Genomic DNA, 72,089 nt, shown 5'->3' on the forward strand with positions numbered 1-72,089 from the left:
ATCAATGCTCCAGTAAGTTAAAAAAAAAAAATGCAAGGGGAGGAAGGTAGCAAAAGCATACAATTTTGAAAGTGAGAAAAAATTTTAACACAAATAAAGTGATCTTAAAATTCATATGGAGGGGAAAAATATACCTGAGAAGAGCTGAGAAAAATATGAAAAAGAAGAACAGGAAGCGAACTTGCTTTAAAGTCAATCAGTATAACAAAACAAAACAAAATATTCCAGTATTTATGGGAACTGAGTATATTCAAATTTGGTTTTTAAATTTAGATGAAATAAGGTTTATTTAATATACAGTGCTGATTAGCTAAATGAAAAGATAACTGAACCCCTATATCACACTACATACAAAAATAGACCTTAGGTGCTTCAGAGACACAAAGTTAAAATGAAATAATTATTTAAAATATTTCAACCAATTTTAAACAACTGAAAATATTTAAATTTAAAATATTTAAAACAACTCAAGGAAGAAAGGAGGTTTGCAGGAAGAGGGTAGGGCGGGGGTGGGTAGAAGTCTACTGGCTTTGCTAGGCCTGTTGGGGACTTTAATCTTGCAACGTCTATTTGACCCAGCAATTCGTTCCTGTCACTTTCCCCTAGAAAATAAAGCAGCTGTAGGAAGGATATATGGTCAAAAATTCTTACTGAAACAGTGTCTGCAGTGGCAAAAAATACTAGTGATATAATACCTGGAAACAACCCAAATGCCCATTTAATAACAGTTAAATGGATTGTTACATGCCTTAAGTACCATGCAGCTATTTTCCCTAAATGAATTCAATTTCATGATGTGAAGAGATCTCTCTAATGTATTTTGAAGAATGAAAGAATTTCATTAAGAAGGAAACCAGATCGATGAGAGTGACGGAAAGAATGAAAATCAGGTTGAGGAGAAATGTATAGAGTATGTTCCCATTTCATGAAAATGAACTCCAAAATACATACACAGCTGGCACTTCTATGATGCTTACTCTGTAACAGCATTGTTCTAAGCATCTCACCTATTAACTCATTCAAAACCTTGTTATAGACTTTTGAAGTAGGTATTATTGTTATCTGAGTTTTACTGATGAGGAAACTGAGTCAGAGAAGATAAATAGCTTTCCTATGGTCACACATGCTTCTAACGCATGTTTGTAAATGGCTAGGTAAATTCAGTATACAGACCAGGGAGTGCACGGAGATTACCTTGCTTGGCAGGTGTGGGTGGGAAGGAAAGGGGGAGGTTGGATTAAAAAAACCTGGAGCCCAGTGGAAAATATACTTGGTGTAATTTTAAGTAAAATGTATTGAATTTTATATCTCATCATATAATAAAACCTTAAATATGGTTAACTAGAAGGGAAAAAGGCAAGGAGTAGGAACAAATGAAAATAATGATATATTTTTGGGTTTTTTTCCTCAGAGTTCTGTTACCTTAATTGTCTCTGCACTAAAGTTATTTATTTATGTATTTAAAGATCTACCGACCTATTTATTTATTTTTAAATTCTGAATATACTAGGAGTTGTTTAAAAAAGGAGAGGAATGGAACGAACTAAAAAAAAAAAACAGACTCATAGGTACAGAGAACAAACTGGTGGTTGCCAGAGGGGAGGGGGTTGGGGGATGGGGGAAATAAGTGAAGGGGATCAAGAGGTACAAACTTCCAGTTGTAAAATAAATAAGTCATGGGGATGTAATATACAGCACAGGGAAAATAGCCAATAATATTGTAATAACTTTGCATGGTGACAGACGGTTACTAACCTATTGTGGTGGTCATTTCGTAATGTATATAAATGTCAAATCAGTACGTTTGACACCTGTAACAAACATAATATTGTATATCAATCCTCCTTCAATTAAAAACTGAATAAATAGGGGCTGGTCCCGTGGCCGAGTGGTTAAGTTCGCGCGCTCCGCTGCAGGAGGCCCAGTGTTTCGTTAGTTCGAATCCTGGGCGCGGACATGGCACTGCTCATCAAACCACGCTGAGGCAGCGTCCCACATACCACAACTAGAAGAACCCACAATGAAGAATATACAACTATGTACCGGGGGCTTTGGGGAGAAAAAGGAAAAAATAAAATCTTAAAAAAAAAAAACAATAAATAAATGCAAAAAAATAAAAATAAAAAAGAGGAGGAATGCACGCATTAGCTTGATCTTTTTTACTTAAATAATAAGTAATAATAAACAAGTCAACTTTATTTAACAAAATGAAATATTTTAAATATTCCCATCTCATTACCTGGGTAAGTTATCTGATTCTTAGAAAAGGAACACACTTTCTCAACTTGGAGAAACTGATAGTCTTGACCTTTAAACCAGTCCCCCGGTCTGGTTTTGTTCTCGTCATGCCAAGACTACAGTTTTGCTACATTAGCCAAGTTACCTAGTTTGACTTCCTGTTTCCCTCTCAGCAATAATCTATAGAAAGTAGGGAAGTCAAATCAAACCACAAAACTTTGAAAAATAAAATGCTGAGACATGGCTTAGCCTTCCTATTGCCCAACATGCCTTTATACTGGACTTCAGAATAGGAAGTCAAATATTTAGGAAGTAGTCGGGGTCAACTTCCAAACGAATCCACACAGGTACATGAACTTAAAATCCAGATGTCACTGGGGCTGGTAAGTTGGTCCCTTATGCTAACTGAATATCTCTGAAAGTGAAATGTAAAAATTTATTTAGTCATCTAGTGACACAAATGTTTGCCCAGTGAAAATTTGCTCCTAATAAACCTGATTCTTATAACTCCAGAGTAAGGAGTTTCAATTAACATTTAACAATTATTTCTTGAGCACCTACTATGTTGTGAGATACAGTGGCGAACAAGACAGACAAGGCCCAAGCCTCATAGAGCTTATGTTCCCGTGGTGCAGATACATAATAAACAAGAAAATGCAATAATTATAGTCTGTTTTAATTGTCTGTAGAAATAAACAGGCTGTAAAATTGAATAGCTGGAGAAGGCCACTGGAGAAGGCCACTTCAGAGAACATGGCTAGAGGAGGCCTCTCTGAGGAGGTGAAATATTTATCAGGGAGAATTTCATAAACAGGGAGAATGAGCAGTCACGTGAAAAACTGGACGAATTATTTCAGGCAGACAAGATAGCAAAGGGCAAACATAAGGAAGAGAAGGAATGTGGAGGGTTTGAGGATCAAACAGAAGGCAAGCGTTTCTGGGACAGAGAACAACGGAAGAATGAAGGGCTGGGTGGGGCAGATCAGGCAGGGTCTTACAGGATGTTATTCAAAGATGATGAAAAGGTAACCTGTTGGGAAGTATTTAGCTTCGCAATATAGGGAGTAACTTGATCTGATTTACATGTAAATAAAACCTCGCAGTGGTGAGGGTAGACTCACTATGATGCACTGGCTGATCAGATCAGGGGCCTGGGCGAAGAAACAGTCAAGGACGACACTTAGGTTCCTGGCTTGGACACTCAATTTAAGAAAAAGTGGATGAAATTGGAAGGTAATTGCAGTTGTCCAGCAAGAAATGATGGCATATTGGACCACAGTGGTGTTGATAGCAAGAAACACAAATAGACAAAATCATTAAATTTGTTGACTCCTTAGGGTTGTTCTTACTCTGTGGGGCCTATGGAATAATCCTAGTCTATTAGTATAAAATAATGCATCTCAAAATTTTCATACGAAAAACTTGGCGTAGAAGGAAATAGTGAAGTGAGAATGGGATCAAATAGTAGAGACTATCTCAGTCATTCACAGGTCCACAGCTGCCTCAACACACATCGTCTGTCCAGTTCACGTGTCAAACCCTTCTTTCTCTTAATTTTATATCTGACGGCATCAATAAGTAGACAAAACTTCACTTTCTTAACTCCATTCTAACAATCTAACTTAAAACAGGAAGTCTTTTTGTTGGTGATCAGATCTATATTCACTAGCAGTGGAAAAGTTACTTAGCCTTTCTGAGTCTCTGTTTCCTTATCTGTAAAATGGGAGTAATAACACCTGAGAGATTACTATCAGACTGAAATAATGTGTGACTGTGCGCAACCATTGATAATAAGCTATTCAAATAGAAAGCATAATTATTATTTTTCTAAATTCATAAGCTCGTATTCCATCAAATTCAAGGATGTCCACCTCTTATTTTGATTTCTTAACTGAATAAACCTGGAATATTCCTACCTCTGATATACAATAATGACACTAGTGACCCACAATTAGTAGGGAATGCGCTCTGAGTGATTTTTCCATTCTTAGAACTGTATCTGGGCTCATATAACCATACTCTCTGCTGGTCCCTATTCACCTTGTCTACCAAGTAGACATTTTTGAAATAGGTGATAGTGAAAGAATCTCAGGTGGAAAATTATTCTATTGAAGTTCTCAGAATGTGGTCTAAGGAAACATGGGTCCATGAGACTCCTTCAGGAGTTCACAAGGTTCTTCCTTTGTCAAGTACATATCTGCATAATGCTGGGTTTTCTTCATGTTCTTCAACTAAAACAACACATCGCAACAGATGAAATGCGGAAGCAGATAAGATAATATAGCGCTCTTCCGTTAAGCCAGGCGTTAAAGAGTTTGCAAAACTGTAAAACAATGTTACTTTTCTCACTAATTTTTTTTAAAATATAGCTATATTTTTTAAAAATGTGTTACTTTTATTGTTATTATTAAATAGGTCAATACTTATTTTTTTTTACTTTTAATTTCTAATAGGGGTAAATATTGCCAGATATAATCCACATAAACAAAAGATCTTTGGAGTCTTGATGAGAATGCCAATGGGTTCTAAGAACAAAAAGTTTGAGAAACACTGGTATAGTGCAATCAACCAACCTGGACAGCATTACTAAGTGACTGATTTCATCCAGGGTAAGCTCTAAGCAGCTGAGTTTTCACTCACAGAAAGCTAATTATTTTCTTCTTTCCTTCCTGCTTATCTTCTTGCCTTCTTGCCTTTCTTTTTCTTTTTTTTTTCCATGAGAAAGACTGGCCCTGAGCTAACATCTTTTGCTAATTTTCCTCTTTTTGCTTGAGGATGATTATCGCTGAGCTAACAGCTGTGCCAATCTTCCTCTATTTTACGTGGGATGGTGCCACAACACAGCTTGACAAGCGGTGCTAGATCTGCACCTGGGATCTGAACCTGTGGACCCTGGGCTGCTGAAGTGCAGTGCGTGAACTTAACCACGAAGCCACCGGGCCGGACCTACTTTCCTTTCTTTGATAAATTTTATTGACAGGATGAATGAGTAAATATCGGCCAGACTCTGTCAAAAACCTTAAGGTACAGAAATAACACAGTCTTGCTATCAAGGAGCATGGATCCTAGTGAAAAAGGCAGTCAATCAGATCATTGCAGTAAATTTGAAAGCAGGAACATGAGGTCACAGAAGACAGAGTTTTGACATCTGCCTAGGAGATTCAGAAGTACTGAACCAGACTTCAGGACTTACCACATCACAAGACCTAAACAAATGTTCCAGTGTCCTTTTTGCACTTGTGGATCAACCCCTAATTTCAAACAGAAGTTGCCATGGTGGTGCACCGCTCCAATTTCTCTTCAAGAGAGAACTGATGGTAGGAGTGCATTTTGCTGCCAGCCCCCAGCTGTCATGACTTCAGGGTCCACCTCAGCTTTCCAGTTAACGGCAATGACTAAGCGCAGCATAGACCTGGGGCCTGGCCATTTCTGCTCAAGCCAGACTCCTCTATGGGTGTCATTGCACCAGAGTTCCCTACTGACCAGCCGAATCTAAATCAGGGTTGTAGTCCTCAGTCTCTTTCTCTCCAGTCCTCCTTCCTTCCTTTCACAGATGTCAGAACTACATCGCAGTCATAGGCTTTCCCTTCTTATTCCTCTTTCCTGTCCACTTCCGCTTTCATAGGCATCATTCCCTAATAAATTCCCTGAACCTCAGTTTTGTCTCCAATAAACTGGAAATTAGGTAACATCTTCATACAATTGTGTGATAATTAAATGAGCTAATATAAGTGAATTATCTTGTTAAAATGTAAAGTCCTAAATAAATAAGATTATTATGGGTATTATTATGACTACCAATGACAGAAGTGTCTACAAAACCAAATAGCATTTTACAGTGATATGTCAAATTTTCCCTCTAAGAGCTTTCTAAGATCTGTTTTGATATGCATTCCAGAACGTTTCCAGTGGCTTTCAAACTTATTCACAAGGTAGGGAACATGGAAATCATGCTTTTTATCAAATACAATGAAATATAGATATATTTATGCCCATAATATTATTCATTAATTCAAAAAATATTTGAGAACTTACTGTGTGTTGGAAATTATGGAGGGCAGCGGGATTACAATGGAGAACAGGATTTGGAACTGTCTAATTAATAAGGATAGTTTTCTAATAGAAATATACACAATAACAAATGTAGTCAGATCTCTGCAGATATATGCATTAACTCACTTAGTAGTCTCAAAACCAGATGAAGGGGGCCAGCCCAGTGGCGTAGTGGTTAAGTTTGCACGCACTGCTTTGGTAGCCAGGGGTTCACCAGTTCGGATCCTTAGCGTGGACCTAGCACCGCTCATCAAGCCATGCTGAGGTGGCGCCCCACACAGAAGAACTAGAAGCACCTACAACTAGGATATACAACTATGTACTGGGGCTTTGGGGAGAAAAAAAAAGAGATGAAGATTGGCAACAGATGTTAGCAAAGGGCCAATCTTCCTCACCAAAAAGCACACCTTAAAAAAAAAAAAACGAAGTAGTCATAGGGTACATTTTATAGATGAGAAAACTTCCTCAAGGTCAAACAGCTGGTGAGGGGCCGGGCCGGGCTTCACACTCAGGCAGTGTGACTCAAGCCCTTGCTGTTAATCTCTCAGCCAGTGATTTTCAAACTGCAGCTTTCAGGATCTCCTGAAAGGGGACTGTTAAAACACAGATTGCTAGGACCTACCCAGACATTTTCTGATGAAATAGGTATGAGGTGGGGGTTAGGAATTTGCATTTCTAACAAATTCCAAGGAGATCTGGATGCTGCCGGTCCTCTTGGTCCTGGAGCCACACATCAAGAACTACCGCTAAGCCACACTGCCTCTTTATAAAGCTACTTATGACATGAGCCTAGCACCAATATCTGGTTTGCATATAAACTTGCTCGTGTTTCACTTCATTCTAAGATACAGGTTTCCCCACTATCTGAAAGTAGAGGGTTCCTACGAAACCTTTCCTAAGTCAAAATGGCGTAAAGTGAAGAAGCAATTACCATTAATTTATAAGGGAAAAACTTTTGAGTGTTTCCATACCCCAAAAATTACCTACCAAGATAAATTGAGATGAAGCACAGATGCTCACAGACACAGATCCAAGCCATGGCCACTTGATGGCAAGATGCTGAGTGTAGTTCCTGGGGAAGGAGAGTGGTGACCCCACTCTCACTGCTGGGGTGTGCGCTGCCTGTCTAACTGCTGAGTGCAAAACAAATGCTGAATGCTATTTTCACTTTTCACCTTTTTCCATAAAAGCAAAAATTCTCTCCACATTTCTTTCAGTTAGTGAAAACATGTGCTACTGTAGGTCTTTTGTAAAAGCAAGTGGCATAAAGCAAACTTTTGGATAGTCGGGGAAACCTGTATACCAAATTTTCAGGAATGCGACTTTCAGATAATCAACAGAGCATTGTACTTTGTTCTGCTGGGAAGATGACCAAGAGTTGTCTGGCATCAACAACTGAGGTACGGTGGTTGAATGACCACCTGATAAGGTATTTGAGTTATAACTCATTGAAATAATTTCTGTTCTCAGAAGAAGGGTATCTGTCACTTTCATTGTGTTGAAGCAAACCATCCATAATTAATCTGTAAATCAAAACTGGGGTGAGTTTATTATGAGCCAGGCCTGAGGACTATAGCCTGGGGACTTCCTTCCCCAAGGAAGAAAGGACACCAAAGAAGTGGGGTGTACAGAGTGGTTATATACCATCTTGGAACAAAGAGCATACATCGTATATGATAGGAATGTCCCTTTTATAATTGTCATGAGATTGCTTTGCTGGCACAGCAAATCAGTGGTCTCAAGGTGAGCACAGCAGGTTGGCAATTAATCCTTAGTTTCTAGTAAGAGATGCTTATCCTTAAGGAAACGCCAATATGAGGGAAGATACATCCCTATCTTTAAGGGCATCATTCTTGTCGTTGGGACATTGTAAATATTTAAAGCAGATGTACAATGCATGCTCAACAGGCCAGGTCAGGCACTTTAGAAAAACAAGGTCAGGTCAAATTAGTTTGTAACCAAATGGCTTCCTCATATACTCCAATATATCCTATTGCTTTTCATTTACTTATCAATTGTGATTCTATAGTTTTACATAGAATTGCAGAGAACAGGTATCTGAACGTCTCATTCTGTTTTTCAGTACATTCATACATGAGCATTTTAGACAATGGAATTTAGGTCTTTTTATTTGGAATTTATTTAAAATATTTTTTTTGTTCTTTTTTACATTTGGTATTTTTCTTTTTTATTAAGTGTGTAAGTAGCTTATACATGAATTTCAGTTCAGAATAGCAAAAGGTTTCTATAAAATATTTGTTATAAAAATAAAACTGGGTCTGGTCAGTTTGACAATCACTAATTAATTTTTCCTTCTGCTAATGGAGAGAGGTCTAGTGTTTTATTTTGAGAAAGAATACTTTGGGAATTATTGGATTAGTAGCAATAAACTAAATTGAAAATGAAGTTACCTGAGGTTTATTCCTGAATCTTACTAATTGGCAATGTGACATGCACTAAATTACTATTATCTTAGGATCTCCATTTCCCAATATTGAAATGAATCTATTAGACTAAGAGGTCTCCAAGATCCCTTTCTACTTATTCATTGAGTAAAGACTGTTTCAAACTTCCTTCACAGTTAAGTGTGCTACTTTGATCACAACCAACCATTAAGGAAATTTCCAACTTGACTGTTCAACTCTTCAATATTGATGACCTAGTAAAAGTTTTAATGTTTTAACAACCAATGACATGCTTTCCCAGAAACTTAGGAAGGCAATGTTACTCCATCAGTGTCTCTCAACAGTAATTAGACGATGTCAGCAGTTAATTTTAAGCAAAGGGCTGTAAAACCTAGAAGTAGGGTGTTGGCCCCACCCTTGCCTTTGTCTTTTCTGCCTACATTAGAGAGCATTTTCACTTCTGAGCTTTCAAGGGCAGCTACTCTTGCCAAATCAAAACTGGCTTTCAGGCCTGGAAACCAAAAGGTTATTAAGTGCATTTAACACCCCGGACACTTTCTGAGTGTTTTTAAGCCAGAATCTAGGGAGACAAAGGTGAATCATGTGAATTTGCTCCCTTTGAATGCTTGTAACCTGGTGGAAAATGTGGACATACAAATATTTATCATAACCAGTGAGATGAGTGCAAAACGCACGTGCCTTAGAGGGCAGGGGCACACAAAGGTCCGTCTTGTGCATCACTCGTCCCTAACGCTGGCACAAGGCCTGATACCTAACAGGCTTTGCAGGAAAGGAGCCCCAACTTCCAGCAACAGCCAGGAAGGTGAGAGGAGCTCTCACAGAAAAGGGTGATATTTAAACCGAGCGAGGAGGCACCTGGAAATAGTGCTACTAATAATTATTGGTGATCAGGCTAGTACCCAGGAACCTGCTCATTAGACCAGCTTTCTCACACCAGTTCTCTTCCTTATCCCGGGCAAGTTCATTCCTCTCTCTGGGCTTCTTGTTTTTCAGCCGTAAGAGGAGAAGGGTTTGGCAACCTAATCTCCAAGAGCTTTCGTGCGAGTCTGTGTGTGTGGTAACTAAATCCTATAAAGTTTGCAGGGGAAAAAAAAAACAACTAATACACAAAAACAGTACGTTTGTACTACAATTGAATTCTCCAGTGGATAATAGGCAAACAACATTAACAGGAAACCGGACAAAACGAAGCAAAAAAAAAAAAAAAAAAGGTAGTGAAAGTTTTGGAAAACGGAAGGAAGAGCAGTTCTCAAACAGCTGGGGTGGCTGGGGGTAGCAAGTACAATTTTTGAGGAGAAAAAACTGAGTTGGTGAGGACTAAGTGGGGAAGAAACGCAAGTAAAAGGAAACCCACTTGTTAGATCTCTCCCTCTCTGGGCTTTTTCTCACCTTCTGTTTCTCACCACCACCATGTCTGTCTCTCTCTCTCTCTCTGACCTTTGGCGGTACCACCCCCCCCCCCCGCCCCCCAAATTTCTCTCTTTCTCTCCGTTACTTCTCCAGGAGCGAAGTCTGGGTCGCGTGCGGGCCCACTGTGGCTCTTTAATCCTATTTTGAGACGTCCCTTGGCAATGGAACCGGTCCCTGGGATCTCCCCAGGTTCAAGGTCGGGCCAAAGCCAGGTGAGGGGCAACGAGCACTCCCAGTCTCCACCTCCCCCCGCCCCCCAGCCCCGCAGCTCTCCAGCTCACCGGTTCCCCAGCCTGGAGGCGCCCGGACGCCCCGCCCCCCGAGACCCCGCCCCCGCCGCGCGGCGGGTTTCCGGCCCAGCTGGCTATTTCAGGGCGCGCGAGGTGCAGGTCGCCTTGCTCCCAGCCTGCCGCCCTCCGGTTCTGCTGCCTCTCCCACCTCCCCTCCGGGCCCCGGCCACCATGGGTCCCTGGTCCGGCTCGTTCCTCGCCGCCTTCCTGGTGCTCCTCTCCACCGTGGGCCCCGCGCGCTGCGACACACCTGCCAACTGCACCTACCCTGACCTGCTGGGCACCTGGGTCTTCCAGGTGGGCCGCAGCGGTTCCCAACGCGACGTCAACTGCTCCGTTGTGGGTAAGCCTCCGACGCCCCCCAGACCCGCTCCCTTCCCTCGCTAGCCCGGGACACCTTCCTTTCTGTCCCCGAGCCGTCCTCACCCCTAGCGGCCACCCCGAGCGCTCATGCAGGAGGTCAAGGCTAGTGGGAGGTCCGGACGTCTTGGCTGGACTTGGGTCCCCTTGGGGTGCCCTCGCGCACGCCAGGGCCGGGAAGTCCAAGTTCAGCTGCTGAGAACTTCTCATTTCACATTTTCTTGATTATTCCCGGGGCCTCAACATTTTTTTTCAATAACTTTTTCTTTCCTCCCCTTCATTTTTGTTTTTGTTTTTTGGTTTGTTTGGTTTGGAAGAGAGTTGAGACTGTGCAGTCTCTCCCATCTGCAGTTTTAATTGTGCCAGTGAAAAATGAGCTGAAAGATGCTCGAGAATACAGAAGGAAAAGTTTTCTCGTTTTGTTAGGTTATGGGAAAGAGCCGTTATGCCCAGCGATTTTGATTTGGACATGTGTTGATGCTACTAGTCCGAGAAAATTTCTGGTACCACTTTGCACTGTTTCATGTAGGCAAGGAGGCATATAAATTTTTTTTTTTTTTTTAGTAACTCTTCAGCCAGTAATTACATTTGGAAATGCCCAGAGCCAACCACGATGCCTGGCTCATGGAAGGCTCTCAATAAGTATCTAATGTTTGAATACACTGGGATATTCCATGAATCCTCAGATAACATGTCTATACCAGGAACAAAGAATTTAGTGAAGGGAGAAGAAAAAACAGAGACTCTTGGGTCAGAAGAGGCACTCTTGTTCTGCCCAAACTCTTACCACTGTGTGGCTTGTGCAGAAGGAGTGAAGCCCTCAGCTGCAATTTCCTTGTCAGCAGAACAAAGATTGCCAGGTCATCTGTTACTAAACAGACCTTTTTAACTGTCTGACTCCAGATGATTGTGTGGTGTCTGGGAATCCTGGGCATTATTACCATTTTTCTTTTAAAAGTTGAACTGGGAGGTCCAAAGCAGAAGGGAGGTTGGGATTTGCACTGTTCTGTCACATGCAATCTCCTATTTGAGAGTATTAATCTGAAAGGTGGAAAAACTATCCAAAGTGTGGAAACCTCCACATGAACGAACACAGCAGAACCCTTTTCAGGCAGCCTCTGCTTGTAGACCATACCTTTGACCTTAACCTAATAATTAAAGACACTCACAGATCTGATGCCCCCATCTTCTGAAGTTTAAAAGGTTAGTTCCTATCTGCACAAATTAGCTTTATAGGATAGAAACTTCGAGTTTGCCAAATACTTAGGAAGGATTCCGATTCTGAGTTTCTGAACTGTAGAGCAATTGAGGAGAAAGATACGCCGTTTCTACTCTGAAGAGATCATTTCCTTTGTCCTTATCATCTGATAGCAGGTCTTTTTATATTTTTAGATTTCCACTTTTTGACTACCATTTTGTCTTCCCATTTCCGCCTGTCATTTTTAGCATCCCCTCTCTCTCCTTCAGTGTTTGGATGCTCAGGGAAGGTAGGAGCTGTACTTTTTGGGGTCTCTCTGCCTGCTGTGTTTTGAGTCCTCACTTCACAGGCTTGCCTGAGACCCCTCTGGGACTCTACGGCCGGAGGCAACACACTGGAGACTAGTATCTTCATAAGGCAGATTGGCCCAAATTGAGTAGCATGAACGGCAACAGCTTACAAAGAATGGAAATTATGAAGGAGATTTTTGCTCCCATTGAAGTCCAAATAATTTTCCTTTCTTGTGCGTTTTCTTTTCTCTAGGACCACCAGAAAAAAAAGTAGTGGTGCACCTTGAGAAGTTGGATACAGCGTATGATGACTTAGGCAATTCTGGCCATTTCACCATCGTTTACAATCAAGGCTTTGAGATTGTGTTGAATGACTACAAGTGGTTTGCCTTTTTTAAGGTTAGTTTTGTTGGAAAATGCATTCGTATTTTCCATGATTTGATATCTGAAACCTCTTCTAATCAGGAGACCCTTGTAATTTAATTTTTGATTAAGAAGATAACCAGAATTGACACCATTTTTTTCCAAGAGAAATTAGAGGGTGTAATTTTGTCACTTTATTTGAAATGATTTCAAGGGGTTTTAAAAAAAAATAAAACCTGATCTATATTTGAATATGTACAATCCATCCATATTTAAATTTACATTTTGGTAAGTATGACTAAATGCTTAATTTATTTTCCTTATCACCACACCTCTATTTCTCAATATTGCCTTAGTCCCTTGGCTTTGTACTGAATCTGCAGGAAAGATAGGGATATTATAAATGTTTTTTTCTTGGAGTCATTATGTTATCCTTCTTATCATTGCTTGTTGGCTCTGAGAAATTAACCTAAATGACTCAGTGAAGTAATGTACTAAATATATTAAAGTGAATAAGCTATTTAAACTAAGATAAAGAGAGCGAGCTTCGGAGTTACTCCTTGGGCTAATTAAAGTAAAAGGGAGCCCAGCCAGCCCAGCGTGTTTTCTTCTCTCACTAGTAAAGAACTGCTTTCCATTCTTACACACTAGTCCCCACTTATCCACAGGGGATATGTTCCAAGACTGAAACCGTGCCTGAAACCGAGGTAGTACTGAATGCTATACTGTTTTTTTTTCCTATGATAACATTTAATTTATAAATTACGCACAGTAAGAGATTAACAACAATAGTAATAAACTAGAACAATTATAACAATATACTGTAATAAAAGTAACCGTTGATCCTAGCAACCTCAGCATACAATTTTTTTTCTTTCCTTGTTAAGTCACAGACTTTCAGCTGTTCACTTAAAGGAAGCTTCTCTTTTCAGCTTCTCTTTGGCGTATCAGAATTTGCCAACATCGCTACTCTTGCTCTTGGGGGTCATTATTAAGTAAAATAAGGGTTACATGAACCCAAGCACTGCGATACCACGACAGTAGATCTGATAACCGAGATGGCTTCTAAGTGACTAAGGAGTGAGTAGCGTATATACAGTGTGGATGTGCTGGACAAAGGGTGGTTCACAACCCAGGCAGAATGGAGCAAGATGGCACCAATTTCATCACACTACGCAGAACTGCAGGCAATTTAAAACTTATGAATTATTTCTGCAATTTTCCATTTAATATTTTTGCGCCGAGGTTGACCATGGGTAACTGAAACCGCGGAAAGTGAAACCGCAGATAAGGGGCGACTGCTGTGTTCTAACATATTGCTTCCAATTGCAGACACGCTGCAGGGTAAAATAGTTGAGCACGGATTGCAGTCCATGCCAGATAGCCTTCTGAAGTTGGAATTTTTCCTGTTAGCAGAGTATTAAATGGTTTAAGTAAATTGAATCCACAAGCCTGAGACGAGCTGTTTCTTATTATAAATAGAGTATAAATAGAGACAGGCTTCTTCGTGGGATAGGGTTTACAACCTGGGAACATCTGGTAAGAATTGACCAATTATAGGGATTCGTGGGAAAGTGGGGAGTGAGCCTAAGATGATGAAAGACAAAGCGCTAACAAAAGCCTAACTTCTAAATTATTGTGATTTCTCTCATGGGTTGTGGTTTAATCACCAGGATATGGTGTTACATCTGAGCCAACCATATTTCTTACAATAATAACTCCCAATGACTTTTTTTCACTATCAGGACCCCTCTTTAATATGAAAAAAGAAGAGACAGAGGAAAAAGTTGTCTCCACTCACCTGGATGGGCTGGTCTCATGTTCACCTGGTGGGAACTGGTCTGTTCATGCTGGTTTTTGAGGGCCAGCAGTCCATTTGATTAATTGAAGCCCATGCTTGACCAGTTATTAAGCATTTTTAATATCATCCCTAGATACTCTGTACTTTTTAAAAACATCATAACAATGTCTATATGAATTTTTAAAATTGTAGTGCATGTGTGGTAAATGTAATTCAATCTGAATATAGTTTTTGGTCTGCATATTTATGAGCCTAAGGCTTTGCACACCTCTTACAGGTACTCTGCAAAACCTTTCAAATTTATTTGCCTTCAAGTTGAGAAACAATTATTTATGGAATTGATGCACAAGAAAAGAGAGATTCAACGCAATTGTTACTAGGTACCCTCCTCCTCCCCCTCCCGTGTCCTCACTCCTCCCTCTTTCTCCTCCTTCCCATCATCTTCCCCTCCTGCCCCTTCCCCTTTCTTGCTTGACGTATAATAGGCACTTAGTCCATATTTGTTAAAAAGAAAAAAAAAAAAAGAAAATGAATCCATGAAGTGGAATTCGGTTGAGAAATAGGAGTTGAACAAATTATTTAATTGCAAGATGAGGAGTAGTATATAAATAGATGAGTGAATAGTTTTACCCATTTGGCTTAGAAAACTCTTTAGTCTTCTGTAAAATTGGAGAAACTGGTGGGGAAACTTATAAAGTCACCATTTAATTACCAGAGCCATAATCTGAAATAGACAAAGGCAATTTCTCTCCACTAATATTTTTTCATCAGTTTGCTCTCAGCGTAATAGGAGTCCAGATCTAGTGGGGACAGAGCTGGTGGCTGCAGGAGGAATTGGAACACTTCCTTGTACTTCTTCTTGACTCACAGTGTAACCAGATTTGGTATTTTTCCATAGCCTCAGAACATTAATTGCAGCTCAATAGAAACCCCCTCTTTAGTACCAATAGGGTTTCAAGTGTTCTCGACCATAAGTGAGAAGAGTCAATATATGTGCTGGTGGGGGGCAGAACCCTACCTAATTGTATGCTTCGGGGTGGCATTCTCTCATTAGGGATAAAAACAGGAAGAGTGCTCTGCTGCTGCTCCTGATTTCAGTGTATTTTTTTTTAAAGTGCCCATTTGACCTGAACCATTATCAAGGCCATTTTTCCTTTTCTCCTGAAAAATCAACCACTCTGATTGGTCAGTAGTTAGCTCTTGTGATAAGGATCATAATTTCAATAAAAGCAGAGTAGAATTACGTAAGATACTTGGTTTTAAACTGTCTCTTAATATAATCAAGTATTTCCAGATGAACATATTTTACAGAGTGATAAAACACCATGTTCTTTCAGCAAATCCAAATGAAAGAGTAATGGGGAGCAGAGTTTTAGAAAATGTAAGAAAAATGATAGAGTGCAGTTGACTTTAGATAATAGGAAAGTCAGGCACTTTGGGTGACACATGTTAACACAAAGAGCTAGATTTTCCTGCAAGCATCAGGGTGTTCCCTGCAGTGCTGCTGGGGGAGCCATGCTGGGTGTGTAACTCAAAAAACAAAGCTATTTAGTGAATAAAGTGCATGAGACTTTTTCCTACTGGCTTAGAAAGTGTCTTTCAGATGAAAATTAATTAATTAACTAATTAATTTTTTTGTGAGAAAGATTGGCCCTGAGCTAACATCTGTTGCCAATCTTCCTTTTTGCTTGAGGAAGATTGTTGCTGAGCTAACATCTATGTCAGTCTTCCTCTGTTTTATGCGGGACGCTGCCACAGCATGCCTTGATGAGCCGTGCTAGGTCTGTGACTCGGATCCAAACCTGTGAACCCTGGGCTGTGGAAGTGGAGTGTGTGAACTTAACCACTACGCCACTGGGCCAGCTGTTTGATTTGTTTTTAAAAATGAAGAATTCTTAAAATTTAAGCATTTACTATTCAAGTTTAGTATCTTGCATAAACTACAACATAGTCCACTGAACCTACCACCATTACGGAAGTGTTTTGCCCTGTATACATCTGCTGTTGTTATTCTATAAATCAGTCAGCTTTCCAGATCTCTCCCTTGACTTATACCAGACCCTACCGCTTATTTCCTTTTGCACTCTTCAGATACTCTTTCTTTGGATTGTTTCTTATTGTTCCAGCTAGTTTGTTGAGTAGGTGGTACTTGCCTGGTGTTCTGTTAGGCTCCTATCCCACCTTCAGCTCCCCCAGAGCCTCCTGCAGCACCACTGAGCAGACAGCTTCCACATCATTCTCCCCGCACTCCAACTTTGAAGCAATTGTGATACCACTCCTGTTGTTAGGAACTTGCTTTATTCAATTCTCCATATTCAGGCCTCACTCGGAAGATGACCATTTTACATGATTTGAGGTTCCTAAGCTTTTTTTTCCCTTAGTTTTTTTTTTTTTTTAAAGATTTTATTTTTTCCTTTTTCTCCCCAAAGCCCCCCGGTACATAGTTGTGTATTCTTCGTTGTGGATTCTTCTAGTTGTGGCATGTGGGACGCTGCCTCAGCGTGGTCTGACGAGCAGTGCCATGTCCGCGCCCAGGATTCGAACCGACGAAACACTGGGCCGCCTGCAGCGGAGCGCGCGAACTTAACCACTCGGCCACGGGGCCAGCCCCCCCTTAGTTTTTTTTTTACTGCTTGAGAAATTGGGAGTGGAGTGGGCATAATCTATCTTTTTTGCATGTGATTTCAACATAGATGAAAGCTTGGAAGGAAATAACTCTTGACACAAAGTTTTTGTGTAGTTTGAGTTGGGTGGGAATCACTAGGTATATGTTCTTAAAAGGTACATTTTTTCTACTCAACTTCCTGCAGACATTCAGTTATCTGAACACTTTATGGGGGTTACAAACTCAAATGCATTTAGGGCCTACCCAAGCAGATACCCTTAAGCATTTGAAACAAACCTTATATAAAACATTAAGGAGTAATTAGAACTATGGCACAATGGAAACTTTCCTAGAGGCATTCACCTGCAATTTTCTTTTAAAACAATGGTGGTCAAAATAAAATGTGCAATACTATCTGCAGGCTACTTTCTAAGACTATCAGATTTTAATAACGTTTACCATTTGGTGATAATTGGCACACTCCAACAAATTTGGACCCCTTTATAAGTACCTGCAGATTAAAAGCAACCAACCTCTTATAGGAAAACACAATGTAATAAAACAAAGGATGTTGAATTCTGCCTGACTTTATGTGATGGGTGGTAAGAGATTATTTCGTCGTCTTTAGGCTTTTATGTGCTTTGTTCCTTTTTTATGATGAACCTGTATAAAGCTGCTCTGTACTCCATCCTCTGTTTGCCTAGAGGAAGGAAGTCGTGAAACAAACTAAGCTCCAGGAATGCCTTCAAGTTGAACAGGCTGCTGTTTCTCATTTCACTTTCTCTGAGGCCGTAAAAGGGAGCATTAGAGAAGGAACTCAGATTTTATGTTGAAGATTAAGCCACTCAAGGGCTGAAGAAAGTGCATAGACGGGAAACTAGACTCATTATGGCTGAAAATTTGGTGCTAGTCAATCTTCATTGATTTCTAATTGAGTTTTTTTGGAGGGTCCACCAGTCTTAGTAGAACTGTAAGGTAAAAAATACTGTTATGGGTGTTTCTAAAACAGGTTGCTATTCAAAGTAAGAACAGTATGTTGGGAAATTCATACCAGAGGATTTATTTACCCATTTTACGTGCTAGGGACTTGTAAATTTCATGCTTGTCACAATAGCCAGAAATGTCAATCATGTATTTCTACCATAAACGATGTGGGAATCTTGTACCATGTTTTCCACCATGCCTTCTGGGTTCATTTCTAAGATAGAACAATTAGCTTCTAGAATACTTGTTATTGGGGTAGATTTACTTGTTTTAGTATAGATTCAATACACCAAGATCAGGATTTTGTCCTTTTTTTTGACAACTTGGGGTTTACTTTTAAGAGTGTTTCAGTTTGGGGAAAGAATCAGAAGTTAATGCATGCCTAATTATTTCATTTTCTTTTATGATAATGCTTAATCTCAACATTTAATGACTCAGTTTACCATTGTAAACTAAACTCTTCATAGGATGTCACTGATTTTGTCAGTCAGTTGTTCATGCAACTGGGAACTGTGGGGATATATGATTTGCCACATCTGAGGAACAAACTGGGTGAGCACCATTGAATACTTTTAATTTTCTTGTTAGAGGCAAGCTTCTCTCCTCCCTAGAGGCTTATGCGAATTAATGTTTTTCATCAGGGAGAGAGGGAGATGGAGACTGGAGATGTTACGGGTTTTTTTTTTATAGATTTCTTGCTTGGGCCTGCTTATTTGCTACTTCTTACCTGCCTGCACTATTTTATGTGAGTGGTTTTCACTTTAGTGTCTGCTGTTTACACACTTCAGATTAGCTCTGCCAAGTACGATGCTCATAACATAAGTAGACATGAACCCCAAAAGGTAAAGACCCAGTTAAGAACCAGTTGGCTTAAGTTCCATTCACGTCCTGGAAGTAGCCGTGCTGCCTCAGGTTGCTTATTCTTTTCCTCAAAAGACTTAAGAGGAAACCAGGTGAGGCCATAGCAGTTTAGATCTGTCTTCCAGTAGAGAAGGTGGCTCTTCCGGAGAAACTCATAGACCTGTCACGCATCCCTGTGAGCCATCGCCCATCTTTTTTAAACTGGCTCCTTCTCAGAACATAGATTATTGAGTGGGAAGAAGAGGATCTCTTTCACTCTTTATAGTCTCCTCACACTTTCAAAATAGATGTTTAAATCAGTACTCTCACCGGATTGATAGATTTAGATGTCTAAAATGTTGGTGGAAAAATGAGTGGTTAGCAAGAAAACTTGATAGGGACTTACCCTTCCTTGCATTTTAACATAACATTTTTACCCTGTTCCCTTCCTCCTTTACTTAGCTCTTAAGTATAGAAGTGTGATATGAAAAGGGGAACTTGGGCAAGTGTTGAGAGCGCCAAAGCCTTATCCTCTATCAGCGTTTTCCACACTGTTTAATGGGCCAACAGTAGCCCACACCATCTGCCCGGTAGGAATTGCTCATCAGTTGTGTCTCTTCTCTTGTTAAGCTTTAAAGGTTGTTCCAGGCAGCCACTAATAACAGGTCAAAGTGAAAATTAGGAACTAATAGGCTGTTCTGAATTCTCTGCTGATAGTTGAATAAGTGTAGATTGTGTTAAATAGTTTCCTTTATTTCAGAACTTCTCAGAATCTTTAGTATATTGTAGAGTGGTAGCACAGGAGGAAGATAGAATAAGAAACTTTCCAAAAATAAGTTCATCACTTTTTCCTCACAAAAAATAAGGTATTCTCAGAATGCAGTTTACAAAATTCTGTCTTAAAATTCTCACTCTTCCTCCTAATTAGGGAGACACCTCTACCAGTAAAGAAAATAAACCCTAGTATTTGCTCTGGAAGTGAGATAAATAGCCTTGTACCTGGAAATATGGATCAAAGCAGCATTAAGCTTACATTTAGAATTTGTACATGTTAATGTATCTAGGTTGTGAGATTAGCCTATTTCTTAAGCACGTTTCAAAATTGTGTTAGGTTTATGCAGTGGCGGTTCATTTCAAATGTATCTGCATGTGCTTCTTGAGCATGTCGGCTGTAAGTGCAATATGTGTGGCTTAAGCATTCTGCTTTAGAGAATGGCAGCTTTTTGTGAATGTCTTAAATAGCGTTAAAAAAAAATACCAGCATTTCAAATACTAGTACTGGTATTTTTTTACTTAAAAGAAATTAATATGATGAAAGATTTTTAAGAGACAGCATGATCCTTGTTGGCTTGTAACTCTAGTTTTTATTGTCTTTTAGTTATTAAATAGAGTACCCATTGAGGCGCTCTCTTAAAACCACAGCCAAAAACAGACTTTGGGGCTGAGGCAGAGCAGCATGCAGCAGTGGACCCACCTCTAACAGCTAGCAGAGGCTTCTGGCAGCTACAGACCCTTCTGGAGTCTTTGTGTGCATGTAAAATGCAGAGGAGTCCTGGTGACCTACCTCCAAGGCAGCTGCCCTCTGGAACATTTCCTTGGAAAGCAGCAATCACCATTTTGGAATGTGAACAGCCAGAGACTGCGCAGGAAAAAGACAAGCAAACTTGGAAGTCTTAGGTGGCTTCACCATTTAGCCTTTGAATAAAAGAAACAATATGCAACACAAGCTTTTTTCTCTTTGGAATACCCTTATATTGAAGTGATTTTTCCAAACTGGTTAGGATTTCAATTTTGTGTTTTATTTGTTGATAGTGCACATTTTATTCACTGTTAAATTATTTTCCTGAGTGCCTTCTCTTTCTCTGATTACTTGCAGGGGCCCCAGCACCCATTATAAGGAGAAAATAGTCTCAGGATGTCTCAGGATGCACAGATTATGTTATTGGTGGGAAGATAGTCCTGTGGAAGATGTGTTTAAAGGAGGGGAGAAAAAGAGGCTTTCTGAGAGAAGCCACTGCTGAAGTTGTCTTTGTAGATTGTAGGTCTGCCGTCCCCCTGGCCAGAAAGATGATTAATACCTTTTTTTTTGTTTTTTGATTAGGTGCCAGCCTTGTGCTGAGAACTTAACATGCTTTACCTTGCAAAAGTCCTATCAAGTAGATATTACCAGCATCACTTTATGGATAGGAAAAATAAGTCTCCTACAGTGCTTAAGCTCACACAGCTTCTAATCGTAAAATGATAAAGGCTGGTGTTTCAAACCTAAGGACTTCCCTGGGGCTAAAGAATGAAAGAAAGCCGTTTCACAAAGAAGTAGTGGTGCTTGGAGTCACATTGGGATAGATTTTCTGGTGATTCCCAGTCTGTAAACATCACAGATGTTAGTTTAATGGAATAGGATACATACTGCATTGGCTCCTGTTGAAATTTGAGGAGGAGAATTGGCTTGAAGCTTAGGTTTCCTTACCGAAAGCGGCTACTCACTTTCTTAAGTGAGGGTCCTTTCATTCAAGACAAAAATTTTCCTGCCCCTTCTGTTTGTAGTCTCCAAAATTGGAAGGAGAGCTTTATCAACTGCAAAGTACAAATTAAGTGCCCTTGCCAAGCTGACTTCTCTTAATTACACTATTGTTCACACTGATTGCCGTCCTTTAGTTCTTTCCTGCTAAACAATGGACTAGTTTCCTCCTCAGTCACTTAGAGCTGATTAATATCAGCCTTGGTAAACCAAAAATGTGAGGCTACACCTAATCCAGATTGTCTGCAGGACTTTTCTCCTGCATCCCTGCTTGAGGAAGCTTTCTCTAGATAGCAGGTGGCCATCGTTACTTTATTGGTTCAGATAACGTTTTATACCGTCTTAGGGGCGCTGATCTGCTATTCTGGAAAGGTTTTATCTTAATAAAGGTGAACTAACAGTGCAGCCAACTACTTCTACCTGGATACTTTTCTTCCATCCTACCTCTGGATCTCATACTTCTTCATCACTCAGGACCTGGATGCCACCTCTGTGAAACGCTCCCCAACTCACCGTTAGTAGGAGAAGGGCCGTTATTTTGGTTTCCGTGGTCCTTTCCAGAGAGCTGTGCTGTGCATACTAACTGTTGTAATGGAATGATTTGATAGCATGTCTCCATTTTCTTTCAGACTGAAAATCTGTGTATCTCCTTGCGTATGCTCAGCACCTAATGCACATAGAACTTTACAGGTGCTTGGTAAATTAACCACACTTCTGTTGTCTTTTCAAAGACTTTCAAAAGTAATACCAGTTTACAAAGAGTTAATTCTCTAGGGTTCTAGAAGCACAAATCAGGAACGGTACTATTTATTTTTGGTTCTCTGCTGTAAAAAATATCAGGTTACCTGCCTCCAGAGTTCTAAAAAGAGTTGTGTATTTTCAAACAGCTTTTCAGGATGTAAATACTCACAAAGCAACATATGTATATAGGAATAGATTTAAAATGGAATTTAAAATCACCTTTACTGACGGTTGTTGGTTGTTTTTTTGTTTTGTTTTGTTTTTTTTTACTGTTTCTCTGAGTAACTTTGTATCTAAATGTTTGTTTTGATTGTGGAAGAAAAGACGTGGTGGGTACAAATTACAGATGTATGCGTGAGAAGGCCCCGTGATATAATAGTGCTTAGCATTCTCTGTTGTAATTGCGTGTCTGTCCTTTCCTCTTGTCCTTAAACTCCATAGGGCAGGGGTCAGCTCTGTATTATTGACCATTTTATTCCTTATGTATAACATAATACATGATAAATAATAGGCCTTCAATAAATATTTGTAAAAGAAAGAATGAATAATATATCATTGCATTTTCCTTTGTTTTGTTTGATATTTTTCTGGAAGTATTGTTACCTTTGTGTCCTTGGAGGCTGCGGTGAACCCTTAGGCCATATTTGTTGAAAGACTTCATGTAAGACAGATGAGACTTTTAAATTCTGTTCTGTTTATTTATTTGTTTTAATTTTTGTGTGAGACTCTGAAGGCCAAGAGAGGGCTCAAAGTTAAGAACAGTGAAGTTCTAACTTTCAGAATTACTAAAAACTAAATTAGCTGTGGGGAAGTAGGGACCCTGGCAGTCGTCAAGTTCGCTGAGTCCTGGGGAGTTAGTGACTGGGGCCAGCCTGGAGAGCTGCAGGCTTTGCCCCGCCTCTGTTCAGCACAGTGAGAAGCCCCAGCTGAAGGTGAGGTTAGATGAACGCTAAGATTTCTTCCAACCTCACAGTTTAAGAGCCTATGAGTGAGTAATGGGCCAAGGGACTTGGACTACTATGCTGAGTGGTAAATTGCTGTTTTCTTAACTAGTTCTGGAACATATATTTTGATTTAAACAGAATGTCTTTTATGACGCTCCATGTTCACAGGTAAATCTAGCTGCCAATTCTTTCAGTAAAATGCTGTAAGTTATTTGGTTGCAAGCACTAGAACAATCTCCTGGCATTTCACAACTCGTTAAAATTTAGCTTTTTCAATAAACGGTTAAGTCTAGTTACTAGGCAGAAAACTAGAGCCGATCCTTGAAACTGACATAGGGAAGTTTGTTTCTTTCTGAGGAAAGATGTGGTGCTCTTGGGTGGGTTTGGGAAAATAGCAGTTTAGTAAAATGTGCCTTGTTCTCTTTTGTTGCCTCTGCTGACTGTGCTTACAGTCCAGACCTGATTGCAAGTGGAGGTGGTTGTCTGCACTTATGTAGCTACATAGAGTAAACAAGGGCAAAGAAGTGAATACACACGCCTTGTTCTTCCACATTGCTGGAATGTACTGTCTCCACATACATGGTTTATCATTACATCATTCAACTTATTCCAAGCATTCTTTTCTGAAATGGTAGATCCTGATGGATTAGACCTGATGTCCAAATTTTTTATTATATATTCCATAGTATATATAGATACATTTCAAAAGTTATGTACATTCACTACTATACTAATGTCTTTGCTACCAAACGTGTGAAGTAATGTTAAATAATTGGTTATTTATTGTCACAAAAATGCATCCTGCCAAAATACATTTTGTGATGATCCTTTGAAATGATATAAAATATGCTTCATTATCATGATTTTGTTGCCAGAAGCAGTGCAGGAGTCTCTGTTACGAATAAATTGTTTCATTACTGCAAATTTTCAATATTTGGAAACAGAGTTTTCTAATGTATTTTAAAATCTGCATAAAAAATTTCAGTAGTTTTGGGTCCAAGGCCCAGTGGTGCAGCACTTAAGTTTGCATGTTCCGCTTCGTTGGCCCGGGGTTCGCTGCTTCGGATCCTGGGTGCGGACCTGGCACCGCTTGGCAAGCTCATGCTGTGGTAGGCTCCCACATATAAAGTAGAGCAAGATGGGCATGGATGTTAGCTCAGGGCCAGTCTTCCTCAGCAAAAAGAGGAGGATTGGCTGCGGTTAGCTCAGGGTTAATCTTCCTCAAAAAAAATAAAAATTCAGTAGTTTTGACTGATTTTGTTAAAAGTATGAAAGTGTCACAGCTTTTGAAGAGTTTAGAAGAATTATTGTTTGGTATTAGAGATGATGACAATTTAATAGATAAATTTTAAGTGAAGCATATGCTTTATTGATAAATAGTATTAAAAAGTGAATACTGCTGTGATGGGACCATCTTGAAACATCTGTTTTCAAAAACTTATTATCTTTTAACATGGCTGACAGAGCTCATACTAGGAATAGGGCAAATGTAAGCTTTGTCACTTTTCTCGTGTTTGCATCACTAGTATTTGAAAATCCTGGTTTCTTTGCAAGTATTCTTTTAAGCCACTAGTTCATTTTGTGAGACTTAGCTTAATTAAATCAGATGTGTGCTTAAGTCAGTTTAAGCAGGCACATGGAAAGGGAAATGCTGTGTCCTATCTCAGAGGTAGCACGCTACACCACAGGTGAACATCTGACATTGGAGCTGAGTGGGGCTCCCAGTGTTGATCTGTATCTTAAATAATAGTGAAAGTTGGTTTTTTAGTTTTCTTTCTCTATTACAAATAGGAATAGAAAGTAGGTATTTTCTTTCCATTATTCCAGTGGTTCATCTTTTCATGTCCTTCTGGAAACCACTGGTTGACGGGATAGGACCCATATCAACTGCTTAGTTGACAGTTTGGACTAGAGTATAAGTTCTTTGATGGCACAGATAAAACCTTCAACAGCTTTATCTCTGAGGTAACAGATGGTAGTGTTTATATTGTTGCCTGTTGAGTGTTTTATAACTTTGTAAACTCTTCAAACTTCAGTGTCATCTTTATCCTTCAGAGGAGTCCAGTGCAGTGGCTACCATTCCCGCTCTCAGATGAAGAAATTGAGGTTCCCTAGTTGTAACTTGCTCAAGGTTACATGAATGATAAGTGGCAGAACTGCGATTTAAAGGGCAAAGACCTTTTACTAAACTATATGTGTCTCATACGCAGTGCACTACAGAAAGTGAGTATTCAAGTATTTGCTCAGTTTATTATTAATCTGGGACACAGTGGAACAAGGTGTGATTCCCCTTGCCCCCAGTGTCAAAAAGCAGTTGAGAAAGAGATCCAGGATAAATAACAGGATTCCTAAAATATCCCAACCTGTTCTTTTTCATTTGGTTAATGTGGATGTAATTGGTAGATGTGATTCGATAGTTGATTAAATGAGTGGGAAATGAAGAAGGGGGGTTTTGAAAATGTTTGGCAACCAAATGGTGATTTTGAAGAAGGAAAGGGATAGTTATTGCATCCTAGTAGTTTTCTAAACTTAAGTGCTAGGTTTGGAGGTTCTTCAGATTTTATAAAATTATCTATTTGTTGCAACAGAAATCGGCGTAAATGAATAGAAACTTTAATTAGCCCATCTGTGCAAGGCAGTCTTCAGAGACTGATGTTTATATAAATGAAACCCTTTAGAAAAAGTTTTGGCTACATTTCAAACTGTATAGTTTGGCTAAAACTCTAACTTCTTAATTGGTGGTAATGTCAAAACTCACATAAGAAGTATTTTACAATAGCAGGTAAAATGAAAGATGACATGAGAACATTCAAATCAAGAAAGTAACAGGGACACAGTATGTGGTCCTAAAGTTAAGGTACCCAGTACTTGGCTTCTCCAGTGGTAAATGCCTCTTTTTCTTTTTTTTTTTTTAAAGACATCACAGCGTGGCTTAACAAGTGGTGCTAGATCCGCGTCCAGGATCTAAACCTGAGAACGTGGGGCTGCTAAACTAGAGTGTACAAACTTAACCACTACGCCGCCGGGCCAGCCCCTAAAGTAAAGTTTTAAAATGGAAAATACTTCCTTCAATTTTATGTGTCAAAAATGGCACACAAATGGATAACTTCCTTAGTACATTTGTTTGAGTTATAACAACAAAAACAGCTGTAGTTTTTTAGGATTACTTAGAGTATATAAATACTCAAGTGTATAAATAAGGAGTGTGTCTAAGAATTATTCACTTGGCTTTGTAAATAGTAAATAAGCAATCCACGTTTGTAAGGACTGTGCAGTTAGGAAGCTTCAAGGGATATTTTGGAACTTCTAGGTCAACTTAAATTTATAGATAGGGAAGCTGAGGTGTGGAGAGGAAGATTGACACTTGTAAATTAGCGTGATGAGTCAGAATTTGGGTCTGTGAAATCTTGGAAGCACCACCCTTCTATTAATTATAAACTTCATATCTTTTCTGAATTTCTTGTGTTATTGTTGAAATAGGACTTGACATTTGTTCTTTCTCTTCTATGATTCATTCATTTATTCACTCATTCCATAGCGAATTGCTTCCTAGTGCCAGACAGTTTCCTAGTTAACTGAATGAAAAAGAAATCCTGTTCTCATAGTGCTTTATGTTTTTGTGGAAAGTACAACTTCATAGGCTGCTGTGAAAATTAAATGAGTTAGTATATATAAGACACAGCCTGTGAAATTGCATCTCCTAGCATCATCCTGGTTTATAGATGAGGACATGGAAAGTACGGAGAAGATACGTTAACTTGCTCAGGATCACACAGCCAGTGAGTGGCAGAGCTGGATTCCATTTAGGCAGTCAAGCCTGCAGACCGTGTCCTTTACCTCTGTCCTGCATCAAAAACCTTGGCAAAAATGGTAAAGACTGAACTAGCCAAGGCAACATGGGGACCTGTATAGCAGGCAGTGATCTTTAGGACTGCTAGAGAATTTAGGTGGCCCTTACCAGGCCTTGGGCAACAATTTGGACCTGACCTACAAGAGTCAGTCAGTCTTCTCCAACTGTTCCCTTTTTTTTAAGGGAACAATGGATAAAGCAAGGATCCTTGTAACCTGTGAAGCCATATTTGAGTTCTCTCTTCTCCGTTTGACTTTGCAAAGCCACTTTTTTTTTTTCTTGAGAAGAATAATGCCTATTATCCCAAGGAATCATCGTGAGGCTCAAATGATGAAGATGGAAACTTTTTGCAAATTGGGTTCTACGCCTTTGCTACCTGGTTTCTAGGTGTCTCTTTTCAGTGTTTTTGGTGGTTGGCCTATATGTTTAGGCCATATAGGCCAACCAAGTGTATGAAGAAGTGATGCATGCTATTGAGAAGAACACTTGGTTCTAGGAGTCCTTGGTTATAAATTCTAGTTCAACCACCTCCTCTTGGTCTCTCTTTTTGTCCCCTGAGGCTATATTATCTCCATGTTTTCAAATCTTGAGCCCCTAAGATTTATGAGTAATCTGTAAAATGTTTATGAAGTATGAAGTGAGAGGTAAATGTTAAGGTCCTGTCGTTCTGTAATTTTGATGATGAAGAGTATAGAGTCCTTGAACAAATATGAGTGACAAGGGACGGCTGCAAAATCAATTATGCTCCAGTGATTTTTTCCCCCTCCTCTCGAAATGACAAGTCCTCCTTGCCCTGCCAGGGGAAGTTCATTTGGTGTTAGCCATCATGCTTACAGCTATGACTCAGTTGTGCCAGCTAGGTGAGCAAAACCACACTGATGAGAAACTTGGGGCCCATTTCTTCTAACTTGAATGCGCCTAACTCTTTTGGTACATCGTCATTTCATTTGTGTTCTAAATTTCTGCTTAGATGGGGAATTTTCGGGCTTCTCCAAGCGTGGTTAGCTTGCTGAACCAGATGGTGCTGTAATGAATTATTTCTATGTTTGTTAATTTCATTGAATTCTGACCTCCTTAAGGGCTGGGGCCACATCAGTACATATGTGCTTGCATGCCTAGCACCTTTCATGATGCCTGGGAAATACTATACGACCAATAAGTATTTGATAAATAAGTGAAAGAGCTTATTAGCAAAATACAAAATAGGTGATATAATGATTTTTTTCAGGAAATGTAATCATAATCCCAGACATCAAAGTTAGCAGCCTCTATCCATACCTGGACCACCTCTCATAGATGTCATCTTCTAGGACTTTGTATCCTATGAGTCTCATTCTAAGGGAATAAGAGTATTTCTAAAAGTGATTAACTTTACAAAATTCATATAGCAATCTCCATTTTGTAAATAAACAAAATCCACCCAGAGACCCATTTCACCTGTCATTTCCATTTTTTAAAAACCACATTTCATAAAAATTTCACATATTTGCATTCAACTTAAGTACTATCTTGTCATTTTTTTCCTCTTCATATATCATAGGTTTTTCTCTTTTTATTGTTCTCTAGAGGAGTCAGCAAACTTTTTCTCTGGGCCAGATAGTAAATGTTTTAGGCTTTGTGGACCTTGTGGCCTCTGGCAGCTGCTCAGTTCTGCCGCCGTAGCATAGAAGCAACCACAGACAGTGCATAAACAAGTGGGCCTGGCTCTGATCCCCTCAACTATATTTATACGGCAGGCAGCCTTCCCCAGCCTTAGTTTGCTCATTTCTCTCCTAACAGAACCCATATTTATCATTTAAAATATTATATGATATTCCTTTGAGTTATTAATTTACTTAATCATTTTTATACTTGAACATTTAGGACATTCTCTTGTTCTCAAGTTTTGTTTTTAACTTTTCTGTCCTGCTGCAATGAACCTCTTCCTGTGTTTAGTATTTTTTTCCATTTGTATGTATTTGACGATTTCTATATGGGAGATCTCAAGAACTCTTAAAGCCCTGTCAGACTGCTTTCTAAAACAGCCGAGGTGGGGGGTGGGCAGTGGATTAGCCTCAGCTGGCCTGTCTGACCAGCATGCAACACAGAAAAGGGAACATGATCCGGAGCCTGGGTCAAAGAGAAACACTGACTAGAACTCTATGAGATTTAGGCTGCATCATGTAAGGTTTCCAATATTAAACTGCTTTTGGTCTATAAAAATAGCAGTTTTGTGTAGTTGAGCATAATAAATACAAATTTTATTAACCTTTTCACACAGCGCACCCTCTAACGTGGCAGCCTGATCATGTCCTGGGCCTTGATTTCAGTCTTCCTTGTCCTGAGTTGGGGCTTTCACAGGGCCTTGAGTGGTGAGTTGGACTCTTGCTAGTGAAGACATTCTTAGCCAGAGGGCGATGGACGGGCTTCATGATATCATGAACCACCAAGATAGAAGCAAGATGTGTGAATGGGTAGCTATAGTAACTTATCCTGTGCTCTGTAGCTTAGTGGGCGATGAATCCTGGGATTCAGATCCAGCTCTCCTGCATTCTAAGTCCGTAGATTTTCAACTCTACCCCTAAATATGATTTGAATTCAGAGAGAGATGCAATAAGGTAATTTTACCTTTAAGTACAGTTAAGCCCACACATTCCTCTAAACTCGGGGTTTGCAAACTATAGGCCTGTTTTTGTAAATAAAGTTTTCTTGGAACACAGTCTAGTTCATTTATTCATGTGTTCCCTGTGCACCTTTTACATTGCAGTGGCAGAGTTGAGTGCTTGTGACAGAGGCCTTATAGCCTGCAAACCTTAAGATATTTACTGGCCCTTAAAAAAGAAGTTTGCCAAGCCCTGTACACAGTTAAAGTAGTATTGGTTATGTTAGATTAGGAATCTGTAAACTACCACCTGTGGGCCAAAACCAACCTACTGTGTACTCTTGTAAAGGACAGCATTGAAACACAGCTGACCACTGTGCTGATTAATTTCTGTGTTGTGTTCGACTGCTTTTGTGTTTTGGTTCCATTAAGTCAATGCCTGAAACTGTCTTTCCCCCAGTGCCCCCTCATAGAAATTTAGCACGCATTTTTCCTTTCTTCCTTCCACACTCCTCTCTCATTCTGGGTTATGTGTCCCCCCTCCATGAGGAGATGTTATAACATGAGGGTTTTTAGACTCTGGAGTCAAAGCATCTGAGTTCAAATCCTGGATCTATCACTTTATACTTATTTTTCTCTACTAACATTGAAATAAGACAAAGGCCCCTATTAGTGAAATAAAGAGGAGGGAATATTTAATAATCAGGTTGCTTTAGTTTGCTCATGATCAGAATATCCTATTAAATTGGAGGATTGACAGAATAAAGGATTTTGTTTAGTTCTACAGGAAATTTTCATCATTTGTTTTGTACTTTGCTGGAGTGATTCTTCTCTGAGTGGAAAAGTATGATCTGACAGACTGAGCAAAATTTTGTTTTTGCCGCTTAACAGCTCTGTTTCCTTAGGTGGGAGCTACGCATCCTCCCTGAGCTCAGCCTCCACTTTCTCACTGTAAAATAAGGTTATAGCTGCCTGCCTCCTCACAGGCTTACTGTGGCAGTAAATGAGGTAACTTTTGGAAAATGCCTGGCAAGTGGCCCATGCTCTAAAAATGTTAGTTTCTTTCCCTGCCTTCCATTCCCAAGTGTTTTGTTATGTAGATTTTGTTTGGTGGCCAACAATGCTACTCACATAAACGTTTATTTCTCTTCCTTTTCTAGATTAATTCTCAGGATGTAAGCTCTCAGGCGAAAGTTTTTGATTTGGTTGGCAGAGGCTGGCCCCTAAGGTGAACCGAAAAAGGGATGTCTTTAATGTGAATGGGAACCAGAGAAATGGACCTGAGAGTTGAACACAGACTCACTCGGCCTTTCCTTCCTTTATTTGGTCACAGTATGAAGAAGAGGGCATCCAGGTAACCAGTTACTGCAATGAGACGATGCCTGGCTGGGTGCATGATGTGCTGGGCCGAAACTGGGCTTGTTTCACTGGAAGCAAGGTGGGGACCACCTCTGAGACCATGAGCAAGAAGACAGCAAACCTTAAGAGTCTCTCGGAAAAGTGAGTTGTCACCAGTGAAAGATACATTTAGTTTTGTTTTATGGTATGTATAAGTATGTGTGTATGTTAATTCGTGGAAAATTTTGTTTTGATTACATAGAATTTATTTGTCTTTGAAACCTAAGCCACGTTATATAAAACTTTACTGGGAAAATAGTTTGATTGATGTCATTGAGGGAAGAAAGTATTTTTTTCAAAGCACTGCAGAAGTAATGGACCAATGATAGCTTTAAAGAAAATTTTGTAAAGGACTACAGAATTGCAGTAACTAATAGAGAAAAAACATTTTATTATTGCCATGTAAAAACATGTTGCATAATACTTGCAAACACATATGTTTCTATTACAGCAAATGTAGGCAATACTAACTGAACATAAATTTTAAACCTGGCAAAAGTATCTGAAGTTAAAATTCCTAGTATTTATGTAGTGTCCTTGTATGCTAGGGCTGCCATAACAAGTACCACAGCCTGAATGGCTTAAATCACAGACATTTATTTTCTCACAGTTCTAGAGGCTGGAAGTCCAAGATCAAAGTGTTGGCAGGTTTGGTTTCTTCTGAGGCCTCTCTCTTTGGCTTACAGATGGCCACCTTCTTGCTGTGTCCTCACAGGATCGTCCCTCTGTGTCCTAATCTCCTCTTCTTATAAGAACACCAGTCGTATTGGAGCAGGGCCCACCCATATGACTTCATTTTACCTTAATTTCTTCCTCTGTAAGGCCCTGACTCCATATTCAGTCCCGTTCTGAGGTACTCGAGGTTAGCGCTTCAACATGGGAATTTTGGGAGGACACAGTTCAGCCTGTAACATGCAGTTAATATTTTGTTAAGTTGGGTCCACTTTGAGCCACACAACAAGAGATTTCAGACTCTATTCATTTTGGAAGGAAAAGATAAATGAATATTATCGGTAGCAACTTCTTCTGTTTTGTTTCATTGTGAAATCCACTGAAAGGAGCCGTGAACGGATCATCCAAAGCCAGGCCACACTGGCAACGAATGTCTGCAGCAGAGGGGAGGGGACGTGAGTTCAAAGAGGATGAATTGCACTTGTCTGGGAAAGTGCTGACCGAGATCTAGACTAATTCATCCCCTCCATTTTGAGTTTAGCTTTTAAATTGCTTTGCTTGTCTTGATCCTGGAGCAACACATTTCCTAGTAAGCTGTTTACTTTCCGCTCTGCCATTTACGTGTACTATGTACTATTGTGCTTTTTTTGATATTTCAAACATTGCCTCCTTTAATGAAGAAGCTGCTAACTGGAATGCTCAGAACCTGTATTGCCTCACGGGTAAGTGAGCATTGGGACTAAATTACCATCAAGGTCTCTTTCAGCTCTTAATGAGCTGTTATTCCCACAGTAAGGGACATTATTTTTAATCTCCTTGGATCTTCAACACTGAAAATAATAATGTTTAAGACCTAGTTTGTCATTACTGTAATGCACATGGCGTATGAGGTTATGATAAAGAAAGGGAAGTAAGCGTAGTTACTGCTTCTCAAATGCTTAGAGTCAATGAAATGACTCTCATCAGTGGGAAGTATGTCAAGATAGACCTTAAAATTTACTCTTGTGTCTAAAGAAACAACTGTAACTCGCTTTTGTTGTGTGTTAGTGTGTCAGAAATAAGATACAGGCAGTTTTATAATCTCATGAAGGTACCTCTCTGGTGCCATATTTTGCAACAAGTGGAAAAGAACTTTGATAAAAACATAAAAACATTATTATCAATGTGAGTGTACACTTTTATTATTATTTTCTGTGCTACCAGGTTCTCTGACTGTATCAAAATGCTTTCTCTGTGAACATCTAATTTAAAAGAGAAAGAAAAGTTCACGGTATACCTAAGATGTTCCTCAGGTTACATGTATCTTGCTTTGCATGGTTCAGTGTTAATGGAAGTCTTGGATAGTGAGTCACATTTAAGCCACAGAATCTTTTTTAATAGAAATAATATGGTGAATTCTATAATTCCTGGCACCTGGCGCATAGGTGCGATACATGTTTAAATTAAATGAGCAATCAACTCCGTTAAGTTTTTGCTTTGTAAACATGCTCTTTGTTTGTTAGATTTATTTATATCCATATCCAAGCGTACAACATCAGATAAACCAGTGCTTCTCAAATTTTAATGTCACTGTGAATCACCTGGGGGATCTTATTAAAATATGCAGATTCTGATTCAGGTGGTTTAGGTTGGATACTTAAGAGTCTGCGTTTCTAACAGGATTCCAGGTGCTGCTGCTGATACTGGTTCAAGAACCAAATTTAAGTAATAAGGATATAAAACTTTTCTTTGCATCATGTGGTTATAGTGCCTTCCTCGCTGGATGTGTGTTGTAACCAGTTTCTGCTGTGATCTGCCTTTTTTATTATTACAAAGTTATAAAGGTGCATTGTAGAAATTGTAATGGGGAGCAGGTGATGATCCTCTGTCACCACTCAGAAATAACCGTGGTTGGCTTTTTTTAATGTACTTATAGTATAAATATATATACTTTCATAGAAATTGATTAATTCTGTCTAAACTTCCTTGATATCCTGATTTTTAAATTTAATATAGTGTGAACACTCTTCCATATCACTAAATAATCTTCCAAACATTTTTACTGAATAAACTTTATAGTAAATGAAGGACCATTATTGATTTAATCAATCCCTTATCTTACAGCATTTACTTAGGTTGTTTACAATCTATCACCAGTATGAAAGTGTTTCACTGAACGTCCTTATACATATCTTAGTTAACTTGAACTTTTATTTTCATAGGAGACATTCCACTTCCAGGCTATTTATATATATACAGATATAGATAAATAGATTGATATATTCAGCCGTCTTCCTGAAAGTTTATACCACTTTCCACTTAGGCCCAGAGTATAAGAATGCTTATTTTGATGGAGTCTATTTACATCCGTAAAGATTATATCTGAAGCTGTCTTACTTTTGTTGGCAGGCATTCTAATAGGCTCTACAAATATAACCATGACTTTGTGAAAGCCATCAATGCTGCTCAGAAGTCTTGGACTGCAACCACATACATGGAGTATGAGACCCTTACCCTGAAAGAGATGGTTAGGAGAGGTGGTGGCCACAGCCGGAGAATCCCAAGGTAATAAAGCACATCTGTTCATCACTAATAGGGATCTTTATGTTGAATGACATCCTCCCTTCCAGCCAGCTCTCTCCGGGTTTCCCACCGTTTTATTGGTCATCCAACTTAAACTTTTCATGTTATCTTTGTTCTGACTGTCTCCCTCTCCTATTCGTTCATACTCTAATGCTCTCTAAGTCCTTTTCATGGGCTTTGCTTTCACAGTGTCTGACGCTTCCATTACTCTCTTTCCATTTCCTACGCTCTGACTTGGTTTTGTCATTTCTCTCCTGCATTATGGATCAGCCTCCTGTCTCCCTGGTCCTGTCTCTTTGGTCTCTTTTCCTCCTTGTCCCAGTTCTTAGCTGTTCTATGAAATACTACCAGTTTTATCTTCCTATACGTAGCTATGATTGAGTTACTACCTATTGTCTAATGAATACATTTCGCCTGGCCACCAAAGCCATCTAAATTTGACCATAACTATATTTACTACCTTGATCTAAGTTCAAACAATGACACATAGTTGCTGAAAACATTCCTTTCGTTTTCCTCCATTCATAACACTCCTTTTGCCTCAAATACCCCTCAACTTGCCTATAAAAGCTGTCACATTAGCCACCTGTAAAAATTTCCAAACCTTTTCTCTATTTTAACATCCAGCAAAAAATGTTCCATATTTATCAATATATCTGTACTACCCTCAGCCAGATGTGGCATTTCCCTTCTTTAGCATATGTACCTCGTGGTATATTTCTTTGGGAAAATACGTCATCCTTTGAATTTATGTAGTCAGGAATTTGGTAGATTTCTTTTATTCCTTCAAAGCTATAGCTGAATTTGGCAGAGTATGTAGTCTCTTAACATTTGTTAAATGGCCACGGCTATTCTGGTGATATGCCATACCTTGCTTCAGAAGAAATTGATATAACTGAAGGGGCAGCAGACTGGAAACCAGTGGGAAGCCAATGGGAGTCAATAAAATTGTCTAGATAGGTTATTTTCCCTTAGTACGTTGAAACATTTTCCAATGTTGAGAGAATACAATGATGATTTCCTTTACGTCTGTAGGGTCCTTGGTTCCAATTTTATTGTTTGAGCAGGCAGTGTTCAATTAATTAATCAATGGCTCGATTAATTGTTAACTAAAACGCATTGCCAACTTTTTCATCTGGCTAGTAATCCTGATGTTGGCATTTTTCAACTGTGAGACTGTATGGAGTTTTTTCCTATCCAGCTGATGGTATTCTTGTAATTCTGCCCCTTTCTCAAAAGAATCCTACACAGTATTTCTCGGAGTGTATTCTAAGGAATTATTCATGCATGAGATGCTCTGGTTAATCGAAATTAGGAGAGAGAGCGTAGCGTATCCCTTCTCAGAGTTGCTACAGTGAAAGAGTCTTACTGTGTGTGTCTGCGACAGGAAGTTGCGAGCTGTTCAAAAAACATCCAGAGGAGCATCAGGGGAGGTGTTGTCAGCATGTGAGCCCAGAGAGACTGGGGCTCTTGCCTGAAAGGTTTGAGCCTCAGACACAACTGCTTTGCCATATGTCATCTCCCGTATTTCTGAGGAACTCTTTCTGTGTGTGTGTGTGAGGAAGATTGGCCATGAGCTAACATCTGTTGCCAATCTTCCTCTTTTTGCTTGAGGAAGATTGTCACTGAGCTAACATCTGTGTCAGTCTTCCTCTATTTGTTATGTGGGATGCCACCACAGCATGGCCTGAGAAGCGGTGCTTGGTCTGTAACCGGGATCCAAACCTGTGAATCCTAGGCTGTCGAAGCAGAATGTGCGAACTTAACCACTTCGCCACTGGGTCAGCCCTGCTGAGGAAGTCTTTTGTATTTGATTCTTTCTCCCTCCACCCAACTACCTTTATTTTAGAGAAGGGCTAGCTTTATGAAGGGCTGCTTTTTATGTGTGTGTTTTTGTTATGTTTTGGTTTGGTTTTTTTTGGTGAGGAAGATTGGCCCTGAGCTAACATCTGTGCCAATCTTCCTCTATTTTGTATGTGGGATGCTGCTACGGCGTGGCTTGATGAGTGGTGTGTAGGTCTGCACCTGGGATCCGAACCCATCAACCCCAGGCTACTAAAGCAGAATTCGCAAACTTAACCACCGTGCCACCAAGCTGGCCGTCAAGGGCTGCTTTTAAGTCTTAAGTCTCCATAGAATATTTAAGATAAGGAGATGGAATTGAGTGCAGTGCGAAATACTGAAGGAGACATTGTGGTCTAGCTGCTGGTTTTCAGTAGCATTTTTGGATAAATTAGTTCTAAGAATCCAATGACATAATAAAAACTCTCAGAGAGTCTTAACTTGAGGTTTAGGGAGTTTGTGAAACTGCTGAAATTATAGAAAAATTTAGTGTGTATGGACATCTCTCTGAGTCCAGAGCTTTCACCAGATTCTTAAAGAATGTGGACCTAAATGATTAAGAGCTAATGAGGTGTAGCGTATTATAATGTTAGTAATTCTCACTTCTCAATCTCCCACGTTCCTCTTGCTCTCTTCCTTTTCACACCGTTGAGCTTTAGTTGTCACGTTGTTTTTGTCTGTGTGCACATTGATGGGCAAACACTCTGCCTTATAGGATGGTAGGAAGAAGGAAGTTAACATTTAAATGCCTGTTTTGTGCCAGATAGTAGCTTAAAGGTATCAGTATCATATTTAGTCCTCTTAATGGCATGGATGATGGTGATGGTAGTTATTGGTTGAGTCTCCTGATTTCTCAGTGTGAAATCACAGAAACTGTTTCCTTCCAGAATTTGTTTACACCTGGTTTTTATTCGTAAATCTCAGACAAAATATTTAAGGTTTGTTTTTTGGTTTGGTTTTTCCCCACCCTATATCTAAAATTTTCCACGGTGCATAGCTTTTTATGTACCTTGGTTATTCCATGGTCATGATCCAAGTTGTATGTTTTATAACATCACTATAGCGTCTTTGTACTTGTTTTGGTAATTTCTGTATGTTTCATGTCTCTTAATGCTGTCTTTCATATGGTCAAAGACCACCTCATGCTCATCTCTGTGTTACGTAGAGCTTCTAGCAGTGTACCTGGCTTAGTTAATGTTTTAGTGAAAACTTAATTGACATTTCTGTACGTAACATGCTCTCTATTCTTTATAAGTCTTAAGGTCATGGTTGCTAGTCATGAGGGATTTTTTTTTCTCTCTCCATTTTGTTTTACTTCCATTTTATCTTAGTGTTAACTTATATCATCTCTAAGAGAAGTGTGTGAGGGAGGAAACCAAGTGGGAATAATTGCAGAGGACATGAAGACATCCAGAAAGAATCTTTGCCAGTGACTAAATTGGAACCTGGTGAAAAACCAACTGGGTAACCACTGAAAAGTTAGAACAGTGTGGTATGACAATGCTGAATGGAATAAGAAATTCAAGTAGTTTACAGTAACAGAAAAATACATGTTACCACAGTGTGACAATAGTGCCCTAACGAAAGAGTTGACGGAGCACAGAGAGTGAGTTTTTGTTAGGGGCTGATGGAGGGTAGGGGCTGCTCTCTGAGCTGTCCTTAAAGTTAGAGGTTAGGAAAAACTCGAAGGGGATTTCTTCTAAGCGGTGTGCAACCAGGCATGTTAGAGAAAAGGAGCAACAGCACCAAGATGTGGAACACTGCGGGCATTTGACAGACTTGGGGAAACTCTAAGAAGTCTAGTGTGTCAAGAGCTAGAATGCTGTTTGTTTGTTTTCAATCTGTAATACAGGGAAGCTGACAGAACACTTGTCTCATTTCCAGAAAATGTCTATCCATCATTCATCGTGCCAGGCAACTCTCCTTTTCTTGTCTTATTTTCCAACCATATCATGTGAGGTGTAGTTCTGTAGTGATGAAGCAGTTTTGTCTGTTGTTTATGGAGCTAATCTGCCTACTTTCTACTTAGACCTTTTATTTCTGTGCCTGCTTCACTTCCTTTATAGTCACTTCACTATCTCCTGAGTCACCCGTCAGTAATACCTCTGTTTTCTCTGTATCCTTTCTAGGCCATGTTCAACTTCCCATCTCTTCTTTCTTGGTCAAAATCTGTCAGAAGTAAGAGAATGCAACTATTTAGGCATACTAAAAATAACATCACAGGGGCTGGCCCCGTGGTGTAGGGGTTCGCATGCTCTGCTTCTGCAGCCTGGGGTTCACAGGTTCAGAATCCGGGTGCAGACCTACATACGCACTGCTTGTCAAGCCTTGCTGTGGCAGCGTCCCACATGTAAAATAGAGGAAGATTGGCAGAGATGTTAGCTCAGCAACAGTCTTCCTCAAGCAAAAAGAGGAAGATTGGCAACAGATGTTAGCTCGTGGCCAATCTTCCTCACCAAAAATATAAAAAATTTTTAAAAAATAACATCACAGTGATTACAAAACCAGTGTCATTTCATAGGATTGAGTTACTAGATCTTGAAAAAGAAAGGGATAATGGAAACCATTTACACGACTTAGTTGTGTAACTGACACATTGTGTAACAGACACTTTATTGCGTGATAGACATCTTGAAACACTGATGGGACAACTGCTGTTTGGGTCTGATCCTAGAGCCTAGCCAGCCAGGTGGTTGAAATCATGGAATTAGAGCTTAGGAAATCATCCTCGAAGGAAAGACTATATATTGACGTCGCCTGTGTATTTCCATCCTAGGCCCAAACCTGCACCACTGACTGCTGAAATACAGGAAAAGATTTTACATTTGCCGACATCTTGGGACTGGAGAAATGTTCACGGTATCAATTATGTTGCCCCTGTTCGAAACCAAGGTAAAAAGGAAAGTCTGCTTTTCCATTAATTCATCCTGAAATATTTGCTGTGTGCTAGGCTCTGGCGTAGATTCTGGGGATGCAGAGAGAAGGGGGCATGATCCACTTTAGTAAAGAAATGGACAATATATGGCCAATGAATACTCACTTCTTCCTTTTGTATCCATGACGTGCTTTGGTAATAAATAGTCTCTCCAGCTGGGCTCGGCATTTCTTCGGTCTCCTTCTCAGTGTATGTTCCAGTAGCTAATGAAATTAATCAGAGTGATCTGCAAGCCCAACTCATTTGCTCTCCTAGTAGGAGAGACTAGTGTAGGAACAAAGAATTGCACACAGCTCAAATTGGTCTTCCTTCTGCAAGAGGTTTGCTGGAATCCTTCTTTGCTATTTGTCTTCCCACTCTCTCCCCACTCCTCCGCCTGACATTATTTAGTCTTTAATTGCTATAGAAGCGCAGAAGATGGATCCTAGAAATTTGTTCTGGTAAAGTAGATTTTTGTGAGCTTTTTAAAGACCTTTCAATTCACTTTATGTCAGAATATAACATATGGTAATAAGTATTAACGCAGCTTCCTGAATGGTGGCCTGGGAGCAGAGCCCAGGTTTACCAAAAGCATCCCTTTAATTGTATTTTACCAGGTATTTTCAGAAATTGGATACAGGATGAGTAGATTTAATAGTTCTTCCTCTAATAGCACTTGATAGAAATTATCTTGTTATCCTCAATTTTGGCCAACAATAACTTGGAGAATCATTTATACAATACTCAGGTTCACTACTTCTAAGCTCATCTGAAAGATAATTATAGTACACATGACTGATTTGTTACTGTAAAATAGGTGTAGTATTTGCTGTCTGGAAACATTCTGATTAGTGTCTCCTGAGAGTGTTATAAATTAATGCTGAAAGATAAATTGTTCTTCCCCTTTCTAAAAATCCGGTGATTATCAGCCTCTCCCACTTCTCAGCGTTTACCACTGACCCTTCAGTTCTGTCCTCACTGAATTCTTGCCAAGTGTTCTGAACATGCAGGGCTTTGAGCAGGTCTGTAGCAGCGAGTCAGCAAACTTCCTGTCCGCCATCTGACACCAGAGGTCTCATCTCATCTCTTTCCTTTGTACCAGTTTTTCTGAGACCTTTCTGCACTAGAGAAAGTGTGGCTCCTGAAATCCTTCCCTACCTTTTCTTTCTTGGGAAGGACTTCCTTGGAAAGGAGGGGTTGGAAATGAGAGAAATTTGAAGGTAATTGAGAAATGAATGGAACATGAAATGAAAGGGGTGATGTTAAGAGAGGATTAAAATTTATCCTCAAGTAGATTCCCTATACTTATTTGAGAGGGTTAAGTGTAAATACTGCATGTCAGGTGTTGATTATTGAGGGCCTGGTACATGGTTGCTTCTGCTGTGTTGCAGTGTTTATAGAGCATCCAACATGTTAGGAAATTCTTGTTTCATGGCCAAGGATATAAAGACTAATATGACATGGTCCTTGTCCTAGAGACTTACAGTTTAGCAAGACCTTCAAGCAAAACACTAAAATACAATATGATAAACTGCTTTGATAAAGTGTTTTTAAAGTTCACTTGGGAGCATAGAAGGTTGAAAGAAAAGTTTAGTTTCACTCACTTTCCAAAAGATATGATTGAGTGATGAGACTGTAATTCAAAGGAAGGAAATCAGACTTTCTAAAGCCAAGTTCTTTGACACTGGTTTTCTTGTAACTTGGTAAATCTATTATTGTCTCCAGTTTTGCCTATTTTTCGAGTGTTATAAATAGGATAGATTGGATAGCTTTGATAGCTTTGATAGATTAATTGCTTTTGAATTGATCCCTCGTCTGTAGTATCTTATCAGATACTTGAGAAAGTAATGTACTTAGAGGTTCCTCTTTTGACTTCCTTTTGGTTTTCTGTACTTTAGCTTGGGAAAAAATTATTTTCTCTTCCTGCTAACTGGGCTGCTTGGAAATTTCCACTAACTTGAAGAATACCAAGTATTCTACATAACCCAGAATTCAAAAATACCCACAGTTAAGGGAATTCACAACTTTTTCTATTCAAAGCACAAATCAAGATTGATGAAAAAAGAAATATTGGAAGGACAAATGAGATTTTTACCGTTCTGCTTGAAAACAGCTTTAAGCTCCAGCGTTCTAGCTAGATTTACTTTGAAGTGCAAGAAGGAAGAGAGGCTAGGCAATTGGAAGATGGGAACTTTCTTTGTTCTTCTCCCAGCTGTGCTGGCTTTATTTATTATCGTGTCTTCAAGAGAGAAGGGGAGTGTCTCTCAGGTCGCATCAATTAGGAAATGCAGAATGTTTTCCTAATGTTTAAAATCTGGTTCATTTAAGTCTCGTTCTATATACATTTATGCTCTAGAGCTGGAAGGCAGGGACTCTAAGCAGTCTGCCTCACCCTATTCATTTTCCACACAAAATAAAACAGAAATGCCAAAAAGGTCAAGTGGCCTGCCCAGAATCACATCGCTGAGTGACAAGGCGAGAGAGAGAGGGGAAAAGAAAGCCAGAAAAGAACCCTTACTCCTTACTCCTCGTTCAGTGTGTTCTCCACTGTTGGAAGGTGCAGCTGAACATAGTTAAACTATGTGGCGATCATATTGTCTCAGTGAGATTGTGGAAATTTGATTACTGCAGAGCTCTGCTAAGCCAGAGCCCCTTCTTATTCTTTTTTGCATCATAGTCTTCTTAAGGGATAATGGTCCTTTTAGAATCTGGATTCTGGCCTTGACTTTTGGAAAGAGGCATTGGTTACCTTGGCAGCTGACACAGTTCTTCTGGGAACATCAGGGGCTTGGGGAAGCTTATCTCCTTTCCTCATTCCTGTGATTTCTCTGTTAACAGAGCACATTCTGAGCCCTTGAATGTTCATGTGGCCTGTCCTCCCACAGTGCTGGATGGTCAGATGATAATGTCATGGTTAATACCAAGAGAGATTACTTCTGTGGCTGCCATGAGCCAGGAATGAAAATGGGGCCATTTCCAGACTCTCTGGGGTGTTATTTATTATAAGACCTGATGTCTTATTAAAGGAACACTGGCTTTGGCTATTACTACCACTCATCTAGTTCTTTGCCATTCTGTCATTTGAAAGAGGGATCCTAAGGAGAGTAGTATTTGGGTGGTTTTAAAAGCAAAATGTACAAGTTAATTTGGGTTTATCTAGTAACTAGATGATGGAGAAAGAAAATTTAAAGCTTTTTTAAAGCAGATACAGACCTATAAACAGAATAGGATACTAGTCCTGCATTGGGAGACACTCAGCTGCTAGCACCTGCCATCTCTTAGCCTTGTGACTTTGGACAGATCATTGCTTCTCTCTGAGTCTCAGTGTATGCATTATCAAGTGAGTAGGTTGCACGCTAGATGAATTCCAAGGCCCTCTTCCGAGTGTTTTTCTTCTAATCTTTATAATTTAGGTGATCCTTCAGCAGCAAAAGCAGTGTATGGTATGGATAAATCTAACGCGTTTGTGGGAGAATTTTGGAGAACATCAAAGTGATAGCAGTTAAATGGTAGTAGAGCTCTAATAGACCCTAAGTCTAGGCCCTGTGGTATTGTTGAACTACTTAGAGAAAGCTCACATTAGCACCTAGGGTTCTGTCTCCTTTATAGCTTAGAAACAAGTTGGCTTTTTCCACTGGTGTCACTTGCTTTCCTGGGTGTAAATATTTATCCACTTGTTCATAACTTGACTTTTCTTTCTACAAACATGCACTGAATTCCTTCATTACATCAGGCACCAAGACGAAGTAAACACATTTCCTGTGAACACTCAAGGAAAGTCACAGTTTAGTTCGAGGAAAACAACAGAAGTAATTCAAGTAGAGTTTAGCATGTTGGAGGCTGAGCACAGACTATCCTAGCGTAGACTATCCTGGCTTTCCTTTGTACTGAGGGAAGGCCGTGAAGCAAGTCACCTGGAGAAAGGAAAAACAACATTCCTGATAATATTTGAATATGTAATATTCTTTTGAATACTTTTCTGTCTAAGGAAGGCAGTTATTAAATTACTAAATTCAGATTTAATAAAGAGAACAAAAGCAGCATTCTCTTTATGTAGGATGAATTTTTTGAATTGTAATATTGTCTGTTCATTAATCTTATTTTAAGTGCTTAAGGGAGTACTCACCATTCAAATAATTTGGTAGCTAATAGATTAATAAATTGAATAACATATCAATTGTGTATAACTGCATTTAATGCCAGTGTCTTGGATTTGGTACAAGCATATCTCTGAAGAATTTGTATTAGTAGCAGAAGCGAAAGAGGCTGTATAATAATAGATTAAATTATGCTCCTTTCTTTCTAGAATTCTAACAAGTGGAAGTCCCAGTTTTGTTAAATACATGCCATATTTTCTTACATGTATTTCTTTTTCCCACACATATTGAAGACACATATAGAAAAATAATAATGTTTATATAAATTACCTCATAATACATTTTCCTTCTCTTGAAGTAGCAACTATATTCCTAGCATATGCTTCTTACGTAAACATGTTTTGTTCTTGCCAGAGCATCCAGGTATTCAATAAATCTGTTTTCTTTTACCTTCTCACCTCCCTCCCTTTGGCTTTTATGTTCCTCTCTCTTCTTGGCGACACTTCTCGGGGAACGTGGCTGTGTGCTGTTACGCTTTTCCCTTAGAGCCAGTCTGTTTTCCATTTCACTACCTCTATTTTCCTTATGTCTTTCCTTCCTCCTTGGCCACCTTGAATGCTGTATCCATCACTAGCGTTACTCTCTTACCTTTCTTCAGCTTTGTTGTTTCTTGCCTCCTTGACCCTGGTTAAATCCAGATCTCTACAATACACCCATCCTGAGCTATTCGTAGGGTCACTTCCACCCAACAAGTTGCTTTGGAAGATGCTGCTCTGGGGCTATTTAAAAGTTCGACTTTCACGTGTCCCTCCATAGATTTCTCTCAACCTGATGGCTCAGAATGTTGCAGACATAAATCATTTCTTCATTTTCAAGAATAGTGTCAAATACTTTGCAGAAGTTAGGAGTTTTTTTCTCCTAAAATATTCTCAAGGAAAGCCCCATGTGGTAATGTTTGCCTTTTGATGAAAAAGCTGAAATCTTAGTGTTTGCCTGCAAGGTTAGTAGTGTCTGTTGGTTGAATCCTCTTTATTGTTCTGCTCCTTATGAGCAGCAGCAGCAATACCCAATAGAAATACATTAACGTATCTCATCGACTCAAGTTTGTTTCTGTTTCTTCGTGAGTGCTTCAAAGGTCCCTTGGGTTATATAGCTTTCTTTTCCATCACCAGCATCTTGTGGAAGCTGCTACTCATTTGCTTCTATGGGTATGCTGGAAGCACGAATCCGTATCCTCACCAACAACTCTCAGACCCCAATCTTGAGTCCTCAGGAGGTTGTGTCTTGCAGCCAGTATGCTCAAGGTAAGTTGCATATTTCAGGCATTATTTACCTGCATGTAGTTGGCCTTTGTGGGCAAAGGCAGAAGGGTGGTATAGTAGAGAGCACAGGTCTCTAGTCAGAAAACCTGGGTGCACTTCTGGCCATATCACTTAGTAATGGGTGGTTTCTCATGGAATTCACCGCCCCATCCAGCAACATGTCAGTAGTTACTATGTATTGAATGAGCACTGGCTCTTAGGAGCCTTCTACATACATTACCCAACAACGCTCAAAACCCTGAAAGAGTAGATATGATCCCTGTTTATAGAGAGGAAATAGATACATTATTCTTTAATATTTTGAAGGCCACACAGCTTCTAAGCGTTAGAGTTTCGGTTCCAAGGAAGGTCTCCCTTCAAAAACTGATTCTTACTAAAACCATACTAACACTGGTTTCTCTCTAGGAGAATTTAAAAATTCTATGCATAGGCTTTCAGAACAGGACATACATAATATATGTAGAAAGCTCAGCTGCCACCGATTGAGGAAGAAACATTTCCATTTTAAAGTTTTCTTCTGTCAACCCGAGATTTGGCACTAGACGGTTCCTCAGTTCACCAGTGAAACTGCTGGTGAATGATTATTTGTCAGTGAGCCTTTCATTCTTTCTGAAATACTTATTAAACACTGACATTGTGACTTCTAGTCCCTGAGGACTCCCATGTATCAAAAGAGTCCTTACCCTCGTGGAGCTTACAGTTAAGTGAGGGAAATAGAAATTGAAGAATTAGAAGAAAAAGTACAGGGTTACAGATGTGCACAATAGGGCCAGGACGGGAGGAGGGACATGAGGAGCTGACTTAGACTTTTCTGCAGAAGGTGGTCAGAGAAGACTTCATTGAGGAAAAGGCAACGTAGAGTTCTGGCTATTGAATAATGATGATATAGCGAACTTTCATTGCTTTTACTTGAATTAAGTAATTTAATCCTACAAGGAAGTTACTATTGCCGTCTCTGTTTTACAGATAAGTAAACAGAAGTACAGAGAAGTTAAATTCCTCACACAGCTTTGGATTTGAACCTACGTAGTCAGGCTTCAGAGCCTCCCACTTAACCATTATGTTATAGCCACCTTCCGCATCAGGTGCCAAATACATGTCTGTTAGATAGATGGAGATGAGAGGATAGGTAGCTCGATGGCTAATGGGTGGATGAATGGAGTGACATTTAAACTAAGAACAACTTCCTAGGGTTACATAAAGAAGAATTAATGGAGTAGAAAAGACAAAAGGAAATGGGACAGTTTCTCCTGTGTCCCTTTCTAACTCTGTGTGTTATTCATCCTCAGGTTGTGAAGGTGGCTTCCCATACCTCATCGCAGGAAAGTACGCCCAAGATTTTGGGGTGGTGGAAGAGGGGTGCTTCCCCTACACAGGCACCGATTCGCCATGCAAACTGAAAAAGGACTGCTTTCGTTACTACTCCTCCGATTACTACTATGTGGGAGGTTTCTATGGGGGCTGCAATGAAGCCCTGATGAAGCTTGAGCTGGTCCATCATGGGCCCATGGCAGTTGCTTTTGAAGTCTATAATGACTTCCTCCACTACCATGACGGGATCTACCACCACACTGGTCTGAGAGACCCTTTCAACCCGTTTGAGCTGACTAATCATGCTGTTCTGCTGGTGGGCTATGGTACTGACTCAGCCTCTGGGCAGGATTACTGGATTGTTAAAAACAGCTGGGGCACCAGCTGGGGCGAGGACGGTTACTTCCGGATCCGCAGAGGAACTGACGAGTGTGCAATCGAAAGCATAGCCATGGCAGCCACGCCAATTCCTAAATTGTAGGGTATACCTCCCAGCATTTCATACTGACCCCTGTCAGTCATGAAAGGGGATCGATGTATTCACAGACTGGAGACTTTGACGGCAGCAATTTGAGAAGATTACAAATAGATTCCTATGATGAAGATTTTTTTGCCTTTAAAATGAAAAGCGCGCTTGATTTTAATGTACCTTCCCATCAACCACCAGCCAACTTTTTTCTAAGTACTCAAGTAATTGAGGTTTTTACGGATGATGGTGAGCTATGAAGTAATGGATTTTGCTAATTTTGCTAATCATTTGTAATGCAAACAGGTGCTGTATTTTAAAAAATCTTTGTGAAAGCACAAGACTTATTTTTAAATTGTATACATCAGAAGGAAATATGGCAGTGATTATTAAATTTTTTTAAAATGTGTTGTAAGTGTTCAGGTGATGTGTGTTATAGAATTTATGTGCGTGTACTTAAGAGAATTTTTACTATTGACTCCAGTTAGATTCGCTTGTGTCACTTATGTAAATACTTTAAGAAGGAAAAGGATTTTAGGGTATTTCAATTAAAAACAGCAAGCCTATGAACGTTTATGATAGGGGCATATTCAAATAATGACTAGTGAACACTGAAGTCATCTCCGGGATATTTGATGAGCCAGAGGCCATGGAGAAAAGAAATAAGAGTTTTGGCAAAAGTCTGGATATTGGTTAAACTTTCTTACGGTGTATCTTGCATTTGGAAGTAGTGGTTAGCCTTCATTGGGTGAGTGGTAATGGCTTAATCAGTGGAATATTAGCATCTTAGATTTGGACAGATCTTTGGGATCGCCGAGGGATATTTCACAGTGATGTGAAACCTCTATGCTGAGTAAACACATGGCATCTACTAGAAATCATAGATGAGGCAAAACTAGGCAGTTAGAGCTCCAAATATAAACAAGAACCACCAGCCTTTTGGAGCGGGAAGGGACCCCAGAGATCATGCAATCCCACCTCTTCTTTGCACAGAAAAAGAGACTAGGACTTAGAGGGCAAGTGACTTGTCTAAGGTCACACAGCTGGTAAGTGACGGAGTCTGGATGAGAACCTAGGTCTTGTCAGTTCAGTTCTCCTTGAGAACCTCAGACACAGAATCTCAGCACTTTGCACCAGAGTATCCAGAATCACCCGGGATACCGGGTGCATGCTTGGAAATCTCACCGTGAAATGTTAAGTCTCAGAGTTTTGTTTTAAACCTCATATAGTTTGTATTACAATTCACTACATTCATGACATTTTTACTTTCTTTGAACTGAAGTATTATTCCAGACGTTTGCCCCATGTTTAAAGTGTGGCTTCTTGGGCCTCCTGGCACACTGCCACATACCTTTCACCTTTTCAACACATGATGACAAAGAAGCAGGCAGTGTGAGTGGCAGGCATAGCCAAGGCCCTTAGCATCTGGAAGGCCTCCAAGGAGGTGTATTTTCTTTGTTACTTTTACTGATTGAATGTAGGTTTACTCCTACTTCATGCCTAACCTTGTGACTATGTGAAAGTGTAAGTAGACTTTGAAATCAAGTATGAATTTATTTTTCAGTAAAATTTATAAAGATGCTACCTGTCAGCTTAACAGGAGAGATTTTATTTAACATGTAGTCATAAGCTTATCCTCTGGTTTTCTACTTGGACAGCCATCAGCTGAAACGTAGAAGAGCAAGTCATGAAGATGCACTGCACCCCTGCTTTTGCACAATTTCTTGAGGGGCCCTGACTGAGCTCTTAAGAAGAGTCATTGCTGCTGTCCTTCATTAAATGCTTTAGGTAATATTGAAAGACTTACATACAGGTGCGAACCTAACTGGCAATGGCAAGCGGGTCTCAAGCATTATCAGTTGAGGACAAGCAATGATTTGAAGAGGGCCAAAGTTTTCAGAGATTGCAAGAAGGGTTGCCCAGAATGAGAGCTCAAGTTACACTGCACTTCAGCCTGCGTTTGTCTGCTGTGGGAGTCTGCTTTCTGCTTTTCCTATTTCTATACAACAGAAAGATCACTGTTTCATCCACAGTGGCGGAATTCATTAAAGACAGTGACTAAATGGAACATCATGGGTCCTCAAGCCATGTGATTAAATTGTTAAGCTGTACAAAAAGCAAGTTTTGTTATCTAGAACTTGTTTATATTGGTGCTAATAGAACATATAATCAAAGTCTCTTGACAAATGGAGCTCGGGAAAAAGTGGGATGGGAATTCTGGCTAGCCTCCCCAAAGACATTCCCAGAAACACTACAGTGATAATATGCATGGATGACGCCATGGGCCACAAAGAAAAATAAAGTTTAGCTGGGCAGTCTAGCATGAGCATGGTCATGACTGGTGCTGTGGTCCCTGGATAAGATTTCTGGCTCTGCCTCTCGTTATCCATGAAACCTTAGGCAGTTTCCTTCAGCTTCCTGTGCTTCAGTTTCTTCTTCTGTGGAATGGAGATAATAGCGTAGTTTTCGCTCACTCTCCGAACTCTCCCGACTAAACCTTTGCCATTGCAACAAAGGAACCCAATGGATTTGTACTTTTGTTTGACATTATTTGTTTTATTTAAAGTCAGGCCTTTCACCATCCCGCGTGGGCGAACTAAAGTAAATGTGGGTAATGAATGTTCCCTGGCCATCTAAACTTGCTCACTGAACTCTATCTGACCTCTAACCACTGAACTCAGGAAGTGAAGAGATTTGGATAGTGAGGGATACATGCACCTACTTGACAGTTCTCGAAGGGTGAAATGCCTTCATACATGCAAAGTAGGTAGAACAGTGCTTGGAACATAATAAGAAGTATATAAATATTAATTATTCAAGTCATTCTGAATGCACATTGTAAAATAACCATTTGCTATGGGGAAGCAGCTAAGACTTGTTCTATTAATAAGCAAGCTCTACCCTACTATGAGAGGGAAGAGAAGGGCCTTAGGAAATTTTTTTTTTTTTTTTGAGAGGGAGAAAAGAATCGACAGAGGAACACTGGCACAAAGAAACCGACAGAGAAAAACCTTAAAAAACTGAATTTTGGAGACGATTTTGATTTTTTGGTATGGAGGTTTTTACATTACCCCACTCCCACCCCCTACTCACCCCTACGCTTTTTCTGCTGCTGCCTTTGTGGACAGAAGAAGAAGTATGAGAGGTGATCAAGTTTAGATGGCTACAGTGGAGTGAAAATCAGGTCCCCATGGACAGTAAAGTCACTAACTCTGAAGGGAAAAAGACTAAGGTTAATCTAACATTGTCACAATTTGATTTTCCTACTCAGGATTTTCCTATTAGGATAAGGTAAACATAAGAGATTCACGTAACAATAGTTCTAGAAGGTCGTCTAGTCCACTTCTGTCAGTAAAAATGGGCTCAGTGAGATGAAGTATCATGCCTGGAGTTCCAGCTTATAAATCTAGACCCCAGTGTATCCAGAGCTTTCTACTTTACCCACTGCTTCCCAATTAAGAAAAATAAAGAAATCTAAATGTTGTGAGACAAAGAACCTCACCTTGTTCTATAAAATCATTTCTAAGATCCTTTCCAGCTCCCAGAAATCCTATTCTCGTCTCTGGGGGCAAGTGCTCTAAGTTCCAATCCATGTGTTCAGAAGGTTTAATTTAACAGTTTTCCTCTAATTAAAGTGAGGTTAACATTTATATTTCTTAACTGTAATAAAGATTTACTTTTGGTCTATAGATAAGTAGAAACTTCCTGACCAAGATGGAGAGCTTTAGACATTCAAATTCTTCTGCTCTGAAGGGAAGGGCATGGACTTAAAATTGTATGTTGGTGGTGGGTCAAGTTAGCCATTGGGCCTCAGTTTCATTAGCTGTAAAACATTGATGTCATTGAACTGTAGTTCTGATTGAAAATGTGAAATTGCGTGGACTGTAAAATAATTGAAACCTCAGCAAACCTAGCCACGCTACACAATGTCCTCTGATGATGGAGAACCAAAATTGCTGGAGATAATGGAGCCCTTGGACAGAAAATGCGACTCGTGCCTTTGCTGGTGTCTTCCCTTTTCCTTTCAGAAGTCCATTTATCAAGATCCTGTTTCTTCAAATGCCTTTTAAGAGTAAGCAGGAGTGAGAAATTTAACCTCTGCTTCTCTGATTTTGAGGACGTGATGCTGAGGGAATGCTTTGATTTTGAACTTTCTGTCCTAAAAGGCAATTTGTTTTTTGAAATTCAATTCTGTAGGTAAGTGGGGAAAGAGTGTGATAAACTCCAAATTTCCCAAGTTGAGAAAAAAAAGAGCAGACTTGTTCCTTCCTCTAGTGCAAAAGGTCTAAAGAGATTGAAATCCTAGCAATCAATTGAAAAGAAATAAGTTGGAGAAATAGGCTTCACCTGAGGAAATGAGGGAATTGCCATGAAGCTGAGGTTGTGCATTAAAGTGATCATTGAGATGATTTATTTTTTTCCTGTAATGTATTTTCTGAAACTTCAAAAGTATTGAATAGTTTCAGTGTAGTGTAAGATAAATGATGGAAAATGAATGCTTTTAGTATCAGATTTTTATACACCCATTCTCTCTTTTCTAGAGAAACTGGGGTGCTAAAAGTCTGTTTTTCCTTTTGATAGCTGTTCCTATGCCATCGCAAAAAATGCACAGTATTCCCAAGAGAGAGTAGACACAATCCCAGCTCTGCGGGTTAAAATTCAGTTGACCTATATGGATAAGTCTACGGAAAGTAAACAAATAGTATTGTGCCCTGAAAATAGCGTGGACTTTGGGAGCAGTCTTTGCTCCTCCAGTCTTTGTTATTTGGACCTTAGTTCATTTACCAAACAGAGATCTCCAGTCTTCAGTGTTCACCTGTTAAAAGATGATGCTAATATCTACTTTCAAGGGTTGTGGCAAGGTTTGAAAGAAGCACTGAGTGTTTATATGTTACCTGCCTTGTAAAAAAAAGGTTTAAAGTGCTTTACAAATGTAAAGATGCAGTACAAAATAAGTAAAAAATAAGTGAGTAAAGTGAAGTAAAGGAAATTGATAGGAAAGTAGGAAATGACCATGAGCAAAGTCTGTACAGAGTCTAGCCCCTTACCTGATATGTGGGGATCATGCTTCAACAATGGTGCTCAGCCAGAGGTGATTTGGTCCCTCAGGGGACATTTGGGTTGTCACATGGAGGGAGGAGATGCCCTCCACAATGAAGAATTATCTGGCCCAAAATGGCAATAGTGCCCAGGTTGAGAAAGCCTGCTCTACCACGTGCAAACTCCCTTACACTTTTTTCCCAGCACCAAATAAGTGTTATAGATTTTGGAGGAAGAAGAGAATTCTGAGGGCTAAAGTTATCCCAGAAGCTTCCAGAAAGGGCAGGCATATCTTGGAGATATCGCAGATTCAGTTCCAGACCACTGCAATAAAGCAAATATTGCAATAAAGTGAGTCACATGAATTTTTTGGTTTCCCAGTGCATATAAGAGTTATATTTACACTATACTATAGTCTGTTAAGTGTGCAATAGTGTTATGTCTAAAAAATGTACATACCTTTATTAAAAGATACTTTATGGATAAGAAATGCTAATCTTCATCTGGACCTTCAGCAAGTCATAATCTTTTGCTGGTGGAAAGTCTTGCGTCAGTGTTGATGGCTGTTACTGATGAGGGTGGTGGTTGCTGAAGATTGGGATGGCTGTACCAATTTCTTAAATAAAACAATGAAGTGTGCTGTATCAATTGACTCTTCCTTTCACAAACAATTTCTCTAACGTGATGCTGTTTGATAACCTTACCTTCTTTCGAAATTGAGGTCACTCCTTTCAAACCCTGCCACTGCTTTATCAAATAAATTTATGTAATATTCTAAATCCTTTGTTGTCATTTTGACAATCGTCACAGCATTTTCAGCAGGAGTAGGTTCCATCTCAAGAAACCACATTCTTTGCTCATCCAGAAGAAGCAACTCCTCATCCGTTAAAGTTTGATCATACATTGCAGCAATTCAGTCACCTCTTCAGGCTCCACTTCTACTTCAAGTTCTCTTGCTGTTTCCACCACGTCTGCAGTAACTTCCTCCACTGAAGTCTTGAGCCCCTCAAAGTCATCCATGAGGATTAGAATCAACTTCTCCCAAACTCCTGTTAATGTTCATATTTTAACCCCTTTCCATGAGTCAAAAATGTTTTTCATGACATCTAGAACAGTGAATCCTTTCCAGAAAGCTTCCAGTTTACTTCAGCCAAATCCATCAGTGAAATCACTATCTATGACAGCTATAGCCTTATAAAATGTATTTCTTAAATAATAAGACTTGAAAGTCAAAATAACTTCTTGAGTATTTGTGGGCTGCAGAATAGACGTTGTGTTAGCAGGCATGAAAACAACTTTCATCTCGTTGTACATCTCCATCAGAGCTCTTGGATGACCAAGGGCATTGTCAATGAGCATTAATATTTTGAAAGGAATCTTTTTTTCCAAGCAACACGTTTCAACATTGGGCTTAAAATATTTAGTAAACCACGTTGTAAGTAGATGTGCTGTCATCCAGATTTTGTTGTTCCATTTATAAAGCACAAGTAGAGTAGATTTAGTATAATTCTTGAGGGCCCTAGGATTTTCAGAATGATAAATGTTCATTGACTTCAACTTAAAGTCATCAGCTGCATTAGCCCCTAACAAGAGTTGGCCTGTCTTTTGAAGCTTTGAAGCCAGGCATTGACTTTTCCTCTCTACCGGTGAAAGTCCTAGATGGCATCTTCTTCCAATATAAGGCTATTTTATCTACATTGAAAATCTGTTGTTTAGTGCGGCCATCTTCATTAATTATCTTAGCTAGATCTTCTGGATAACTTGCTGCAGCTTCTACATCAGCACTTGCTGCTTCACCTTGTGCCTTTATGTTATAGAATTTGCTTCTCTCCTTAAACCTCATGAACCAACCTCTACTAGCTTCGAACTTTTCTTCTGCAGCTTCCTCATCGCTCTCAACCTTATCAGAATTGAAGAGAGTTAGGATCTTGCTGTGGATTAGGCTTTGGTTTAAGGGAATGTTGTGGCTGGTTTCTCTTCTATCCAGACCACGAAAGCTTTCTCCATATGAGTAATACTCTGGTTCGCTTTCTTATCATTTGTGTGTTCACTGGAGTAGCATTTTTAATTTCCATGAAGAACTTTGCATTCAGAACTTGGCTAATTGTTTGGTGCAAGAAGCCTAGCCTTTGGCCTATCTTGGCTTTTGACATGACTTCCTCACTAAGCTTCATCATTTCCAGCTTTTGATTAAAAAACTCTTCCTTTCACCTGAACACTTAGAAGTTATTAATTGGCCTAATTTCAATATTGTTGGGTCTCAGGGAATAGGGAGGCCCCAGCAGAGGGAGAGAGACAGGGGAATGGCCAATCGCTGGAGCAGGAGCAGTCAGAACACACACAACATTCATCGATTAAGTTCACCATTTTTTTTCTCTTTTTTTTTTATTAAGGATATAAAAGTTAACATCCTTGTGAAATTACAGTTGTACATTATTATTGGTCATGTTGTAGGTACACCACTTCACCCCTAGTGCCCTCCCCCGACCCCCCTTTCCCCTGGCAACCACCAATCAGTTCTCTTTGTCCATATGTTAACTACCACCTATGAGTGGAGTCATACAGAGTTCGTCTTTCTCTGTCTGGCTTATTTCACTCAACATAATACTCGCAAGGTCTATCCATGTTGTTGTGAATGGGACGACTTTGTCCTTTTTTATGGCTGAGTAGTATTCCATTGTATATATATACCACAACTTCTTTATCCTCATCAGTTGCTGGACACTTAGGTTGGTTCCATGACTTAGCTATTGTGAATAATGCTGCAATGAAGATAGGGGTGCATGGAACTTCTGGAATTGCTGATTTCAGGTTCTCAGGATATATACCTAGTAGTGGGATGGCTGGGTCATAAGGTATTTCTATTCTTAACTTTTTGAGGAATCTCCATACTGTTTTCCATAGTGGCTGCACCAGTTTGCATTCCCACCAACAGTGTATAAGGGTTCCCTTTTCTCCACAGCCTCTCCAACATTTGTCACTTTTGGTTTTGGATATTTTTGCCATTCTAACAGGTGTAAGGTGATATCTTAGTGTAGTTTTGATTTGCATTTCCCTGATGATTAGTGATGATGAGCATCTTTTCATGTGTCTATTGCCCATCTGTATATCTTCTTTGGAGAAATGTCTGTTCATGTCCCCTGCCCATTTTGTAATTGGGTTATTTGATTTTTTATTGTTGAGTTGTGTGAGTTCTTTATATATTCTGGAGATTAACCCTTTGTCAGATAAATAACTTGTGAATATTTTTTCCCAATTAGTGTGCTGTTTTTTTGTTTCAATCCTGTTTTCCCTTGCCTTGAAGAAGCTCTTTAGCCTGATGAAGTCCCATTTGTTTATTCTTTCTATTGTTTCCCTCATGTGAGGGGTTATGGTATCCAAAAAGATTCTTTTCAAGCTGGTGTCAAAGAGTGTGCTGCCGATATTCTCTTCTAGAAGACTTATTGTTTCAGGCCTAATCTTTAGGTCTTTGATCCATTTTGAGTTTATTTTAGTAAATGGTGAAAAAGAATGGTTGATTTTCATTTTTTTACATGTGGCTGTCCAGTTTTCCCAGCACCATTTGTTTAAGAGACTTTCTTTCCTCCATTGTAGGCCCTCAGCCCATTTGTCAAAGATTAGCTGTCCATAGATGTGTGGTTTTATTTCTGGGCTTTCAGTTCTGTTCCATTGATCTGTGCATCTGTTTTTGTACCAGTACCATGCTGTTTTGATTACTGTGGCTTTGTAGTATGTTTTGAAGTCAGGGATTGTGATGCCTCCAGCTTTGTTCTTCTTTCTCAGGATTGCTTTAGCAATTTGGGGTCTTTTGTTGCCCCATATGAATTTTTGGATTCTTTGCTCAATTTCTGTAAAGAATGACATTGGAATTCTGATTGGGATAGCGTTGAATCTGTAGATTGCTTTAGGTAGTATGGACATTTTAACTATGTTTATTCTTCCAATCCATGTGCATGGAATGTCTTTCCATCTCCTTATGTCGTCATCGATTTCTTTCAAGAAGGTCTGTAGTTTTCGTTGTATAGATCTTTCACTTCCTTGGTTAAATTTATCCCAAGGTATTTTATTCTTTTTGTTGCGATCATGAATGGGATTGAGTTCTTGAGATCTTTTTCTGTTAGTTCATTGTTAGCATATAGAAATGCTACTGATTTATGTATGTTGATTTTATACCCTGCAACTTTGCTGTAGTTGTTGATTGTTTCTAATAGTTTTTCTATGGATTCTTTGGGGTTTTCTATATATAAGACCATGTCGTCTGCAAACAGCGAGAGTTTTACTTCTTCGTTGCCTATTTGGATTCCTTTTATTTCTTTTTCCTGCCAAATAGCTCTGGCCAACACCTCCAGTACTATGTTGAATAAGAGTGGTGAAAGTGGGCACCCTTGTCTTGTTCCTGTTCTGAGAGGGATGGGTTTCAGTTTTTGTCCGTTGAGTATGATGTTGGCTGTGGGTTTGTCATATATGGCCTTTATTATGTTGAGGTACTTTCCTTCTATACCTATTTTATTGAGGGTTTTTATCATAAATGGACGTTGGATCTTGTCGAATGCTTTCTCTGCATCTATTGAGATGATCGTGTGGTTTTTCTTTCTCATATTGTTAATGTAGTGAATCACGTTGATTGACTTGCAGATGTTGAACCATCCCTGTGTCCCTGGTATAAATCCCACTTGATCATGGTGTATAATCTTTTTGATATATTGCTGTATTCGGTTTGCCAAAATTTTGTTGAGGATTTTTGCATCTATGTTCATCAGTGATATTGGCCTGTAGTTTTCCTTCTTTGTGTTGTCCTTGTCAGGTTTGGGGATCAGGGTGATGTTGGCTTCATATAATGTATTAGGGAGTGCTCCATCTTCCTCTATTTTCTGGAACAGTTTGAGAAGGATAGGTATTAAATCTTCTTTGAATGTTTGGAAGAATTCTCCAGAGAAGCTGTCTGGTCCTGGACTCTTATTTTTGGGGAGGTTTTTGATTACTGTTTCTATGTCTTTACTTGTGATTGGTCTATTCAGATTCTCTATTCCTTCCTGATTCAGTTAGGGTAGGTTGTATAAGGCTAGGAATTTATCCATTTCTTCTAGGTTGTTCAATTTGTTGGCATATAGTTTTTCATAGTATTCTCTTATGATCCTTTGTATTTCTTCGGTATCTGTTGTGATTTCTCCTCTCTCGTTTCTAATTTTATTTATTTGAGACTTCTCTCTTTTTTTTCTAGTGAGTCTGGCTAAGGGTTTGTCGATTTTGTTAATTTTTTCAAAGAACCAACTCTTTGTTTCATTGATCCTTTCTACTGTCTTTTTTGTTTCAATATCATTTATTTCTGCTCTAATTCTTATTATTTCCCTCCTTCTACTGACTTTGGGCTTTGTTTGTTCTTCTTTTTCTAATTCCGTTAGGTGTCATTTGAGGTTGTTTATGTAAGATTTTTCTTGCTTATTGAGGTGAGCCTGTATTGCAATGAATTTCCCTCTTAGGACTGCCTTTGCTGCATCCCAAATAATTTGGTACGGTGTGTTTTCATTTTCATTTGTCTCCCGATAATATTTGATTTCTTCTTTAATTTCCTCAATAATCCATTGTTTGTTCAGTAGCATGTTGTTTAGTCTCCACATTTTTGGCCCTTTCCCAGCTTTATTCTTGTAGTTGATTTCTAGTTTCATAGCATTGTGATCAGAAAAGATGCTTGATATTATTTCACCCCTCTTGAACTTATTGATGCTTGCTTTGTTTCCCAAGATATGGTCTATCCTTGAGAATGTTCCATGCACGCTTGAGAAGAATGTGTAACCTGCTGTTTTTGGATGAAGTGTCCTATATATATCTATTAGGTCCATCTGATCTGATTTTTCATTTAATTTTATAATTTCCTTGTTGATTTTCTGTCTGGATGATCTGTCCATTGGTGTTAATGGGGTGTTGAGGTCCCCTATATTATTGTATTGCTGTTGATGTCTCCTTTTAGTTTTGTTAATAGTTTCTTTACGAATTTTGGTGCTCCTGTGTTAGGTGCGTATATATTTATAACTGTTATGTCATCTTGGTGGAGCGTCTCTTTTATCATTATATACTGCCCCTCTTTGTCTTTCTTTATCTGTTTTGCTTTGAAGTCTACTTTGTCTGATATAAGTATGGCAACATCTGCTTTCTTTTCTTCATTATTGGCTTGGAGTACTGTCTTCCATCCCTTCACTCTGAGTCTGTGTTTGTCTTTGGGGCTGAGGTGTGTTTCCTGGAGGCAGCATATTGTTGGATCTTGTTCTTTGATCCATCCTGCCACTCTGTGCCTTTTGATTGGAGAGTTCAATCCATTCACGTTTAGTGTGATTATTGAAATGTGGGGGCCTACTGTTGCAATTTTATCACTTGTTTTCTGGTTCTTTTGCATTTTGTCCTGATGGAGAGCTGTTACTTTGTGTTATTGTCCTTCTGCTTATCTCCTTTGTTCTGGATTTTGTAACCCCTTTCCTTTTTTTGATTTTTCAGGAATGAGTTTCTTCCTGAGCAATTCTTGAAGAGGAGGTTTTGTGGCGATGAACTCCCTTAACTTGTATTTATCTGGGAAAGTTTTTATTTCTCCATCGTATTTGAAGGATATTTTTGCTGGATAGAGTATTCTTGGCTGCAGGTTTTTGTCCTTCAGAGTTTTGAATATTTCATTCCAATCTCTTCTAGCCTGTAAGGTCTCTCCTGAGAAATCTGCTGATAGCCTTATGGGGTTTCCTTTGTAAGTTATTTTCTTCTGCCTGGCTGCCCTTAGTATTTTCTCTTTGTCATTGACTTTTGCTAGTTTCACTACTATATGTCTTGGGGTTGGTCTTCTTGCGTTAATAAAGTTTGGAGATCTATTGGCTTCTGTGACATGAAGTTCCATCTCTCTTCCCAAGTTTGGAAAGTTCTCAGCTATTATTTCTTTGAACAGGCCTTCTGCCCCCTTCTCCTTCTCTTCTCCCTCTGGTATACCTATAATCCTTATGTTGCATCTCCTAATTGAGTCGGATAATTCTCGGAGAGTTTCTTCATTTTTTTTCAGTCTTAATTCTCTCTCCTCCTCTGCGTGCAGGATTTCTATATTCCTATCCTCCAAATTGCTAATTCTGTCCTCCATATTATTGACCTTGCTGTTCAGAGAGTCCAGATTTTTCTTAATCTCCTCCATTGTGTTCTTCATCTCCAGTATTTCTAATTGGTTCTTCTTTATAGTGTCAAGCTCTTTTGTGACATAGCTCCTGAACTCATTGAGTTGTCTATCTGAATTCTCTTTTAGGTCGTTGAGTTTTTTCATAATGGCAGTTTTGAAATCATCGTCATGTAGGTTATAGATTTCATTGTCTTTGGGATTGTTTTCTGGGTGCTTATCATTTTCCTTCTGTTCTGGAGAGTTAATATATTTTTCATACTGCTTGATGATGTGGATTTGTGCCTCCTCATAGAGATAGAGTTTAGTCGCTGCTTCCACTTGTTGTGTCTGGTGTGTGTGTGGGGGCAGCTGTTTAGACTGCCCCAACCAGGAACCCTGTCAGCTGTTACACACTGGGCCTGGACCCCTCCTCGTAGTCACAGTGGTCCTGTGGGGTCCCTCGTCAGTTGTGGGGGCAATTGCAAGGGGGCCTCAGGCTGCTGCTACCTACTGCTGCAGCCCACGTAGACGCGCTCCCTCCTTGTGGTCTGCAGCAGTGTTGTGGGCTTTCCCATCAGCCAGGAGCAGGATCACCTATAATCTCTGATTTGTCCCTAACAGAGCCCACCAGATCACACTTGTCTACTATAGGTTTCAGCAGAGCTATGGGTATCTTCTGCAGTCTGTCATTAGCTCACCTGTGCTGCTTTTGTCCCAGGGCCTTCCCGCCTTGCGATTGCCAGTCGGGACCTCTCCACTAGTGCTGTGGAGAGGCTTTCGCTGAGGCTGCTGTAAGAACATGGAGATCCCCTCTGGGCTACATAGCCGTTTTACCGGTCCTCTACTCTGCCCCACTTCACTCTCATGGGATCTCTGGGAGCCTCTTGCCTCGTCTGAGACATGGCCAGAGTCCGTGGGCCTGGCGGTGGCTTGTAAGCTGCTGCCTTGTGGGGAATTCTGCTCTAGGGAGCTTCCTGGTGTTCCGAATGCTGGGCGGGGCCTCCCTGCCAATGGCGAGCAGAGGCCCTCCCTGCTGGGGGGGTGCGGGACCCTGGAGCGACCCCCCCGGGCCACAGAGCCAGGTGTTTGAGCTCCACCCAGTCCCCAAGCCCATCCACGGGAAGTGCGGGCACCCCCTGCACCGACCCGTGTGCAGGAGACCATGAGCCCAGCGGCAGCTTGTGGCCTGGAGCCACCCCAGGGGATCCTCCCACTGGGAGTTTCCCTTTGTCCTGGATTCTGGGCGTGGCCTCCCTGCTATTGGTGAGCAGAGGCTTTCCCTGCTGGGGAGATGTGGGACCCTGAAGACTTCCCCCGTGCTGCAGAGCCAGGCACTGGAGCTCCAACTATGTCCCCAAGCACGTCTATGGGAAGTCTGGGCACCCCCTGCACCAAGCTGTGTGCCAGAGACTGTGAGCTCAGTGGCAGCTTGCGGTCTGGTGCTGTGCTGGGCCTGCCAGGAGCTTCTCTTTGATCTGGCTTCTGGGCAGGGCCTCCCTGCTAATGGCGAGCGGAGGCCTTCCCTGCCAGTGGGTGCAGGACCCTGAGGATTTCCCCCTGGGCTTAGGTGTGATTGTGGGGGCTTGGGTAGGGGTGTTGTCACCTGTTTCCACCATCACTCCGCTGGTGAGTGCACACTCCTGCCCTTGGTGTGTGGCGATGCTTGGGGGAGTCTGCTGGAAGAGAGCCTCTTGCAGGAACTAGGCTGTCCTGGGGTCGGGGGTCAGGGGTCGGTGAGTTTTCACCTATTTCCACCTCCTCCCGGGTGGAAGTCCGTCCGCCTTCCAATGTGTAGTAGCACGAGACTTTTAGGCATCTTGAGATGCTATCTGGATATCCTTTGTTAATCAGTGAATGTCCAATTAGTTGTAGATTCGAGGGGGGAGAGACAAAGAAGACCTCTCACTCTGCCATCTTGGTCCCGCCCTCCCCTAAGTTCACCATTTTATATGGGCACAGTTTGTGGTGCCCCAAAACAATTACAATAGTACCACCAAAGATCATTGATCATAGATCACCATAACAAATATAATAACAATGAAAAATTTAAAATATTGCCAGAATTACCAAAATGTGACACAGAGACACAAAGTGAGGAAATGCTGTTGGAAAAATGGCCTCAATAGACTTGCTCGATGCAAGATTGCCATAAACCTTCAACCTGCAAAAATTGCAATATCTGCGAAGCTCAATAAAGTGAAGCACGATAAAATGAGGTGTGCCTGTATGTGGAACTTGAGCAGAGCTGTGAAGAATAAAGAGGAGTAGTAGAAGACATGCGAAGCCCAGGGGGAAGATTGAAGTAATGAGAGCAGAGAGGGCACTTGCCCTCAGTTTCAAGACGACAGATTGAGCCCATTCTGCAGTAGCCCCCACCCAACAGGAACCCACTGATATGATTTTTAAAAGCTATAAAATTTATTAAATACAGAGCCATAATTTTTAGGAAGAATGGTGTCATTAGTGGACCAGGCATTGGATAAATCCTTGTTTAAAAAAAAGGGGAGGAGCAAATGGGACAATAGAACGATAATTGGAGGCCCACGTGTGTGAGGAAATTCTGCCATAGAAGATGAACACACCATCTCAACTCACTACACGTTTGATCAAGATAAGGATAAGAAGGAAACAGGTAGACTGTATTATTTTTGCTTAAAAAGAACATTTGCTTCAAGCATTGATCCTTTGCCCTTGCTGGGTCATGGACTGTGAACCCTTTTGAGATTGATAAAAACCATGGGTCCTTTCCCGAGAAAAAGGCGCATGCTCATCCTGAATTCTGCATAAAACTTCAGCAAGCTCTTGGAGACTCAGAAGCCCCAGCACAGTATGCCTTTGCATACACGGGTGCTTTTTCTCCCAGCAAGTAGCCATTCCAAAGTGCAGATGTTTTCATTCAGCTACAGGCTGGGAGGGACCATTGAAAAGGCTTGGCACAGGGAATTCAGGGAGCCTATACCAGGTAAATAACTCAACTTCCAGTCGTAATCCCACTCTTGGGCAGATGCTCTTTGGAAACTGAGCTGCTCATTTGTTCTCTGAGCCTAGTGGTTCCCAGTCCCTGGTCTGGGTTTCTCTGGGGTCGGGACCTAGCCTTACTCCTGTGATAGTGTCTGTAGAGCAGGACTCTGACCAGTAAAGCCCCACCTTCCACCAATGGAGAGACCTGTCTGATGCCACTTCCTGCCTTCGGGAATTCTTCATTTTGTGCAGCCTGTGGAGTCCCCCTCGCTGTGCTCCTGCCATCCACAGAGGCAACACCATTTCCTTCCCCTCCCCTTGACCCTGCTGCTGCCTCCTTACCTTGACTGCCCACTGCAGCAGCTTCACCCAGCAGATAGCTCTAACTGCCAAACTATGCTTTATTGTTGCACCCAGTTAGTCGTGCGCCCTCAAAACAGTTCTGTTTTTATTGATAATAATAATATCTGCCATTTATCAAGGTCTTACTTTGTGCCAGATGGTGTGGTTAGCCCTTTGTATACAATATCTCACTCAACTCCTTGTAAAGATCCTGTTTCACAAATAAGGAATCAGAGCAGTTAAGTAACTTGCCCTAAATCACAGAGCTCATCCATTTACGTGGGATTTGAACCCATGTCTCTTTGTTCTAGAACCACAGCTCTTAACTACTCTACGCCTGCTCCCTCAGCATGTCCTTCCCGTGTCTTCCCCAGTGGAGAGTTGCTTTTTCATGTCCTGGTCCCTTTTGTTCTTCCTTGTCTTTTTGTGGGTAACTCTCATACTTGCACAAACCCTGAGAGGTAAGAAGATGCCTTCAGCATCTTAAATCAGGATGAATAAAAGAAGGGTGGTCTCAGAGACATAAAGAGGTTAAGTCAGGAGAGGAACCGTGAGAATGGAATGACCTACTCTATTTTAAACATGTTGAATTTCAGCTGACCACTGCAAAAGCAGGAAAAGCTTTTCCTTTCAGCAAGTGTCTAACCGGAAATGTGATAGCGATTCTTAAGAAGGATTTGGAGAACCTAATGTTTAGCAGATTTGCAACAATCGCTGTAAGCTCAAATGGAAATTATTTTCTGGCAGTGCACTCAGCCCTCCAAGCGAGAGTGGGTTATTTTACTGGGAGTGCAATGGCAAGGAAGGTATGAAAGACAACAACATTTGCTCCAATATAAAAAATAAATAAATAACAGAAGAAAGATGACTGAGGCCCTCTCTCCTGTATTTCATGTACCTCAGGATGTTGGTTGAGAGACATCAACTCAGGAAGGGTTCGCAGAACACCTTGGTTTAGGGTTTGCAGAAAGTTTAACCTCAATCTGGGCACTCAATGATTTCTTTCTTATATTTGAACTGCCCACCTGTTGGTCTTTTGTAGTTTGGGATAATAAAAGAATAAAAAAGAAAGAGCCCTTGTAGTTTTGGCATGAATTTTTATTGACTTCAGCTCAGAGCCCGTTCATGTGAATAGTGTTGGCTTTGGCAAGCATCCAGAAAATGTCTCTTGGGAGGAGCTTCTCTGTTCTTGTTTTAGAGCGACTTTGCGCAATTAATCACAGCGTTATTTACAGTTATAAACATTTGGAAACAACCTAGAGGTCCAACAAATAGGAAATAGATCATTTATAGAATGCAAGCTTGACAATATATTATACAATGCTAAAAATAACCCTGCCACCAATGTAACAACACCAGGAAATGTTTATGTTCTAATATGTAGAAAAATGATGCTGTGTTTTGTTGTGTAAAATGCAAATGGACGCGTAAGCTCCTTCAAAAGGGCAGGCAGGTTATGAATGGCTAAACAAGTTATTTCTTTTATTGTTTTTGTTGTAAGAGCTTTGTAATAAATAACAGAAAATGTAACCAAAATTTGTATGACCAAGAAGCCCTCATCACATAAATATGCTCCAGTCTCTCTCCCCTCAGATCAAAGCCACCAACTTTTCATCCTACTGTAAAGATCATATTATTCTTTCCTTCTCTCAACAGCTAAGCTTCTTCTAAGAAGTTTCTTTTACCTTCTCGCTTTGTGTTTTCTCCTCAATCTATTGAAATTTGCCTTCTGCCAGGTTACTTCTTCGAAACTGTTCATGTCAAGGTAAGCAAAAAATATCTTGTTGCTAAAAGCAGGTTTCAGTCTTTATCTCAGCATTTGATGTTTGGTCTTGCCTTCCTTACCTGTGCCATTCCCAGCTTTCAGATCACTATTTCTTCGCAGTTCTCTTTTCAGGCTCCTGGTCCTCCATGTATGCCATAATTTACTATTTCTCCAGCTTCCACACCAGTCTCCTTTTCCCCATCACTACACGTTATCTCTTGTTGAGCTTTTTCACGGTCAGTTTATATTATCTACATTCTGGTGAATCCCAAATCTAGGCTTCATCTCCAGAGCACACGTATTAGTTATCTTTTGTGGCACAATAAATTACCCAAAAACTTAGTGGTTTAAACTGAAATGCATTTATTATCTTACAATTGCTGTGGGTCTGGAATCCAGGTACAGTTTCACTGGATTCTTGCTTCATGGCTTCTCACAAAGCTCCAATTAAGGAGTCAGTTCACAGTCTGCAGTCTCATCTGAAGGCTCGCTCAGAGATGGTAATCAGTATTCAGTTCCTTGGAGGTTCTTGGACTAAAGGCCTCAGTTCCTTGCTGGCTCTTGGCCGGAGACCACCCTCAATGCTTTGCCATATGGGCCTCTCCAGTAGGACAGCTTTCTTCATCTAAGTGTGCAAGCTTTGAAAGCAATAGGGAGAGTGTACTAGCAAGATAGGATTCACAGTCTTTGTAACCTAATCTTGGAAAAGATATCTCCTCAATGTTTCCATATTCTATTGGCCAGAAGCAAATTATCAAGGAGAGAGCATTACAAAAAGCCTGAACACCAGGAGGGGGTGATCATCAGGGCCATCAAAAAGACACCTACCATAACTCTAAACCAGATATTTCACTTCCCACTTGTACATAGATGTACAAGTCTCATTAGCGAGCGCGAAATGCACAACTCTGACTACATCATCTTTTTCTCATCCCCTAAAACAAGCTCATTTTCTTCCTTTTAGTTAATAGCATCATCATTCACCAAGTTTACAAACTTGGAAACCTAGGTACTATCATTGATTTATTCTTCTTCCTCACCCCCAACATTCAATTAGTCATGACTGCCTACTAATTCTAATTTCTAAATATGTCTGTCTCCATACACGTCTGTTTAACTTTCATGATCTGTAACTTGTGTCACTGCTATAGCCTCCTAGCCTACCTTCCTACTTGCAACCTTGCCCTCTTCCAATCCTCACCACAGCAATGGTGACATTGTCACTCTTCTGCTTAAAATCTTTAATCGGCTTCCCATAGCTCAGGAATATTTCAAGCAGACAAGGCTAACAGTGTGAAAATGAACATTCAATAAACCTGTGGTTTTCATAATGCGGGCTACAGAAATTTAAACTCCGCGAAATCTTCTTGGCTGGTAGGGATACATGGAAGTTGACTGGCGAATATTTATGAAGGGAATAGCTTTTTATATGAATAGTATCCAAACTTCTTAATAGGATACAAGTGGTTTAGTGTGGTATTTCAAGTATAGGGAACATAAAGTCAAAATGGTTGTATTTGCAATAACTTCTGTCAATTGTTCTTTAAAATATTATCTTTTTGGAGGGCTGAATCTCTTGAAGATATTTCAGTCCCACCGTATAACTTTCCAGGCATTTTCATTTATTAAAGTTACACACCAGTTCTAAGAAACTCAGACCTATTTATTCTAACATTTCAGTCTCTCAGCGTCTCTGCTAGCCCACAGGATGCCAATGTAAGAACAAGAAAATATTCTCATGCAGCTCCTAGAAGAGGGAGGGGCCTGGGCATATCAGTTCAGACCTCTAATTCATCCCCAAAGCATATTCAATTCTAGCTGCTTGGAATTTAGATATGTTGTGGTCTGCTTTTTTAACGAATCTCTCCTGTTTCTAATTTGGCCATGAGGGATGGCTAAGAGTGAAAATGGCATTTCCTAATCAGTTGTAACATGATTGGTTGTCAAAAATTTCCCTGACTGTTGTCCCCGTGATGTGTTGATGCCAGTTCGGGAGTGTTTCTGGGAGCTGCCTATGCAGAAGCAGACATGGGTGTGCCCACCATAAACTATAGCCCAGACACCTGTGCTTGCTTCAACCTGTGCTGCCTGTGGCGTCAAGACCCAAGTCACTGGATTCCCTAAAATGCTCCTTATCCTGAAATTCACTTTAACTGAATCAACTTCTCAGGCCTGGAAAACACTTCATACTTGTTTTCCTGACAGCCCCATTCAAAAACGAGCTAGGAAAAATAATGTTTTCATAGGGACATACGAGAAATAAGTATAAAAATCCTTAAGATGTGGTTTGGCAAAGACATTTTCCCATTCAAAAATGAGTAGTGTTTCTGGCACTTGCTATAATAGTTTGTAGCTGGCAGCTGAATTATCTTGGCCTCTGCCCAAAACTCTGGCCTGGAAAGCTAGTCTTCAAATCTCCTGTGTTGAAGAAGGTTTTAAAACATTTAATAGCCGTCCATTTACATGTGAGAAATAAGACATTATATTAGCCATTATGAGATACTGTGCCATAATAATGGCCATAATAATAGACAAAATAACTACCTTTTGCATGGTAGTGTACTGTTTATATTGTTCTTCAAAACAACCTATGAGATAGAAAAAAATAGATTGGTTTTAACAGCCCATTTTATAGATATAAGAACTTAGGTTCAATGAGACCAAAAGACTGGCTCAAGGGTGTTTGAGAGAACTAGTATTTGAATCCTCAGCTTTAGACTTCAGCCTGTTTTTGTTCCATTTTGCCACATTATTTTTAATGTTTATCATCTGAAATGCAATGTGGTAGGCATTGAGTTAGTAATTCTTCCTTTAACTGAACCCGACAGAAAATTATACACCACTCTTAGCCAATAATGACTTGGAGAATTATTTATGCCTTCCTCAACATTAGTACTTTCACATATTTTTAAAGGTAATTATTTTACTCATGACTGATCTGTTATAAAACAGGTGTGGGCTTGCTTGTCTACAAATACGCCCATAAGTAAATATGTTCTAGTGCCGTAAATTAGGATCACCCACGTTCTTTTTCCCTAAACAATTTATTTTAACTAGAATCCCCTGCCTCTGTAAATTCACCATCCTCCAACCCATAACATCATATCATTTAGAAGTCTGAGACCTCTAAATGGGATCTTTGTTATGAGACAAGGACATAGTCTGTCTCCTCTGTATTAAAAGCCAATAGCATTAACTCACTGTCTTTCAGTTTGATAATAATTACGGCTTATTTCAATCCTGTGCATATTGCTTCCTATCATCTTTTGTTCTTTTTCTTGGAGAAGGGTGATTAGAAGTCCGTGAGGGAAGAGTCAAATGGAACAGTGTTATAAACCTATACTTGTGAGACAATCGAGGACCGCAGAGGTGGGTTGTGTGGGATAAAGGGAAGCAACAGTCCAATCCATGGATTTCAGCGAAACATGGTGATGTGATCTAGGCAGCTTTGATATATAAGGGGAAATCTATAGTTGATGGAACTTGGCTGTAGAAGTCTCCTGGACACAAACTGGGGCAGTGACATAGTTCTAAATTTGAGCAAAAGATTCTCAGTTAGTTCCTGGATAAGATGGGTAGCCATAGTGTTAGGACACAACAAAAATAATAGGTAAGCATGGTGTCTGAACCCAGGAAAATGGGCCAGGGCTCTGGTGCGGGGGGTTAGAGGGCCTGGAAACTGGAGTACAATCTAGGAGAGTGTTCAAGGTTCTAGGGAGGAAAAAAGGCTACAGCTTTGGGCCTGGGTTTCATCCCATATACATTGGATTTTAACCATACTAGATAGACCCACCTGACGATGAGGATGGAGTCAGTAGGGAGAAAGCATTTGTGCAGGGAGATAACATAATCAGATCTTTATTTCGATACTATTTTTAAGCGTTGTTAAAGAACATTTGAGAGGAAGAGAAGACTAGAAACAGCAAGCCCAATTAGGAGGCTGCTGATATCTTCAAAATGTTGTCTGTCTCACCTTTATCCTTGTCAGACTTCTTTTTCCAAATATCTGTAGAATGGACTACCCTTACCAAATCCTTTAATACTTATTATCTGTTTCTGTATCATACTTCTCTGAAGAGATTGTAAACTTTGGTGAATTTGCTGAATTTAATAGCATTAAGTTCATTATAAATAATCAGAAAAATACATGGATGCTTTGCAGTGAAGAATACAACATATGACAAATAAAGCATGGCCTGTGCAGAGAAAGTAAGGTAATAGATGTTATATTCAGGGATATAGATATGTCAAAACAGGATAGATTGTTGATTCCTGTAGCAAGGTGTTAATGAGTGGGCAACATTTTTTTTTTTTAAGATTGGCACCTGAGCTAACAACTGTTGCCAATCTTTTTTTTTTTCTGCTTTCTCTCCCCAAATCCCCTCAGTTTATAGTTGTACATTTTAGTTGTGGTCCTTCTAATTGTGACACATGGGACGCCGCCTCAACATGGCCTGATGAGCGGTGCCATGTCCGCGCCCAGGATCCGAACCCTGGGCCACTGAAGTGGAGCGCGTGAGTTAACCACTTGGCCACGGGGCCAGCCCCAAGGGCGACTGTTTAAATCACAAGTCACATCAACTTTCTCAGTGTCTGGGGTGCAGAAGGCTTATCTTTCTTCACCATCAGATTTAGGTAACCATCCACAATTGCACCACAGAGACAGTCTCTTTTATTTCCTCTTTTCTGTCCCCAGTCTTTCTTGTGAGCTCTTGGCGAAGACTTGGGGGAAACAGTTGGTGGGTGGATGTGGAGATCTTTGTCCCTCAGCTTTTAAAAATCAATTAAAATTCCATCTACTTTCTTCTTACCCGTATCTATAGCAGCTGCCTCTTTCTCTCACTGCCCCACCAAAGATGAGTCCTTTCTCTCATCAGAGAAGCTTGTCACCTTCTGCATTTCAGCTCATTAGGTTACTTTGTACCATCAATTCTCTGATAGGCTAAAAAAGTCTTTTAAGGTTTAGCATATTATCTAGCTTGTCTTCATGATTAGAGTGGAAGCAACATTCCCCTCTGACTTTCTACACCCTAATAAAATGTAGAAATCAGATGATGCATTTTCCATACTTAACACAATTGCTGCCACGTAATTGATGCTCAAAAAACATTGGTGGTTGAATAATATGAATAGTCCCATCTACTAATTATACACCTTTAAATTATTGTTTAATCTGTGCTGAAATTCAGATATTGTTTTGGAAACGACCAGTGAAATAGACTCTAAAAATCACTCCATCATATCATATACTTGGATAGGTAGATGAAGAGGAAAAAGAGAGTTCTTCTGTTGTGCTGGATAGCAGGAAATAAGGGCAAAGAAGGAGTAGGCCTTCTACAAGGCAGGCCTCTATGATAATCAAAGATCCTCTGGGATAACTTGTTCTAAATATGACTAAAAAGGTCTAATAAAGAGTAAAAATGCTAGTATCTCCATAGTTCCTTTGTCATGGGTAGTAAACCTCTCTGGCTTTTCCAGACCAATCCCTGCCTTGTGCACACACATAAAGTGCCTTACCTAGTCATGCTTTATTTCTGGGTCTTGGTAGTGAATCTGTGGGGAATAATTGCTCTGTAAACCTCATATTGATCTTGGATAACGGCACAGACATTCTGAAGTGTGAAGGATGAGGAGGATATATTTAGAGGTCATCTAGCAATTATGTAACGGTCCATATAATAACATCTGGAAGTAAGTCAGGAGAGGTGACCGGATCACTCTGTAGTATATCTAGGTCAACAGCCCCACCTCTGAAGAATAGGCTGCTTGCCAAGGAGGGAGAACATGGACTCCTTTCTTCTTGTGACCAGAATAAAACCTTCATGTCCTATATAAGCCAAGATGGACTAAAATATCATGAAACACACCTGGGTTACTAGAAATCAAAAAGCTATTTCTTGTTGCCCTGAATCTATTACTTAGTTATAGAGGTAGGCCCTGAGCAGACTTTGAAGAAATCCAGAACATAAAAATAAATGATTGAAAAAAACAAGGAGCCAAAAGAATTCTGAGTTATATGAGAGGATACAAAAGAATATCCATGCTATCAGGAATGGAATTTATTTAAACACAATATATCAAAGGGAAATTAATCAGTAAAGTATGGATATTATGTGCATGTATATGTATTTATATACATACACATGTGTAGGTATATATATATGTATATATACACATATATGTGTGTATGAGTGTGTGTGTGAGAGAGAGAGAGATGAGAAATTGAGAAATGAAGGCCAATTTCCAAGAGAAATTTGAAGATTTTAATCATCAACTTTCAGATGGAAATTGGGGCTGTGCCTGGTATGAAGATGAAACGTTTTGAGCTCACCAGGCTTTCTTCCAGTTGGCAATTGTTCGGGTGTGGAATTCGCAGCACATAGGTACTTCTTTTGCAGGCCTGTGCTTTGGAGAGATTTCAGCTCAGGCCTCCTGTGTCCCGTTGGAGCTCCCTCTCAGTCTGATCCTAGAAATGCTGAATACCTGACTGATCTCTTCATGAGTCTGAGGCTGTTTTATCCCAAAGCTTGACACACTGTCAGTAACTCAAATGTTCTTAGTCCTGCTATTAAGCTAGATTTTGCTTCACAAGAGAAAAGGGTAAGCAAACTATGCTTTCTGAAAACTGGCCTGTAGGGCAACCTTGTTCTGAACCCTTTAAAATCACCAAATTGTTTCAGGGCCGTTAGATATTTATCTAGGTTATGTTGAGCCTATTTCTAATTTCTTTGCACATGATTATTCTTATTAATTTTCCTAGCAATACTGAGAGCTAACCTTTGTATCGTATTTCCTATTTTATCATCTGGGCCATCTTTATAAAAACCAAACTGGCTCCAGTGATTTCTAAGACTGCACTGGTTAAAACCTTTACAAGGTTACCACTATCTTTGGGTTAAAATTCAAACTGAGAGCCAATGTAGCACAGGGGTTAAGAGCCAAAATCCTTGAGTCGGGCTGGCTAGCTTCAAGTCCAGGTTTTACGACAAACTTACTCACCCATTGGCATTTCAATTTCTTCATCTGGAAAGTGAGGGTAATGACAGCACGGATCTCATAGAGTTGTTAAAAATATTAAAGAATTGGGGCTGGTCCTGTGGCCTAGTGGGAAAGTTCAGCACACTCCACTTTGGTGGCCTGGAGTTTGGTTCCTGGGAGTGGACCTACACCACTCATTGGTGGCCATGCTGTGGCAATGACTCACATACAAGATAGAGGAAGATTGGCACAGATGTTAGCTCAGGGTGAATCTTTCTCAGCAAAAAAAAAAAAGGTAATTTACCCAAAGCCATTTAAAAATTGCCAGGCACATAGTACGTGTTTAATGAATGCTAACTAATACCACTGTTGACACAGAATGCAAGGCCCTTTGTGGTTGGAACTTTACTTGACTTTTAATTTATTCTGTGTCAGGAACTTTGCTAGATTTCTCCATACATGATTTTGTCCAATATTTACAAAACTCTTATTGGATAGGTATTACCCTTGTTTTGAGGCATAGAAAGTAGATATGTAATCATCACCAATGTCATCATCATATCATCATATTCTTCTTCATGTATTATTCCAATTTTGTAGAGAAAGTAATCCCTTCATATGGACTTGAATAATTTAAACAGAGAACATCAATCTGGAGAGAGAGAGAGAGAAAGAGAGAGAGAATATCTGTTAACAGGAGCAGATAAGACAGGGCATTCAGTTTTCTACTCCTGGCTCCAATATCTCCTTGAGACACAGTCACTAAAATTTCTCTGAATGTGCCCTGTATCCTAATGATGAAATCCCTCTTTGGGCTAAAGCTGCTTTTTCCCTGTAAATTAAAAAGTCCTACCTGCTGCTCTATGGGAGAGTACAGAGGATTAAAGCCTCAGAGATGGTGTGATAAAGAGTCTTTGAACAAGCAATTAGCCTTGTTGTGGCGAGGCCAAGAGACAGAGATGCCAGCTCTGTATACCAACAGGTAGTTGCAGGGACAGTCTATTCCGACCCTCCAGATAGCCTATTCAGCTTTCCCTCAATTCAGTAGATATCTGATTGCTCTATATTTACACGTTTAGAAGTTGCTACTGAAAGGACTCTACCCATAATATTGAAAATTTACTTGAGGTGGACATGCATCTTCCACTTCTAGATGTGAATTTTTATTTCTATCTCCCCAGAAATTTTGCTCCAGGACTAATTCACATGCCTAGTAGGTGGGCAGCATGCTGCTGATGAGATAAATGCTGAGATGAATACACAGAATTGATAAGGTCTCAGGGAGAATCATAACAATGCTAGAAGCAGCCCAGGGTTCCCAGGGCACTGAGGCTGTGCTCGAGGTTAGCTGGGATGATGAATATGGTAACTATAAATGAGTTCTGTCAGTAACACCAAACTCACATTCCTCATCATGAATTCCCATTACCAACCCTTCATTTTGCTTAGTCCTATACAAAGTGTCCTCAAAAATTATGTCAGGGCAAAAGTTAAGATTGAGACTTCTATTTGCAAAGCCCTATTCTAAACAAGATACAAGTTTCTTTTTTAAAAAATTTATTTATTTATTTTTTAAAGATAGGTACCTGAGCTAACAACTGTTGCCAATCTTCTTTTTCCACCCACCCCCCGAATCTCCCCAGTACATAGTTGTATATTTTTAGTTGTGGGTCCTTCTAGTTGTGGCATGTGGGATGCCACCTCAGCATGACCTAATGAGCAGTGCCATGTCCACGCCCAGGATCCAAACCAGTGAAAACCCAGGCCACCCAAGCAGAGCATGCGAACTCAACCACTTGGCCAT

The 72,089-nt window shown here is 40.0% G+C and overlaps 1 protein-coding gene across 3 annotated transcripts; it reads left to right on the plus strand.

Moving 5' to 3' along the window:
• The first annotated feature begins 8,447 nt into the window (after positions 1-8,447).
• Positions 8,448-46,485, plus strand: CTSC (cathepsin C). 3 transcript variants are annotated; one of them, XM_023645598.2, is made up of 7 exons: positions 8,448-10,760; positions 12,519-12,664; positions 30,826-30,992; positions 33,951-34,106; positions 38,743-38,858; positions 44,150-44,281; positions 45,589-46,485. In XM_023645598.2, exons 1-7 carry the CDS (start codon positions 10,289-10,291, stop codon positions 46,089-46,091), a joined length of 1,692 nt encoding a protein of 563 aa, XP_023501366.2. In that variant the 5' UTR covers positions 8,448-10,288; the 3' UTR covers positions 46,092-46,485. The 3 variants fall into 3 exon arrangements, with proteins under 3 accessions (XP_023501366.2, XP_023501368.2, XP_023501367.2); XM_023645600.2 differs by lacking the exons at positions 30,826-30,992; positions 33,951-34,106; positions 38,743-38,858; positions 44,150-44,281; positions 45,589-46,485 and adding exons at positions 18,486-18,570; positions 20,237-22,655; XM_023645599.2 differs by lacking the exons at positions 30,826-30,992; positions 33,951-34,106; positions 38,743-38,858; positions 44,150-44,281; positions 45,589-46,485 and adding exons at positions 18,486-18,570; positions 20,735-22,655.
• Positions 46,486-72,089: the final 25,604 nt, after the last annotated feature.

The sequence above is a fragment of the Equus caballus genome, chromosome 7, assembly GCF_041296265.1.
Source record: "Equus caballus isolate H_3958 breed thoroughbred chromosome 7, TB-T2T, whole genome shotgun sequence".
Taxonomy (NCBI): Eukaryota; Metazoa; Chordata; class Mammalia; order Perissodactyla; family Equidae; genus Equus; species Equus caballus.

Excerpts from the sequence above, each read along its gene's own strand:
- CTSC (XM_023645598.2), top strand. The coding sequence starts at position 10,289 with ATGGAACCGGTCCCTGGGATCTCCCCAGGTTCAAGGTCGGGCCAAAGC. Across the intron at positions 12,665-30,825 it reads AGTGGTTTGCCTTTTTTAAG|TATGAAGAAGAGGGCATCCA; the intron begins GTTAGTTTTGTT and ends ATTTGGTCACAG. Across the intron at positions 30,993-33,950 it reads CTTAAGAGTCTCTCGGAAAA|GCATTCTAATAGGCTCTACA; the intron begins GTGAGTTGTCAC and ends TTTTGTTGGCAG.